At 46.2% G+C, this 70,920-nt stretch overlaps 3 protein-coding genes across 5 annotated transcripts in view; 1 reads left to right on the forward strand and 2 right to left on the reverse strand.

The window, feature by feature from the left end:
• Nucleotides 1-13,251: 13,251 nt before the first annotated feature.
• PLLP (plasmolipin) lies at nt 13,252-39,324 on the forward strand. The gene is made up of 4 exons (XM_083370624.1): nt 13,252-13,522; nt 28,744-28,917; nt 34,851-34,973; nt 37,686-39,324. Exons 1-4 carry the CDS (start codon nt 13,394-13,396, stop codon nt 37,803-37,805), a joined length of 546 nt encoding a protein of 181 aa, XP_083226750.1. The 5' UTR covers nt 13,252-13,393; the 3' UTR covers nt 37,806-39,324.
• Nucleotides 39,325-39,501: 177 nt separating this feature from the next.
• ARL2BP (ARF like GTPase 2 binding protein) lies at nt 39,502-55,191 on the reverse strand. Its single transcript, XM_083370625.1, has 7 exons — nt 55,115-55,191; nt 50,817-50,868; nt 49,699-49,760; nt 48,196-48,302; nt 46,380-46,465; nt 43,534-43,630; nt 39,502-43,156 (listed from the first exon to the last, which is right to left on the reverse strand). Exons 2-7 carry the CDS (start codon nt 50,852-50,854, stop codon nt 43,058-43,060), a joined length of 489 nt encoding a protein of 162 aa, XP_083226751.1. The 5' UTR covers nt 50,855-50,868; nt 55,115-55,191; the 3' UTR covers nt 39,502-43,057.
• Nucleotides 55,192-58,405: 3,214 nt separating this feature from the next.
• RSPRY1 (ring finger and SPRY domain containing 1) overlaps nt 58,406-70,920 on the reverse strand; it is a 38,885-nt gene continuing 26,370 nt past the window's right edge. For all 3 annotated transcript variants that reach the window (XM_083370903.1, XM_083370904.1, XM_083370905.1), the window contains exons 10-15: nt 69,337-69,480; nt 66,176-66,287; nt 64,291-64,393; nt 61,546-61,698; nt 61,258-61,362; nt 58,406-59,395 (exon numbers count right to left, since the gene is read on the reverse strand). In XM_083370903.1, the coding sequence (XP_083227029.1) occupies nt 59,299-59,395; nt 61,258-61,362; nt 61,546-61,698; nt 64,291-64,393; nt 66,176-66,287; nt 69,337-69,480 (714 nt within the window). In that variant the 3' untranslated portion in view covers nt 58,406-59,298. The remainder of the gene's footprint in view (nt 59,396-61,257; nt 61,363-61,545; nt 61,699-64,290; nt 64,394-66,175; nt 66,288-69,336; nt 69,481-70,920) is intronic.

Raw genomic sequence — 70,920 nt, forward strand, 5'->3', positions numbered from 1 at the left:
CGCACCTCCCCAAAAGTCCCCAAACGAAGCCGGGTCTCCGTTCCTCTGCGCCCTGCCTGCCTGCTTCTTTCCACAGCAGAAAGAAGCAGGGAGGCAGGGGGCGGAGGAACGGAGACCCGGCGACGTTTGGGGATATTTGGAGAGGCGCCCAAACCTCCCCAAACGTCGCCGGGTCTCCGTTCCTCCGCCCCCTGCCTCCCTGCTTCTTTCCGCTGTGGAAAGAAGCAGGCAGGCAGGGCACAGAGGAACGGAGACCCGGCGACGTTTGGGGATATTTGGAGAGGCGCCCAAACCTCCCCAAACGTCGCCGGGTCTCCGTTCCTCCGCCCCCTGCCTCCCTGCTTCTTTCCGCTGTGGAAAGAAGCAGGCAGGCAGGGCACAGAGGAACGGAGACCCGGCGACGTTTGGGGATATTTGGAGAGGCGCCCAAACCTCCCCAAACGTCGCCGGGTCTCCGTTCCTCCGCCCCCTGCCTCCCTGCTTCTTTCCGCTGTGGAAAGAAGCAGGCAGGCAGGGCACAGAGGAACGGAGACCCGGCGACGTTTGGGGATATTTGGAGAGGCGCCCAAACCTCCCCAAACGTCGCCGGGTCTCCGTTCCTCCGCCCCCTGCCTCCCTGCTTCTTTCCGCTGTGGAAAGAAGCAGGCAGGCAGGGCACAGAGGAACGGAGACCCGGCGACGTTTGGGGATATTTGGAGAGGCGCCCAAACCTCCCCAAACGTCGCCGGGTCTCCGTTCCTCCGCCCCCTGCCTCCCTGCTTCTTTCCGCTGTGGAAAGAAGCAGGCAGGCAGGGCACAGAGGAACGGAGACCCGGCGACGTTTGGGGATATTTGGAGAGGCGCCCAAACCTCCCCAAACGTCGCCGGGTCTCCGTTCCTCCGCCCCCTGCCTCCCTGCTTCTTTCCGCTGTGGAAAGAAGCAGGCAGGCAGGGCACAGAGGAACGGAGACCCGGCGACGTTTGGGGATATTTGGAGAGGCGCCCAAACCTCCCCAAACGTCGCCGGGTCTCCGTTCCTCCGCCCCCTGCCTCCCTGCTTCTTTCCGCTGTGGAAAGAAGCAGGCAGGCAGGGCGCAGAGGAACGGAGACCCGGCTTCGTTTGGGGACTTTTGGGGAGGTGCGCGCGCACCTCCCCAAACCTCCCCAAACTTCGGCAGGTCTCCGGACGGCGGTGGCTTGGGAGAGGTGAGCGCGATCCCGGAAGCTCCAAAGCCTCGGCCGCGCACAAGTCCTCAGTAAGTTTTTTTGTTGACTGGAGTATAAGCCGAAGTGGAATTTTTCAGCCCAAAAAGTGGGCTGAAAAATTCGGCTTATACTCAAGTATATACGGTATATATATATATATATATATATATATATATATATATATATATATATATATATATATAATCTTGTGTTCCCTTTATTTTTTGAGCAGTGTGTGTGTGTGTGTGTGTGTATATACATATACATATATACATATATACATATATACATATATACATATATACATATATACATATATACATATATACATATATACATATATATATACATATATATATATATATATATATATATATATATATATATATATATATATATATATATATATATATATTATACAACTACCGTATTTTCCGGCGTATAAGACGACTTTTTAACCCATGAAAATCACCTCAAAAGTTGGGGGGGTCGTCTTATACGCCCAGTCGTCTTATACACCGGAAAATACAGTAGTTATGCAATTAGATTAGGGTTGTGGTTAATGTTTCATACATAGCTTTTCTTCTTGGTAATCAAGGACCCAGACTGTTGGGGGCAATAAGCTGATTTTGTAATAATGCCGCTTGGGGGGGGCGAAAGCCCTAATAAGCAGGCATATACATAGAATGAAGGCTATTGCTAAGCACATTGGTTTGTGCTTAAATTGTAAGCCGCCCTGAGTCTTAGGAGAAGGGCGGGATATAAATGGGATTAAAATAAAATAAAATAAATAAAAATAAATAATTGGCTTAGGAAAAGGTAATAAATCTTTCTCTTCATAGTCTTTGGTCTCAAAGATGGACTATTTCAAATAGAATTGTGAAACTTTGATAGAATAGAAACTGACATTCACATAGAACAGGAGTAGGCAACCTTGGCTCTTTTATGATTTGTGAACTTCAACTCCCTGGCTGGCTGAGGAATTCTGGGAGTTGAAGTCCACAAGTCATAAAAGGGCCAAGTTTGAAGACCCTCTACACGCTGGCTGAGGAATTCTGGGAGTTGAAGTCCACAAGACATAAAAGGGCCAAGTTTGAAGACCCCTGCTCTAGAAGTTGTGGGTGCCCCATCACTGGAGGTTCTTAAGAAGAGATTGGACATCCATTTGTCCTGAATGACACAGGTCTCCCGCTGAAGCAGTGGGGTTTGGCTAGAAGGCCTCCAACTCTGTTATTTTGTATTCTGCACTTTGTTTCCACAATGGGCCAGGCGTGAGGGGAGGAGATAGCCACGGAAAGGGCCTGGATTGGCAACACACCAAGGTCGAAAAGGCCATTCTGCCTTTTGCTTTCCACAAACAGCACTTTCTCCTTGTCAGGGAAAGTGGCAACAGCCCAGGGGATTAGTCAGCTTAACCTAAAGGACAGGAAATGATGATTTAGCTGAGAATTTACTTTTCTCCCACAGCTACCCAAGAAAAGGCCCTCCAGTGGGAAAATCCCAGGTAAAAGGCATGGATTAACTTTGACAAATAAAGAGAAGTTTGCCCTAGGCTGAGTGGAGCAGCTGATTTGCCAAAGAGGAGAAGATTATTGGCCTTGGAATCCCTGCCCCCCCCCTTTCTACCACTTGTTCTGGCTCTGATGATACCAGCCTTCTCCAACCCAGTGCCCCCAGGAAGAGATTAGGTCCGAAGTCAGGATTGTTGACCTTTTAGTTCAGCAAAGCTGAGCCAAAGTCTGTCAGGAGCAAAAGATCCGGGACATCCATTCAATTGCAGTTCAGAGGTTTTATTGCTCATGCCTATGCACAAGAATCAACTGCTAGTCCTGGACTGACCATTTTTCATACAACCGTCGCATCATTCCCATGGATCAAAATGAGGACCCAGATTGTTGGGGGCAATAAGCTGACTTTGTAATAATGCTGCTTGGGGGCCCCCCCAAAAGCCCTAATAAGCAGGCATATACATAGAATGAAGGCTATTGCTAAGCACATTTGATTTGTGCTTAGATTGTAAGCCGCCCTGAGTCTTCGGAGAAGGGCGGGATATAAATGGGATTAAAATTAAAAAAAATAAAAATAAAATTAAAATCCAGGCACTTGGCAACCTATTGAGGACAGCCGCAGCGTCCCGGGGGCCGCATGATCCCTTTTGCAACCTTCAGACAAGCAAAGTCAAGGAGGAAGCCAGATTCGCTTAACGGCCCTGTAGCTTACCAGCTGCAGGGATTCCCTTAACAAGTATGGAAAGAAAGGTCGTAAAATGAGGCAAAAGTCACTTAGCAAATGTCTCACTTAGCAACAGCAATTTTGGGCTCAACTGCGTCATACGCTGAAGACCATCTGTGGTTGATAAAAGCTGAATGCTAAATTTTGCGCCAGATAAGGGTCAATGGAATTCGAGAGGGGTTGGGCTTAGAATGTTTTGGGAACGTGATGACTCTAGGCTGATGGCCCACTTACCTCTGCCCATCAGTTGTGCCTGATCTTCTAGTCCAGGGGTTCCCAACCCCCGGTCCTTGGACCAGTACCAGGCCGCGGCATGCCAGCAACCAGGCCGCGTAAACAAGCGAAGCCCCATCCACAGGATGCAGTCAGCACACAAAACCACGCCCCCTCCAGTCCGCGGAAAAACCTCTCTCCACGTAATCGGTCCCTGGTGCCCAACAGGTTGGAGACCTCTGTTCTAGGCCAAATGGGAGCTAGCCAAGGCATGAGTGACCACGAGCAAGGCCTCCCGGTCCAGGAAAGTGTGCAGTTGCATACTAGACAAATTTGTACAAAGCATCTCCCCACTAGCCACCTGCTCCTTGAACAGGAGCTGTGATTCCAGGACCCCCAAACTGTCCAGAAGCTCAATCCTGAAAAGTGCCTCCCTCTCCAGAACTTAGGCTACAAACCAGTTGGACTTCATTAAACCAAAGTTGTGTAATCTTGAACAGCTCCTACCATTAGGGAGTGTTCGGTTGGACCTCTGTTTTCTTAAAAACAGCCCCACGGTTTGGGGCTCCATAGAGGACCAGAAACAACCCACCCTTAGCTCTTGGGTTTTAATGCATTGAAAGAAGGGGACTGCAAGGCGATCAAACCGGTCAGTCCTAGAGGAGATCAACCCTGACTGCTCTTTAGAAGGCCAGATCCTGAAGCTGAAACTCAAATAACTTTGGCCACCTAATGAGAAGGAAGGACTCACTGGAGAAGAGCCTCACGCTGGGAAAGGTTGAGGGCAAGAGAAGAAGGGGACGACGGAGAAGGAGGTGGCTGGATGGAGTCACTGAAGCAGGAGGCGTGAGCCGAAATGGACTCCAGAAGATGGTAGAGGACAGGAAGGCCTGGAGGAATGTTGTCCATGGGGGTCGCGATGGGTCGGACATGACTTCGCAACTAACAACAACAATGACAAGTGTGTTTTAGAACTTGGTTATCTGTCTGTTTTGTAAGCTACGATTAATAACAATTGCAATGTATGGCAGTGAAAGTTGGACCATAAGAAAGGCTGAGTGCCAAAGAATTGAGGCCTTTGAACTATGGTGCTGGAGAAGACTCCTGCGAGTCCCTTGGACTGCAAGGCGATCAAACCGGTCAGTCCTAGAGGAGATCAACCCTGACTGCTCTTTAGAAGGCCAGATCCTGAAGCTGAAACTCAAATACTTTGGCCACCTAATGAGAAGGAAGGACTCACTGGAGAAGAGCCTAATGCTGGGAAAGGTTGAGGGCAAGAGAAGAAGGGGACGACAGAGAATGAGGTGGCTGGATGGAGTCACTGAAGCGGTAGGCGTGAGCTTAGATGGACTCCAGAAGATGGTAGAGGACAGGAAGGCCTGGAGGAATGTTGTCCATGGGGGTCGCGATGGGTCGGAAACGACTTTGCAACTAACAACAACAAAAACAAAAGAAGGGTAGCCTGCCATTTCTGATGATCCTTGCTTCCAATTGCTGTTAGGACAGTTTTCCTTGCACTCAGCCAAAATCTGCCCTCCTGGAACATAAGACCATTAATTGGGATCCAGGGCTTTCTAGGATAATGCTCAAATCACCAAACCTTCATATTGTGTGTGTGTGTGCGTGCGTGTGCGCGTGTGCGTGTGCGCGCGTGTGTCTAAAATAATGCTGGAGAATAAAAATGTCACCATTCTTAAGTGAACTGCTAAGACATGGAGCTTAGTCTGAACAGAATAGTAGGATGGAACTATACATTTTTCCAGAAGGGTCAGTTTAAGGCAGGGGTCCTCAAACATGGCCACTTTAAGACTTGTGGATTTCAACTCCAGCATGGCTGGCTGGGGAATTCTGAGAGTTGAAGTCCACACATCTTAAAGTGGCCAGGTTTGAAGACCCCTAGTTTAAGGAATAATAGTTTAAGGCAGGGGTGTCAAACTCAATTTCATTGAGGGCCGCATCAGCATTGCGGTTGCCCTCAGGGGGCCAGGTGGGTGTGGCCTGGGTGGGTGCGGCCTACTGGGTGGGCGTGGCTAGAGTGCGTATGGCCTACTGGGTGGGCGTGGCCAGCTCTACATCGTTGGCATCAAGGGTGCCTATGGGGGCCTGGGCAGGAGTGGGACAGATCTGGGGGTCTCTGGCAGGAGGAGGGTCTCTGGGCCAGGGCCAAGGCAGTGGGGGCCGTTCCCTCACTGTTTCCAGGATGGCTTCGCGGGCCGCATGAAACCACTTTGCGGGCCGGATCCGGCCCCCGGGCCTTGTGTTTGACATGTCTGGTTTAAGGGAACATGATCGGAAAAGAAGAGCAATTAATCCAGCAGTGCCTCTTTCAATACAGTCTGAACAACAAGGAGATCCGTAGTTTATATTAAGCAGAAAATCGCAAAGCTGTTATATGAGCGGAGGTAAAGTTCTGCAGCCAGCATTGCCCTCCTGTGGCAATGTCATTAGTGCTACGGCTGTCAGACTCACTAATGTAAGCAACAGTGATATTCCTGTGGCATTCTCTGGAAGCGAAAGTCGGATTTTGAAGAAGCAGGTAGAAAGAGTACTGACATTATTCTCAGAATACCGCCGAAAAACAACAAAGCAAACAAATGGTTCATGACCCAGAGGTGGTTTTTCAAAAAGGCTACTGGACTTCCTTGCTTTTATTCCTTGAAAACGTTTCATTTCTCCTCCAAGTTCTTCAGTTCTTCTTGGACTTAAAGCAAAACATTTTCAAGTGGGGGGGGGGGAAACAAGGAAGTCCGGTTGCCATTTATTTATTTATTTATTTATTTATTTATTTATTTATTTATTTATTTATTTATTTATTTATTTATTTATTTAGTAATTCGGTTTATATACCGCCCTACTCCCAAAGGACTCAGGGCGGTTTACAAGGCAAAATTTAAAAACAATACAATATAAAATTAAAATAAAATTAAAGAAATTTTTTAGAAAAGCTCCTTTGAGAGAACTGTGACAGGAATGGTTGAGAATCTCCACAGACATAATCCTTCATGATTACACCAATTCAAAGTTATCATTCAAGAGACACAAATGACCGGGTTCAAATCGCATCCAGTTTTGGCTGCCACAATGTTTAAAAAGATGCCGAGACTCTAGAAAGAGTTCAGAGAAGAGCTACAAAGATGATTAGGGGACTGGAGGTCAAAACATATGAAGAACATTTGCAGGAACCCTGTATGTCTAATCCAGGGGGGGGGTCTTCAAACTTGGCCCTTTTATGACTTGTGGACTTCAACTCCCAGAATTCCTCAGCCAGGCACGCTGGGAGTTGAAGTCCACAGTCCATAATAGGGACAAGTTTGAAGACCTCTGGTCTAGTCTAATGAAAAGAAGGACTAGGGGGTGACATGACAGCACTCCTCCAATATCTGAGGGACTGCCACAAAGAAGAGGGATCAACCTATTCTCCACCTGAAGGCAGGACAAGAAGCAATGGATGGAAATGTATCAAGTAGAGAAGCAGCCTAGAATTAAGGAGTAATGTCCTGTCAGCGAGAACAATTAATCAGTAGAACGACTTGCCTCTAGAAGTTGTGGGTGCTCCATCACTAAAGGTTTTTAAGAATGGACAGCCACCTGTCTGGAATGGTATAGGGTTATCTGCTTGAGCAGGGGGCTGGACTAGAAGACCTCCAGAGTCCCTTCCAACACTGTTTTCTACTCTGTAAATTATCCTCCTGCGGATACACAAGCAAAGACCTACCAGCCCTCTGGAGAAGGCTTTAATGCTAGGAAAGATGGAACGTAAGAGATGACCAGCCACAGCGGGGATGGACTGAGTTACAGGGATGGGTGCACCTTGGGAAAATGTGAAGAACCAGGTCTGAGATAGACCATCCTGAAGAAGGTTTGTCTACGTGGTTGCTAATTGTCAACACCAACTTGATGGTATATGGACCATCAATTCCTTTTCTCCAAGACCGTGGCTTGTTAAAGGAGGCAATGGTGCATTCAAAGTGATGATGTGGTTCAACTTCCACTTTTCTGACCCCCGAGAAGAGTAATCTCAAGTCTTAATCGACAAGAATTTTTCAGAAGAAGAATTTTCTTCTGGGGGGCTGTTGCAGAGAGAATGCTTATACCAGGGGGTAGGCAACCTTGGCTCTTTTATGACTCGTGGACTTCAACTCCCAGAATTCCTGAGCCAGCCATGCTGAGGGGAAAGGGAGAGGTTTCCAAACTGAGCAAGGCTGGCTCAGGAATTCTGGGAGTTGAAGTCCATGAGTCATAAAAGAGCCAAGGTGGCCTACCCCTGGCCTAGGCCGCTTTATGACTCGTGGACTTCAACTCCCAGAATTCCTGAGCCAGCCATGCTGAGGGGAGAGGGAGAGGTTTCCAAGCTGAGCCAGCTCAGGAATTCTGGGAGTTGAAGTCCACGAGTCATAAAAGAGCCAAGGTGGCCTATCCCTGGCTTATACCTTTCAATGAGATGTTTCAGATTATTCCTTGAAAGGCCATCTGAGGTTTACAGCTAGTGGGGTCTGATTAGAGACATCCACACTAAACAGTCAGGTTTTCATTTATATTGCATTTGATGTTTGGTGGCTTCTATGTTATTCTCCTTATTTTTCCTTTGCCACCTAGTCAGATGTTTAGACTGGATTTGGCATTTTTATCTACCTATTGAGTCCTTCCAATGGGAATAGAATAGAATAGAATGGAATGGAATGGAATGGAATGGAATGGAATAGAATAGAATAGAATAGAATAGAATAGAATAGAATAGAATAGAATAGAATAGAATAGAATAGAATAGAATAGAATAGAATAGAATAGAATAGAATAGAATAGAATAGAATAGAATAGAATAGAATAGAATAGTGGAATGGAATGGAATAGAATAGAATAGAATAGAATAGAATAGAATAGAATAGAATAGAATAGAATAGAATAGAATAGAATAGAATAGAATAGAATAGAATAGAATAGAATAACTTTACTGTCACTTTTGTTGTTGTTAGCTGCGAAGTCATATCCGACCCATCGCGACCCCCATGGACAACATTCCTCCAGGCCTTCCTGTCCTCTACCATCTTCTGGAGTCCCTTTAGGCTCACGCCTACCGCTTCAGTGACTCCATCCAGCCACCTCCTTCTCTGTCGTCCCTTTCTTCTCTTGCCCTCAACCTTTCCCAGCATTAGGCTCTTCTCCAGTGAGTCCTTCCTTCTCATTAGGTGGCCAAAGTATTTGAGTTTCAGCTTCAGGATCTGGCCTTCTAAAGAGCAGTCAGGGTTGATCTCCTCTAGGACTGACCGGTTTGATCGCCTTGCAGTCCAAGGGACTCAGGAGTCTTCTCCAGCCCCAGAGTTCAAAGGCCTCCATTCTTTGGCGCTCAGCCTTTTTTATGGTCCAACTTTCACTGCCATACATTGCAACTGGGAAGACCATAGCCTTGACTAATGTTTCACTTACCAACAGAAATTGTGGGCTAAGTTATGCTGGTAAGTCAAGGACTACCTGTATAGGCTGAGTTCACCAAGGTGGTTAAATGTGTTGTTTACAAGCTTTATGTTTCCATTTGCTAAACTGTGTCACCTTGGTGAGCTTTGCAGTTTTGTGTGTTGTGCAGACACAGCCTGTTTGATTAGTGCACTTTATGATCTTTATGGATCTTTGCTTGGACTTTATGAGGGAGGCTATTTCACAGCTAAGTCTCTCAGGAAATCCTTCCCTCTGTCTAGTTTGGATCTCTCTGTGTAAAATGCCCACCTATTGGTGCTTGTCCTACCACTGGGTACTACAGAGAATAAATCCACACACTCTTCCCTGTGTCAGCCCTTCAACCAATGAAATACTGTACCTCCTCTTAGCCACCAAGCCCCTCACCATCTTTCTTGCCATTGTTGTTGTTAGCTGCGAAGTCATGTCTGACCCATCGCAACCCCATGAACAACGTTCCTCCAGGCCTTCCTGTCCTCTACCATCTTCTGGAGTCCATTTCAGCTCACGCCTACTGCTTCAGTGACTCCATCCTGCCACCTCATTCTTTGTCGTCCTCTTCTCTTGCCCTCAACCTTTCCCAGCATTAGGCTCTTCTCCAGTGAGTCCTTCCTTCTCATTAGGTGGCCAAAGTATTTGAGTTTCAGCTTCAGGATCTGGCCTTCTAAAGAGCAGTCAGGGTTGATCTCCTCTAGGACTGACCGGTTTGATCGCCTTGCAGTCCAAGGGACTCGCAGGAGTCTTCTCCAGCACCATATTTCAAAGGCCTCAATTCTTTGGCACTCAGCCTTTCTTATGGTCCAGCTTTCACTGCCATACATTGCAACTGGGAAGACCATAGCCTTGACTATACGCACTTTTGTTGACAGGGTGATCTCTCTGCTTTTTAGTGTGCTGTCTAGATTTGCCATGGCTTTCCTCCCCAGGAGCAAGCGTCTTTTAATTTCTTGGCTACAGTCCCCATCTGCAGTGATCTTGGAGCCCAGGAAAATAAAATCTGTCACTACCTCCATTTCTTCTCCATCTATTTGCCAGGAGTTGAGAGGGCCAGATGCCATGATCTTGGTTTTCCTAATGTTGAGTTTCAAGCCAACTTTTGCCCTCTCCTTCTTCACCCGCAACAAGAGGCTCTTCACTTTCTGCCATTAGAGTGTCACTTTCAATGTACACTTAATCAGCACATATTAAAACGAGCTTTCGTTGCATACAGATGCTGTCGCTTGAGGGTCTCGAAGCCTCCCTTCTTTTTAACGGGCGTCTTTGCAAACGACCAGCGAAACGCGAGTCGCAGGGACTCCGCGCATGCTAAACCCGGAAGGGCGCTAAGACCCAGAGGACACCGGCGATCCCTTTCCTGCCGCCGCGAACCCGTCGCCTCCGATCTGCATAGGAGAACCCAGCAGGGGAATATGAAAAGCACCCTTGAATGCTCAACTGCGCCTGCGTAAAAAGCCCTCCGCCTGAAATAGCCTGTTTTGGAAATGTTGTAGGAGAAAAAAGAGAGGATTGGCTAAGCAGTCAGGATGGCCGAGCGGTCTAAGGCGCTGCGTTCAGGTCGCAGTCTCCCCTGGAGGCGTGGGTTCGAATCCCACTTCTGACAAAGCTCCCTTTTATTTATTTTATTTTTTCCCTCCCCTGCGTTTTGATTTTTTGCAGACGGTCTCTCGTTGAGTTCCTCCTTTAACCAACCGTCACCAACGCCCCAGATCTCCGCAAGGCGAGAGAAAAAGCACCCCAAACTTCAACTGGTTCCGAGCTTGGGAAGTAGCGCCGGGATCCCTCCCAATGAACAGCGGCTCCGTGTTTAAACGCGCTTCGATCCGGATAGACGAGGCTTTAACGCAGACAATCGGACCTGAAATCCGATTTTTCTTTGTCTTCTACGGCTTCCAGCCTGCTGCTCTGCATTGCAGCCTTCCCAAACCACCATTGTTTTGTTTTGTTTGCAAATGTTTGTGCTTTCCGAGCAAAGGGGGGTCTTCAAACTTGGCCCTTTTCTGACTTTTGGACTTCAACTCCCAGAATTCCTCAGCCAGCCATGCTGGCTGAGGAATTCTGGGAGTTGAAGTCCAAAAGTCAGAAAAGGGGACAAGTTTGAAGAGCCCTGTTTCTTAGGAGGCTGAGGATTTCTGAGTGCCGAGGATCTTACCTAACTGAGTAAATTTTCTTATTATTAATATTTTAATTCCATTTATATCCCGCCCTTCTCCGAAGACTCAGGGCGGCTTACAAGCTTAGCAGTAGCCTTCATTCTATGTATATGCCTGCTTGTTAGGGCTTTTCACATACACCCCAAGCGGCATTATTACAAAGTCAGCTTAATTGCCCCCAACAATCTGGGTCCTCATTTTACCTACCTCGGAAGGATGGAAATGAAACCTTTGCAAGAAAACCACCACGCTAGGAGAGCACCAGGGCCTTCATCTTTCAAATTTGGGACTCAAGGTGCTGGTGATGACCTATAAAGCCCTACATGGCATGGGTCCAGATTATCTTAGGGAGCACCTGCTGCCAGCATCAACTTCCCATCGTCCTGTGCCCTCCCATAGGGAGGGCCTCCTTAGGGTGCCGCCGGTCAGGGAATGCCTGCCGGCGGGTGATCCCCAGAGGGAGGGCGTTTCTCTGTGAGCGCGCCTGCCCTATGGAATGATTTACCTGTGGAACACCGGACTGCCCCCCCCCCCCAACCTGCTCTCGTTTCGCCGGAACCTGAAAACCTGGCTTTTCGATCTATCTGGCCTGGACTGAGGGGTTTTTTAGTTTCAAATGTTTAACATTGTTTTATTGTTGGGCTATTAATTAATTTAATTCTTTTTAATTCTATTTTTCATCTTCATTTTATAGTGTTTTTTAAATATTGCCCTGTAAACTGCCCTGAGTCCTTCGGGAATAGGGCGGTATAGAAAACTAAATAAATAACTAAATAAATAAATAAATAAATAAATAAATAAATAAATAAATAAATAATTGCTGGTTAATTTTATATTCTGGGTTTCAGGCCTTGGCAATATCAGTCAACTTTCTTTTTTTTTGCTTAGCCTGCTAGCTAAGGGACTCCCTTGCGATTAATGTACTTGCGCAACACATTGTTACCAAGGTAACTCCATATGTGCGGATTAAGCTACAGTCAGGGGAGTTCACCTATCAATAAAGCAATAAAGCACTGCGTGAACCTGGCGGTGACTACACCAACTTTGTTTGGACCTGTTGCATTTCTCCCTCCATCCTTATTGGGGGGGGGGAGAGACAGTGGCTGCCCGCCTCACATCTTGGGACTAGTTAATGCTTTGGTGGGTTGAGTGAACCAGAAAGAGCATGAATAACAGAAAACATAGTTGGAAGGCACCTTGGAGGTCATCTAGTCCAACCCCTGCTCAGGCAGGAAACGCATCAGACAAATGGCTGTCCAGTCTCTTCTTAAAAACCTCCAGGGTTGGAGCATTCACCACTTCTGGAGGCAGGTTGTTCCACTGGTTAATTGTCCTCACTGTCCTTATTTCTAGGTTGCTTCTCTCCTTGATTAGTTTCCATCCATTGCTTCTTGTCCTGCCTTCGGGCGCTTTGGAGAATAGCTTGACTCCCTCTTCTTTGGGGCAGCCCCTGAGATATTGGAAGACTGCCATCATGTCACCCCTCGCCCTTCTCTTCATTAAACTAGACAGACCCAATTCCAGCCCCGGTTCCTTAGATGTCCCCTAAGCATCTTTCTTGCTCTTCTCTGCACTCCTTTCTAGAGGAGGTCGAGCTGCGGGCGCGCACTCAGCCAGCGCCCTTCCTGGAAGCGGAGGATGCGACGGTGGTCGTGTGAAGGCGGCCGGGGGTGGGTGGGTGGGTGGGTGGGGAGAAAGCAACAAACCCGTCTTTGGAAAGGCAGGAAAGCGTCTGGTCCTCAATTTCGGGGGCTCCTGCGGGTCCTCCGCCTAAGAGGGAGGGGTCGGACTAGATGACCTCCAAGGCCCCTTCCAACTTTTTGTTATTCCCTTCTGCGGCCGTCCCGCAGCTTTCAGGGAAAGGGCTGCGCGGCTCCGCGGGGGACGCGGCTCCTCCGCCCGGCTCGCTCCTCCTCCGCCTCCCGGCGTCGCCAACCAGCAACCGGAGCGCCCCTCCGGCCGCGCCCCGGGCCTCCCCGCCCCAGCGCCACCCCGACGGCAGCAGCGCTCCAGCTCCGGAGCCGCCGCGTCCCCTGCGTTCCCCGGCCGGCCTCGGCCCGATCCTTCCCCCGGCCGTTGGCAGCGGCTTCCCCGGGCGCAGCGCCTCCTCCTCCTCCTCCTCCTCCTCTTCCTCCGGGCCGGGGGTCGCCGCCGCAGGCGGGATGGCCGAGTTCCCGGCCAAAGTCAACACCCGCACCAGCACCCCCGCCGGGGAGCCGGCCCTGCACGCCCCCGCCTTGGACCTGGACTTCCTCCGGTCCCCCGTCGGGATCCTGATGGCCGTGGAAATCGTGAGTAGCGGACCGCCGCCACCCGCGCGCACACACACACACACACACACACGCACGCACACTGGAGGGTTTTAAGAAGAGACTGGACAGCCGTTTGCCTGAAATGGGATAGGGCAGGGGTCGGCAACCTTGGCTCTTTTATGACTCGCGGACTTCAACTCCCAGAATTCCCGAGCCAGCTATGCTGGCTCGGGAATTCTGGGAGTTGAAGTCCGCGAGTCATAAAAGAGCCAAGGTTGCCGACCCCTGGTCTAGGGTTTCCTGCCTGAGCAGGGGGTTGGACTAGATGACCTCCAAGGTCCCTTCCAACTTATTATTATTATTATTATTATTATTATTATTATTATTATTATTATTATTATTATTATTATTATTATTATTTATTAATTATTATTATTATTATCATCATTATCATCATCATCATCATCATCATCATTATTATTATTATTATTATTATTATTATTATTATTATTATTATATTTATTACACATCCATCTGAGCGTGCCTCTGAGCTCGTGCAGAGCGCCCCGAGCCCGGAAAAGCCGCCTTTCTGCCCTCTCTCCAGCGGACGGGGAGAGAGGGGGGGTGTCTGCTCTTGCTGCGCTCTGGATCGGTCCCTTTGCACGGGGTGGGGGTGGGGGGTGGGAGAAGCGGGTCAGCTGCTTCCCGGGGCGAGCTGAAGGGTACCGATTTCAACGCAGCGCTAACCCCGAATCCTGGCTTGCGAGAAGCTCGATGTCTGGGCGTCGAACCGTCCGTTTTTGTTTTTTTAAATTCCATTTATATCCCGCCCTTCTCCGAAGACTCAGGGCGGCTTACAAGCTTAGCAGTAGCCTTCATTCTATGTATATGCCTGCTTATTAGGGCTTTCACACACACCCCAAGCGGCATTATTACAAAGTCAGCTTAATTGCCCCCAACAATCTGGGTCCTCATTTTACCTACCTCGGAAGGATGGAAGGCTGAGTCAACCTTGAGCCTGGTGGGACTCGAACCTGCACTAATTGCAGGCAGCTGGGGTTAGGCATTAGCCCACCGTGAACTTAGATGCGGACAAAAGCACCCGCAGCCTTATGGGTTTGCTTTCTCTCCCTATTGCACCCAGGAGAAAGGATGGCGGGAGGGGGGGAACCACAAGGCGTTTCCCTCTCCTACTTACAACTAACTATCTCCTTGCTAGGTAGGCTGCTCTGAGAGAGGGGGGGATGTCCGGGGTCCGAGTAAGATCCGAATCTGGATCTCCCAAACCCAACCCCCCCCCCCGTCCGACACTTTCCCACCCGCTCCCCTGCCGGATTGGCCTGGCCTGGGAACTTTATACGGCCTTTCTTCTAGCTAAGGACAGTCCTGTCCCATAAAGCTACGTTTTATACCATTATGGCAATTAAATCTATAGAGACAATTAGTTTCCAGCTGAACTTCGTCCTTTCATGGCAGTCTTCTTTTCAGTTCCTGGTGAGGAATACTCCAGATTTTTTTTATTTTAATGGTGCAGAATAGTTCTGTTTATATTATACCTTCCTTCTACGTTGAATATTTGCTGCCGCTTTAGAAATTTAGAGAGGCGCTTTATCTAAGAATTTTTGTTCTAGTGTGCATCATTCTAACCCTTGTTTTATTCGAATCGTGTGGGTGCACTTGATCTTGTAGTACCCTCCCCTCCCCTCCCTTCCCTTATTTCTTCCCTCCCCTCCCCTCCCCCTCCCTTCCCTTTTTTCTTATATCTTCCTTTATTCCTTCCCTTATCTCTTCTCTTCTCTTCTCTTCTCTTCTCTTCTCTTCTCTTCTCTTCTCTTCTCTTCTCTTCTCTTCTCTTCTCTTCTCTTCTCTCCCCTATTCTTTCCCTTTCCTCCCTTCCCCTCCCCTCCCCACCTTCCCTTTTTCCTTATATCTTCCTTTATTCCTTCCCTTATTCCTTCCCTTATCTCTTCTCTTCTCTTCTCTTCCTTCCCCTCTTCTCCCTTCCCTTATTCTTTCCCTTCTCCCTCCCTTTCCCTTTTCTCCCTCCCCTCCCCTCTTCTCTCCCTCTCCCCCTCCCCTTTCTCCCCTTTCTGCTTTCTTTTTAACCTAGCCGTTGACCAAAACTAATAAAATCTAACATCCTCAGTACACCACCAGGCTACGTTGCTTTCTACGCTCTGCCTGTAATGTTCGAAAGTGTCGTGTGTGTTTTTTCCCCCCCAGCCGTGGGGGCCATTTTGCCAGAAAGGCACTCAGTAGAACGACTCAGGGGAGTGAAAGAAATCTCCCTCCCCAGCCAGGAGGCCAAGACTGGAATGTACCCCTGGAAACAGACACCCCCCCCAAGGCAGGAACCCCCAAGACTATTGACCCCAGCAGCCACTTTGGGTTGGGCTGAGTGATCCAGAGCCAGCAATAAACTTTGCCATGCTAAAGATGGGGAGCTCTGATCAGGGGCAAAATGACTGGGGTGGGGGTGGGGGGGTGGAGGGGGTCCATCTTAGGCTGACTTTGCAGAGCAGGGCATCCCAGGGAAGGAGAAAGAGGAACGGTGGAGAAGAGAGACAGCTGGACAGAGGGACTTCAGGGGAGAAGGAGGTGGGTGGGGGGCTTCTGGGGAGGGGGAAGGAAGCCCCCAGTCCTGTCAGGAGTGGGAATACGGCCAGGAGCCCCATCTTCCCTTTTGTTAAAGGAAAAAAAAAAGCTACAAGAGGTCCTCGGCTTACGATCACAATTGAGCCCCAATTTTGCCGTTGCTAAGCCAGACAGTGGTTCAGCGAATTTTGCCCCGTTTTACGACTTGTCTTGCCACCGTCGTTAAGCCAGTCGCTGCAGTTGTTAGGTTAGCGACACGGTTGTTAAGTGAATCCGGCTTCCCCCGTTGACTCTGCTCGTCAGAAGGTGGCAAAAGGGGATCACGTGATCCCGGGACGCCGCAACCGTCACAAATATGAGCCAGTTGCCAGGTGTCTGAATTTTGATCATGTGACCACGGGGAATGCTGCGATGGCTGTAAGGGTGAAAAACGGTCCCGAGTCATTATTTTTCTCCCCGGTGCCGTTGTAACTTTGAACGGTCACTAAACAGTCGTAAGTCGAGGACTCCCTGTATAAGGTATTCCTCTCTTCAGAGTCTCAGTCTCAGCCTAAGATATGAAACGTGGCCACCACCGAACAGGGCCACGGGTTCTACTGGGGCAAGGTGGGGGGGGCCTCTCATGCTGCCCCCAGAAACTGGTAGTTGAGCACCGTTATTTCCCACCTTGGTTCACTGGAGTAGAAGCTTCCAGGATTTCTGCCTTTAAACAAGCAACCAATGGAACAGCCTGCCACCAGAAATTGTGGGTGCTCCATCACTGGAGATTTTTAAGAGGAGACTGGACATTCACCTGTCTGAGTCGGTGTAGGTTCTCCTGCTTGAGTAGGGGGCTGGATTAGAAGACCTCCAAGGTCCCTTCCAATTCCTATTCTATTGTATTCTATTGTATTCTATTGTATTCTATTGTATTCTATTGTATTGTATTCTATTCTATTCTATTCTATTCTATTCTATTCTATTCTATTCTATTCTATTCTATTCTATTCTATTCCATTCCATTCCATTCCATTCCATTCTATTCTAATTTTCTATCCCATCCCATCCCATTCTATCCTACCATATTTTCCATCCCATCCCATTCAATTCCATTCCATTCTCTTTTCTATCCCATTCTATTTTCTATCCCATCCCATCCCATCCCACCCCACCCCACCCTATTCTATTCTATTCTATTCTATTCTATTCTATTCTATTCTATTCTATTCTATTCTATTCTATTCTATTCTATTCTATTCTATTCTATTCTATTCCATTCCATTCCATTCCATTCTATTCTAATTTTCTATCCCATCCCATCCCATCCCATTCTATCCTACCATATTTTCCATCCCATTCCATTCCATTCCATTCCATTCTCTTTTCTATCCCATTCTATTTTCTATCCCATTCTATTTTCTATCCCATCCCATCCCATCCCATCCCACCCCATTCTATTCTATTCTATTCTATTCTATTCTATTCTATTCTATTCTATTCTATTCTATTCTATTCTATTCTATTCTATTCTATTCTATTCTATTCTATTCTATTCTATTCTATTCTATTCTATTCCATTCCATTTTCTATCCCATTCTATTTTCTATCCCATCCCATCCCATCCTATTCTATTCTATTCTAATTTTATTCATTCCTTATTCTATTCTATTCCATTCCATATATTCTATTCTATTCTATTCTATTCTATTCTATTCTATTCTATTCTATTCTATTCTATTCTATTCTATTCTATTCTATTCTATTATTTTCCAAATTCTATTCTATTCTATTCTATTCTATTCTATTCTATTCTATTCTATTCTATTCTATTCTATTCTATTCTATTCTATTCTATTCTATTCTATTCTATTCTATTCATTCCTTATTCTATTCTATTCCATTCCATATATTCTATTCTATTCTATTCTATTCTATTCTATTCTATTCTATTCTATTCTATTCTATTCTATTCTATTCTATTCTATTCTATTCTATTCTATTCTATTCTATTCAACCCGCCCTGTCAGATTGTGATGGGTGGAGTAGCCTTCAGTCCTTCAGGGAAAAGCAGAGATTCTTTTCTTGGCTGTATAAACTTCCACACCTTCCTGCAAGTGGAATAATGCTACCTGGAGTAGACTAGAGTATTTCCCATAATAATCAAGCTCTCTGCTGAGAACGGTGTTTCCTGTTTTGGTTTGGACTGCAACAAGAGTAGCTGAGACCCATGGCATTTTCCAAGAGACCAGAGAGTGGGGCCGTAGACAGAGGAGACCATTCTTACACCAACTGAGGTGCTCAGCTGGGTCACCCTGTGGCGTGAGCTTTAGAGTGCCACCCAGTTGGAGGGCACAGACTTGGGAAAAGATGAGAAGGAGATTCTTCTCTCGAAGGCTGAGATGTTTGGGCTGCAAGGCCGCAGGTCTCCAAGGGACAGGGGTAAATCACGTTACCTCTGTTGGGCTTTAGGACGCAAAGCTCACGGGACACGGACTTTGCTATGAGGAGTGGGGTGGGGGTGCTTCCCTGCGAGAGCCAATTTGGTCTAGCGGTTAGGCACCGGGCTAGAGACAAGGAGACAGGGAGTTCTAGTCCCACCTTAGGCGTGAAAGCTTGGCTGGATGACTTTGGACCAATCACCAGGAGGTGGTGAGTTCTAGTCCTGCCTTAGGCACGAAAGTCAGCTGGGCGACTGGGGGCAAACACCAGGTGACAGCATGTTCTAGTCCTGCCTTGGGCATGAAAGCCAGCTGGGTGACTTTCAGCCAGTTCCTGTCTCTCAGCCCAGCCCACTTCACAAGGTTGTTGTGGGCAAAAGAGGAGGAAATAAGAGTATTATGTGTGTTTGCTGCTCTGAGCTACTTCTTAAAGTAAGAAAGTCAGGATAAAAATCTAATGCATAAACAATAAATAAAGGGCAAATTTCAACTCCTGTCTGTCCTAAAACCACAAAAGAAAACATTTATCCAGAGCAGAGAGGTATCCATCATCTCAAAGGGGGAACGGAGCAGATAATGTCAGGAAATTCCCATGCTGTTTCCCAAAAAACCCTCCCCAATTCTTGTCTTGATCCCTTCCTCTAAAAAATGTATAGAGTTGGAAAGTGCCAAACAGTCCTCCCACACGTTCGGAGAGGACAATGGACACACCACAGAAAAAGATCAGGATGGCAGAACACTTCATACAACTCCGGAGTTGTTTTCAGTAAACCAAGACCCAATGGTAGCTAAACAGACTTGCCAATCTTCCCACAAACCTGAGTTACAGCACACATGTTTTTTTGTTTTTTTGTTTGTTTGTTCAATCTATATAATTTATCATTTGTATTCCTACTAAGGAAATACATAATGGTTGCATTCACATGACAGCACCCCCCCACCCCCACCCCTGCCATCCCGCCATCCCCTGCTCAGATTTTGCAGCAGGCAAGCTGTGTTAGTTTGTGGTAGCCAAAAGTAACAGGGAAGCACCTGGCTTTTCCTAAAATGTGTTAATTGGAAAACGTGCTCCCAGGCGCCTTCTGGTTTTCCTTAGTTTGGGGCAGGGGTAGGCAACCTTGGCTCTTTTATGACTGGTGGACTTCAACTCCCAGAATTCCTGAGCCAGCATAGGGAACTATGGCCCCTTCATGACTTGTGGACTTCAACTCCCAGAATTCCTGAGCCAGCATGGCTCAGCTTGGAAACCTCTCCCTTTCCCCTCAGCGTGGCTGGCTCAGGAATTCTGGGAGTTAAAGTCCACGAGTCGTAAAAGAGCCAAGGTTGCCTACTCCTGGTTTGGGGGATACTTTTATGTATTGGTTTAATCCATCTCCTTTAGTTAGTTGATGGCACAGTATGCAGAGTTGGGAAATGTTTTCAAGCAAATTCCTACATGAATTTCTGGATGCTGATTCACTTTCGTGTGGCAGTTGCCTCCCCAGACCCTTGACATGAGAGTGGGTGCTTCAAAGGTGCCCAACCCCACCTCAACATCCTCTCCTCCATCTGCTAAAGGGATGGAATCAAGATCACGTGAAGGCACTTTACAATGCCTTGATAAGGCCACACTTGGAATCCTGCATCCAGTTTTGGTCATCACCATGTAAAAAAGATGTCGAGACTCTAGAAAGGGTACAGAGAAGAGCAACAAAGATGATCGGGGGACTGGAGGCTAAAACATGTAAGGAACGGTTGCTGGAATTGGGTATGTGTAGTTTAACGAAGAGAAGGACGAGGGGGGACATGATAGCAGTGTTCCGATATCTCAGGGGCTGCCACGAAGAAGAGGGAGCCGGCTTATTTTCCAAAGCACTAGAAGGCAGGACAAGAAGGATTGGATGGAAACTAGTCAAGGTGAGAAGCAACTTAGAACTAAAGAGAAATTTCCCGACAGAACAACTAACCAGTGGAACGACTTGCCTCCAGAAATTGTGGAGTGCTCCAACACTGAAAGTTTTTAAGAAGAGACTGGACAACCATTTATCTGAAATAATATAGGTCACACCAAAGGTGCTTTTTCAAGAGGCAACTGGACTTCCTTGTTTTTCTTTGAAGACATGTCACTTCTCATCCAAGAAGCTTCTTCAGCTCTGATTGGAGGGTGGGGAATGAAAGGATTTATACTCCTTTCAGATAGCTGGTCATTTGCCTTCTTTTAGAGAGTCGTTGAGGCCACTTGGAGGTTTGTCTGTGTGTTCAAGATCCCCTGAGTAGTGCAAATGGGTGTGGAGCCTTCTTGGAACTGCTGGAAGGACTGTGGTGTAGACTGGAGATAGAGGATGTCGTATCCACACCTATTCGCACTACTCAGCTGACCCTGAGGACACAGATAAACCTCAAACCTCAAAAGAAGTTGGACCAGTATCCCAGGAAGGGATAAAGTGTTTTCTAGCAGCAGTTGGATTGTCCGTTCTTCTGAGATGGTTTTTTGGGGGGGATTCTAGCTCTGAGTTGGATCCTTTGCTTTGTTGAGAAAGTAGATAGAGAAATGCCTTTTTCCTTCTCATAATCCTGTAACAAAAAGGGATGCGGTGGCTCAGTGGGTTAGGACGCTGAGCTTGTCGATCAGAAGGTCGGCAGTTTGACGGGTCGAATCCCGAGTGCCGCATAGCAGAGTGAGCACCTGTTACTCGTCCCAGCTTCTGCCAACCTAGCAGTTCGAAAGCACATAAAAACGCAAGTAGAAAAATAGGGACCACTCCGGTGGGAAGGTAACAGCATTCCGTGCACCTTTGGTGTCTAGTCATGCCGGCCACATGACCACGGAGACGTCCTCGGACAAGCGCTGGCTCTTTGGCTTTGAAACGGAGATGAGCACCGGCCCCTAGAGTTGGAGACGACTAGCACGCATGTGCGAGGGAACCATTACCTTTTAATCCTGTAACAGGGGTCTCCAAACTTGAAGACTTTAAGATTTGTGGACTTCAACTTCCAGAATTTGATTGGGCAATTCTAAGAGCTGAGGTCCACAAGTTTTGAAGTTGCCAAGGTTTGGACAGCCCTGGTCTAGAATAATAGGGCTGTAATGAAGTTGTGTGACTTGGCCAGGTGGGGAAGTGTCAGCCCGAGGAAGAAGAAGAAGGCAAGGCAAAGTTGTTTCTGGAAAGATGGCCAAGAAAACTACATGGAAGACGGACTCAAGCCCGCACACACCCATACTATAAATTGCAACCGGTGTCTTGATTTAATGGAGGACAGGACAGTGCACTTACCACAAACTAGACTAAATTGGGAATTAAGCTAGTCACACAATGAGACCATTACATACAGTAGGTGCAGATGACATCATCTGCATAAGCACATAGTTGTGCGAGCGACCCAGATGACACCATTCGTATGAGTTGCTGCCAACTGTGTGATGACCTCATTACACAAATGGTGCTTTGGTTGTGTAATGACCTCACCACAGAAATTCGACTCATTTACACTGCTGTGAACATCCTTTTCAGTTTATCAGACTTCGGAGCGTAACAGGTACCTGCTTTTCGCTGTCAGTCCACTATTATTATTATTATTTAGCATGTGATGAGAACATGACAGAAGAGAAGTAAACATATACAGGTAGTCCTCGACTTACGGCCACAATCGAGCCCAAAATTCATGTTGCTAAGCAAGAAATTTGTGAAGTGAGTTATTGCCCCAATTTACGACTTTTCTTGCCACAGTTGTGAAGTGAATCACTGCAGCTGTTAAGTTAGTAACACGGTTGTTAAGTGAATCCGGCTTCCCCCTTGACTTGGCTTGGCAGAAGGTCGCAAAAGGGGATCAAAGGACTCCAGGACACTGCGACCGTCATAAATGTGAGTCAGTTGCCAAGCATCCAAATGTAAATCACGTGACCACGGGGATGGCTGCAACGGTCGTAAGTATGTAAAACAGTCAGAGGTCCCTTGTTTCCAGTGCCATTGTAACTTCAGACAGTCACTATACGAACAGCCAAGGACTGCCTGTGTACACAGACTACGTAATTCTAAGTAAAATTTCTACGAAGGTATGGAAGTGGACTCCTAACTGTATATCCAGTTCAGCTAGCCAGGCGATCACATCTGGCGATGCTTCGCGCAGATTTTCTAGGGAACCAGAGAACACACGTCCCAAAGGTGCTTCTTCACGAGGCAACTGGACTTTCTTGTTTTTCTTTGAAGATATTTCGTTTCTCATCCAAGCAGCCTCTCAAAATTGTCAAAATTGAACAGCCCTCTCTCAACAGAGGGGGAGGGATACGACATCCTCTATCTCCAGTCTACAAGACAGTCCCTTCAGCAGTTCCAAGAAGGCTCCCCACCCATTTGCACCACTCAGCTGACCCTGAGGACACCGATAAGCCTTCACGTGGCCACAAGGACTCTTTAAAAGAAGGCAAACGACCAGCTGTCTGCAAGGAATAGGAATCCTTCCATTCCCCACCCTCCAGTTAGAGCTGAAGAAGCTTCTTGGATGAGAAGGGAAACGTCTTCAAAGGAAAAACAAGGAAGTCCAGGCACTCCCTGAAAAAGCACCTTTGGGACATGTGCTGACATGTGACCATATGACCATGGAGTGGCGGCGTAGCAATTTGCCGAGGAGAACTTTATGAACTGTAAACCTGTAAACCTGTTCTCCTTTACGGACCGTAGAGCGCCCATTCGCCTTTAAGCCATTTTATTCAAAAGTGGTCACAAATGGAGGACTAGCTGCATATTTACTTCCTTGTACTCAGAAACCTCTTTCAACGTGCTACTTGATCCACACTTGCTTGGATGTTTCCTAACCTGTATTTCTCACGGAAGAACTATTCGGCTTTCAATGTCTCGTAATGTTTCATCATAATCCACGGAGGGAACAAAAGCGGCAAGAAGAAAGAAAGAGGAAAGACAAAGACGTCAACCTGAGAGCAAGCAGGCCAGGAGAAGAGGCCGCAGCAGCTTTCAAGCAAAGCTTAAGGATTAGCCCTTAAGGGAAGCATGAATGGGAAATGAGTTTCTTTCCACTTGCTCTCACCAAACTGTGAAGCGCAAAAAGTCAATTGATTCTTCGCACCAAACACTTGAGGGCAGGACAAGAAGCGACCAGTGGAATGTCATTAAAGCAGGGGTCTTCAACCTTGGCAACTTTACGACATGCTGGCTGAGGAATTCTGGGAGTTGAAGTCCACAAGTCGTAAAGTTGCCGAGGTTGAGGACCGCTGCATTAAAGAGAGACCCAACCTAGACATAAGGAGAAACTTCTTGACAATGAGAACGATTAACCAGTGGAACAGCTTCCCTCCAGAAGTTGTGGGTGCCCCATTACTGGAGGCTTTTAAGAAGAGACTGGAGAGCCACTTGTCTGGAATGGTCTACACTAGGGGTAGGCAACCTTGGCTCTTTTACGACTCGTGGACTTCAACTCCCAGCATTCCTGAGCCAGCATGGTTCAGCATGGAAACCTCTCCCTTTCCCCTCAGCGTGGCTGGCTGAGGAATTCTGGGAGTTGAAGTCCACAAGTTGTAAAAGAGCCAAGGTGGCCTACCCCTGGTATAGGGTCTCCTGCTTGTGCAGGGGGTTAGACTAGAAGACCTCCAAGGTCCCTTCCAATTTCGTTATTCTGTGTTTTATGTTCTATGAAAGTTTGGTTAATTTGAGTAAAATCTCCTAACCAAAATTGCTCTCACACTGTTAATGTTTTTATCCGCTGTGTTGTTTTTTTATGGTGGATAATGTTAATGTTTTCCAGTGTTGTTCTGTTGTAAGCTGCCCAGAGTTATTGAGGATGAGGTAGGCAGCAAATACATTTTCTAAACCAGCAAACAAAGAGCTGTCCCAAAGATACTTTTTTTCACAAGGCAACTGGACTTACTTGTTTTTCTTTGAAGACGTTTCGCTTCTCCTCCAAGAAGCTTCTTCAGCTCTGACTGCATGGTGGGGAATGGAAGGAAAGAAGAAGCTTCTTGGAGGAGAAGCGAAACGTCTTCAAAGAAAAACAAGTAAGTCCAGTTGCCTTGTGAAAAAAAGCACCTTTGTGATAACCATGACCCGGATGACTGAGAATCTCCATAGACCAGGGGTAGGCAACCTCGGCTCTTTTATGACTGGTGGACTTCAACTCCCAGAATTCCTGAGCCAGCCATGCTGAGGGGAAAGGGAGAGGTTTCCAAGCTGAGCCAGGCTGGCTCAGGAATTCTGGGAGTTGAAGTCCACGAGTCATAAAAGAGCCGAGGTTGCCGACCCCTGCCCTAGACAAACAAACAGCTGTTTTTTGTGGGGTTTTTTACATCTCCAAGCTTGTCCTAACATCGGCCTTCTGTGGGCCTTGCTGAAGGCAGAATGTTTTGCAAAAGACATCATGCTTTGAGTTGGAAAGGGTTTTTTTTAAGTATACATTTTTATTAAGATATTAAAAAGGTAAAGGTAAAAGGTTCCCCCGAACATGCATGCTAGTCGTTTCCGACTCTAGGGGCCGGTGCTCATCTCCGTTTCAAAGCCGAAGAGCCAGCGCTTGTCCGAGGACGTCTCCGTGGTCATGTGGCCGGCATGACTAGACGCCAAAGGCGCACGGAACGCTGTTACCTTCCCACCGGAGTGGTCCCTATTTTTCTACTTGCATTTTTTACGTGCTTTCGAACTGCTAGGTTGGCAGAAGCTGGGACGAGTAACAGGCGCTCACTCTGTTACGCGGCCCTCGGGATTCGACCCGCCAAACTGCCAACCTTCTGATCGACAAGCTCAGCGTCCTAACCCACGGAGCCACCACGTTCCCTTAAGATATTATAGTAACGTAAAATATAGACATGCAAATCAAGGTAATAGGGAAATGGGAAGTGGGACGAAAGGAAGAGGAGGATGAGGAGGAGTGAGGGATAAAGGAAAAAGGAAAAAAAAAACCACAAGTGACGTCCAACCTTTTTTCAGCACGGTAAAATACAAAAGAGAATTTCCTGCCTCAACTTTTTTACTTCTACAAACTCAGAGATTAGTTTGAGGGGGGATACCTGTGAGGAAGGAAGGGAGCGGGGGGGGGGGGGATAAAAAAAATCCAGATTATGATTGCAACCAGAGGACCCAAAGCCAGTCTTATTGTGCATGTGTCATTGTAATGTGCTATACATAGAACAACTTGGAGTTTCAGTTGGGCAGTCAGGAACCACATCTTGTCTAGACCCACCAAAGTCATGATGCCCTAATAAACACAGAGCTGGAGGTGAATATAATCTAGAGCAGGGGTGTCCAACTGTGGCATCTTTAAGACCTGTGGACTTCAACTCCTAGAATTCTGGGACTTGAAGTCCACAAGTGTTAAAGTTGCCGGGTTTGGACAGCCCTGGTCTAGAGGCTATATTTAATATCGCTGGTCTGTTTTTCCATCAAAGACTCCTGATAGACCATAATTAGAACCCTGGGAATGAGGCTAATACCCAGATAAGTTATTTTCTTTATTTTGCTTGTTTGGCCTCCATCCGATCATTGTTCTTCCACGGAAAAGTCCTGGTTGGATTCCTAGCCAACACCTACAATTTGATCTCATCCCAGAGCAGGAAGTTCATGGCTGCTGGGATATCTAGGGAACAGGGCATTAAAGCTACCCAGACTCTGATTTTCTTGGCAGCCTCCCACTCCACAGCCCCTGCGTCGAACTGCAGTCTCGTGGCTTGGTTTGTAGAATAGCATAAATCGTGGCGGTCGTGTGAATAATTCAGAGACCACAAATCAGCAGTGTAACTGTGGGGTCCCTGGTCGGCAGGAAAATAAGAGAGCATCAAGGACCCCATTGTGCTGCTACTGCTGCTGCTCTTCCTCCTCCTCCTCCTCCTCCTCCTCCTCCTCCTCCTCCTCCTCCTCCTGGAAAATGGGTGGAACTGACCTCCATCCATTTTCTGGGAGTTGAAGTCCACCCATCTTCAAGTCACCAAGGTTGAGAAATGTTGCTTCAGACTATCTCTAATGATTTTTTGTGGATTGCCTCTTGTTTTGCTCTTCACAAAAATGGAAGCGGGGGTGGGGGTTGGGGGTTAGGGAGAGGAACTGCAACAAATATTCTAAAATAAATCTCCCTCTTTCTTCCCCTTTCTGGAAAAAAAAATGAAACGATACCCAATCTTTTTTCTACTGGACAAAACCTCTCATCCAGAGCTACACCACTGTGGGAACCTTGGCTCAGTCAAGAGCTGTGTTTATGCTGTAGTTTTTCAGCTCCTAAACAAATGGACTTTTTTCTTTTTAAAGAAAAGAAATGCTTGTATTTCATCTGTTCTGGGAGCTGATGGAGGGGTGGGGAGGAAAGGACACCATTGTCCAGGCCGAAAGAATTGGGGGAAATCAGAGGGTTTCTGTTGAATCAAACAATGTCTCTTTGGCAGCTCTGTGGCTGTCTCGTGGCTGCAACTAAGAGCTTTGTAGAATATAGAATCCTAGGGTTGGAAGAGACCTTGGAGGTCTTCTAGTCCAACCCTCTGGTCAGTGGTGGGATTCAGCCGGGTCGCACCACTTCGGCAGAACCGGTAGCTAATTTTTTGTCGCCCGGGCCCAGATTCCAGAAGCGGCATCCACACAGAGAACCGGTTGTTCACATATTTGAATCCCACCACTGAGTAAAGGATACATGGCAAAAACCAATGGTCGGGGGTCTTTCTTTGCCAGGTGACTGAGTGGGATGGTTGACACTTTTCTTGAAAACCTCCAGCGATGGGGCACCCACGACTTCTAGAAGCAAGCTGTTCCTTTGCTTAGTTGTTCTCACTGTCAGGGAATTTCTCCTCAGTTCCAGCTTGCATCTCTCTCTCTCTTTGATAAGCTGCCATCCGTTACGTCAGGTGGTTTGGAGAGCAGAGGGCGGTGTGGACGGCAGAAAAGATGATTGGCAGTTCCCTCCCTCCCTTCCATCCAGGATATGGCATATAAGAGATGCTTGAGCTGGGACCGCAGGATTGTCTGGGACGCCACACATCCTCTCCATGACCTGTTTTCCTGGTGACCTTCTGGGAAGAACGGGGGGTGGGGGGGCTTCGTGCTATCCGAAGCAGAAAATCCAGATTCAGCCACAGTTTTGTTCCACAGAGCCTCAACCTTGTGAACTCTCAAGTTCCCTCTTTCCTCTATGTGTTCAAAATGGACAGTGATTTATATCTATATGTATATATATGTATGGGCACAGGTGATAGGTGTATATATATATGTGTATGGGCATAGGTGTGTGTGTATAACTGAAATGTCGCCAAGACACTATCAATCTTACACGGGAAAAGACCTGAATACGCCAAGACCTACCTACCTACCTACTGTACATACATACATACATATATATGTGTGTGTGTGTGTGTGTGTGTGTCTGTGTGTGTAAATTTTTTTGGTATATATTGTTAAGCATTCAGAATACACTTGCTTAGTCCCAGACACGGGACAAATCTTATTTCCTGTTTCAGCCTACAGGCAGCAGAATTTCATGTTTAATGTGGGCCAGTGTGTTCACAGTAAAAAATGACAATAAAGATAATATAACAGCAGCAGCAACAACAACAACAACAACAACAATAAAAAGAGCCTTGGTAGAGCAGTGGGCTAATGCCTCCTTAAGTAACACCAGCTGCCTGCAATTAGTGCAGGTTCGAGTCCCACCAGGCTCAAGGTTGGCTCAGCCTTCCATCGTTCCGAGGTAGGTAAAATGAGGACCCAGATTGTTGGGGGCAATTAAGCTGACTTTGTAATAATGCCGCTTGGGGTGTGTGTGAAAGCCCTAATAAGCAGGCATATACATAGAATGAAGGCTAGTGCTAAGCTTGTAAGCCGCCCTGAGTCTTCGGAGAAGGGCGGGATATAAATGGAATTAAAATAAATAAATAAAATAAATAAATAAATAAATAATAAAAGTTGGGAGTTACCTTGGAGGTCATCTAATCCAACCCCCTGCAGCAATAATAATAATAATAATAATAATAATAATAATAATAATAATAATAATAATAATAATAATAATAATAATAATAATTTTATTTGTATACCGCCCTTCTCCTGAAGGACTCAGGGAGTGAGTGACTCATGTCACTCCTAGCCCTTCTCTTTGTTAGTCTAGACATACCCAGAGACCCACTGAGTTTCAGCAATTGCTTGGCAGCCTCCTTCAGTGAGAATTAAAGAGATGCACGGCTCCTTCGGCATATGTAACTAATATATATAATTAATGCATATAGGCTATAGAAGATAGTGATCAGATCCCAGGATGAGTGTGACCTTCTTCTTCTTGTGCTTTTCACAGGTGCTGGGCTGCTTGGTGTGGGCCCTGATTGCCGACACGTACTACCAACCCTATCCATCCTATGGCTGGGTGATGTTTGTAGCTATCTTCTTCTGGATGGTGACGGTCATTCTCTTTGTGATGTATCTGTTTCAGCTTCAGTTGAAACTCTACATGATCCCTTGGCCTATTGTGGTGAGTGTGGAAGGCTGGGGAAATATGTCGTTTTAGCTTCCTCCCAGTTGGCCTTTGACCAGCTCAGTTGGACTGGAGGACCTTTCACTGCTGAGTGATGGTAACATGGTGGGGTTAACTTTGAGGTGCTTGTGCGGTGTCAGATCTCCTGAGCCTGGACTCCTCATCTTGACTTGGCTAAAACGTCTCCGATATGGCTTGGTTAGCTTAAAATCTTTATTTCGGAGAATAAAGCTACACTAAACGTTGATTGCCTACTGGCTGTAAGAAGATGTCCCTTACCTTTCTGCTTTTGGGAATTTAAATTCCAAGTTTCTTACAAATTATTGGATACTTGATGGCCTTCAAGTCTAAAGGACAGGTCTATTGGTGGCTTTTGGCTCTTGCCTCCAGGCATGGAAGAGTTCATCTCTAGGTATTGGGTGCCCAGGAGCCTGAATGGGAGAGGAAGACAACCTTGATCTCCTATATGTGGACTTCTGAGATGCTTCTGGTAGGCTACCATGAGAAGTGAAATGCTGCCCCAAAAGCTCAAGTCTGTTTTCAAGTTCCTGAGCCAGGTAGTTATTTTAAGTTTACATAGAAGCAATCTTTGGTCTGGGAATCTCTGGTCCCACCTGAGACCTTGCGTGTAACTATAGGTAGCAGTAGACCTGAAAACTCTAGCTTTTTTGGCCCAGTCCCTTCAAAAGGAGGAAAATAAACTGGGAAGTAAAGAAGAGGCAGAATATTTCACATCCCTATCAGAGAGTGTCATGTACAGGTAGTCCTCAACTTATGACAACCATTCAAAGGTGCAACGGCCTCAGAAAGGGTGCTTTACAGCTCGTGAAGCACTTCTAGGCATTGTAAAATGTTGCACTCCCTCCTGCAGTCATATGATCGTGATCTGGGTGCCTAACAGTTTACGTTAACAATTGGTTGCCAAGTACTCCATGATTCATGTGATTGCCATTTGCAAACTTTCCTGCTGGCTTCCCCAGAAAGTCGATGGGGAAGCCGGCAGAAAAGGTTGCAAGTTGCTGCAGCTGCCTGGCCTAGAAGACTCCCTCATCTCTGGGAGCTGGCTGGAAGAGCTCCCACTGAGAGCAGCTGAACTTCTCTGGCGGGCTGCAGAAACAGAACTCATCCCGAAATCCAAGGTCCGTTTCTGCAGCCTGCCGGATGGCAGTTCTCTTCCGTGCACAGAGGGAAGATGAACCCAGCTGACAACTCTTTCTCTCTGCCCAATTAACCTGAGGGATCCTTCAATGACCACAACTGTGAGTGCTGGGTTTGCAGTTGTTGAGCAAAGCATTCATGTGAGCATCTCACTTAATGACCGTTTTGCTTAACAACTGAGATTCTGGTCCCATTTCTGCTTACATCTCGAGGGCCACCTGTAGGGTAAAACAGGTGTGTCAAGCTGCTGGCCCGCGGGCCAGGTGCGTCATGCCGAAACTGCGCCCCAGCTCCGGCAATGGGGAAATGGTCGCGACATGTTGTGACATGTCACGTGATGTGGCGAGTTTGACACCCCTGGGGGAAAAGAAGGCTAAAGAGAATGGTGAAGAACGAGTCCACCTCTTTGCTTTCTCTTAAATTACGTGCGATCACGGGGCATCTTGTGAGAGCATCCGTAATAATTGCACATGTCTTAAATCTTTCTCAAAAGATCTCATTCTCTTGAAGCTCTGCTGAGAACTGAAATGCCCCTTCAGCTTTGAAGAACGGCAAACTCCTGGCATCTGGAGAGATCCCTGGATTTCTCTAGCTAGAATGACTCACCCTGAAGCCTGTGAGATGCTCCTGATCAAAGAGCATTGTGCCCCAAGCGTGGAACTCAGTTGCTGCCCTGATTCATTTTCCTGCACTTGCATCGTATTGTCAACCATGACCTCACCAAAATAGGCTTTGCCTGGCGCACTTAGCCACAATAAAAGCTTCATATTTGATGCAGGTGCAGCCACTAGTTAAGTAACTTGTTTAAATAAACTGGGTAAACAGAGCCAATACTGAGTGAGGTGAAATAACTTTATGACCTGGTCATTCCCTAAATCAGGGGTAGGTAACCTTGGCTCTTTTATTACTTGTGGAATTCAACTCCCAGAATTCCTGAGCCAGCCACGCTGAGGGGAAAGGGAGAGGTTTCCATGCTGAGCCAGGCTGGCTCAGGAATTCTGGGAGTTGAAGTCCACAAGTCATAAAAGAGCCAAGGTTGCCTACCCCTGGGCTAGGGCTAGGCCCCTTCATGACTCGTGGACTTCAACTCCCAGAATTCCTGAGCCAGCATGGGGGAACTATGGCCCCTTCATGACTTGTGGACTTCAACTCCCAGAATTCCTGAGCCAGCCACGCTGCGGGGGGAAAAGGAGAGGTTTCCAAGCTGAGCCATGCTGGCTCAGGAATTCTGGGAGTTGAAGTCCATGAGTCATAAAAGAGCCAAGGTTGCCTACCCCCTGCCCCAAATGAATCATGCCTTCACTTATGCCCCTCTTCTTCTGATCTAAGGCATATGACTAAGGGAATGCATTTTTATCATGAGCTTTTGAGATAGCTTAGCTTGATTAACTAGGCAGAGTAATTAGTCACTATTCAAACATTCTTCTGGCTGCTATCATCCAAAAGGATAGATTTTATCAGTCGCTTAATAGTAAGTTGGATAGCGTGTACATTTAATCAATAAAATAAAACCAGTAGGCTGGATATTGCCAGCTCTTTTGTGGTTACTATTTCAGTTGTGCACTCCCTACACCTGTACAATGAAGGAAGAACTGCAAACCACGTTCACAAACCAGAAATGCTTGTGAGAAACCTGGCTTTTAGATTTTTAGTAATAAGCCCCCTTCCTTGCGAGTTAACCTGCCTGGATTGGGGCAAAAGTTATTTTTGTACATTTTGCTGTGGCACGAGTTGCATTTTGGATTTAATTGTGATCCCTTGGCCTGCTCAAGGAATCTTTTTGGGCTTGCACTGAAAAAGCATCCGGCTTTCTCACAGTGTAACCATACCATGCATTCATTATTTTTTCTTCCAACTCTCAGTTGTCCGAAAGGTACTTTTCAAAAGGCAACCGGACTCCTTGTTTGTTTGTTTTTTCCTTGAAAACATTTCACTCCTCATCCAGGAAGCTTCTGAACTGAAGAGGCTTCTTGGATGAGTAGTGAAATGTTTTCAAGGGGGGAAAAAAAACCACCCAAGAAAGTCCACTTGCCTTTGGAAAAGCACCTTTGGGACAACCACGATCTGAATGATTGAGAATCTCCCTAGGCACTTGCAACACAGAGAATTGTCCTAACGAGGTCCAGCTAGGAAGAATAGTGGGTCTCTGTTACATAACAGAGAACTGGGTCTCTGTTACATCCCCATCAGCAGCTCCAACTTAGAGCCCTCTCCCCCAGCAGTTCAGAGTCCCTGTTCTGTACCAGCCTGCTACCGGCCCTGCAGAAAAGGCAGGGACAACCCCTTTACAAATGGAAAGAGGCTGGAATTACGCCTGCCAAATTTATAGCTACAAAAACAAACAAGACACGAACCAAAAAACAGGAGCTTTAAGAAACACGAACTATCCAAGCGGTTGCCTTCAGCAAACCAGCCCTCCCCACACATTCCCCTTATATAGAGTTCAGGGCGTGGCTTCTCTCTGCCTCCTTCCGAGAAGCCCCATTGCCTTCCTCTGTTTACTCCTAATTGACTGCCTCCTGCGTTGGGCGTCCTTGAACAGGGCCAGCTGTGGGTCATCTTCATCCACGCTGTCAGGCTCACACAGCTGGGTCTCCGTGGTGACCAAGTGGGAGGGGCCTGGCTGAGGGCTCTCATCAGCAAGATCTTCAACCCCCTCAGCAAGGTCTTCAATACCCCCCTCCTCCTCCTCTGAGTCGTCCGACCCAACTGCCGAACCCACAGGCTGACCCTGAATCACAACAGTCCCATCTCATCTGTCCTAGTCAGTGGTGGGATTCAGGTAGGTGAACAACCGGTTCTCTGTGTGGATGCCACTTCCGGAAGTCCGTTCTGGGCCTGGGTGACAAAAAATTAGCTACCGGTTCTGCCGAAGTAGTGCGAATCGGCTGAATTCCCACCACTGGTCCTAATGTAACCAACCGCCGCCTCTTCATTTCTGGTTGCCTCGCCCTGGGTGCAGGAGAGTAAGAGTGCTGCTTTTGTTATCCTTTCCTCAACTGAAAGGGCAGCGCTGACTGTGGACTCAAGGCAAGTCAGAGAAGGAAGCCTGTTTCAGCCAGAAAACACCCCACGCCAACGCCGTTTGGCCTTTATGAAAATATGTGACCAATCATCTCTGCGTGGCTGCCTTACAGAATACACAATAACAGAGTTGGGAGTCTTCTAGTCCAGCCCCCTTGCTCTTCGGATACAAACTTATTTTGATTTGTATGTCTACAAATCAAACTCAGTTTGTATCTGAAGAACAAGGGGTTGGACTAGAAGACTTCCAAGCCCCGTCCAACTCTGTTATTCTGTCAGTGATCCAGATGTTGTTTCTTTGAGTGCTAGCTGATGAGTAGTCTTTATTTTACTCATCTAGCATCTATCGTGTTTTAGTCATGGGAAACCAGCACACTGTGGAAGAAAGCACCACTCTGGAGCATTAGGGTTGTGCACGCTGTCAAAAAGCTAGAAATGGAATTTGCAGGAACGCCAGCGAAGGGCCTTACCTGCAACTCATTAAAGCAGTCTCATCTTCTCATAGGGTTCCCTGGCTGCAGAAATTTTTCCCAAACAGCTGGGTGATCCCAGAAAAAGATGAGACTGTTTTAGTGAGAGGTAACCAAGGGCTGCCTTTCCTCTCTTAATGTGCATTGCACCGCCCTTTCACACGTCTGTGTCACGTTCAGTGGCTCCAGGTCTCATGCCTTGGAAAATAAGATGAATAGCTGCATCTCATTCCATTGTCCATCTTCTGCATTTGCTTTCCTTGTCAGTCGGCACTAAAATAGGATTTGCCTTATACAGTACATCTGTGGACTAAAGTATTCTCTTTGTCAGGATCAGTATTCCAGTTTTCAAGACGATCTCCTATCTGAGATTGCATAGGTTCTCCTTCTATTCTATTCTATTCTATTCTATTCTATTCTATTCTATTCTATTCTATTCTATTCTATTCTATTCTATTCTATTCTATTCTATTCTATTCTATTCTATTCTATTCTACAGTACTCTGCTCTGCTCGACTCTACTCTACTCTACTCTACTCTACTTTATTCTATTCTACAGTACCCTACCCTACCCTACCCTACCCTACCCTACCCTATTCTATTCTATTCTATTCTATTCTATTCTATTCTATTCTATTCTATTCTATTCTATTCTATTCTATTCTATTCTATTCTATTCTATTCTATTCTATTCTATTCTATTCTATTCTATTCTATTCTATTCTATTCTATTCTATTCTACTGTCCTCTGCTGTCTACTACAGTGTTGATTTGGACACCCTGCTGAACATTGCTTGGGTTTGTGTGTGTGTGTGCAGGTAGTCCTTGACTTACACCCATTCCTGTGTGACCTGGTGGAGCAGTGGGCTAATGCCTCCTTAAGTAACACCAGCTGCCTGCAATTAGTGCAGGTTCGAGTCCCACCAGGCTCAAGGTTGACTCAGCCTTCCATCCTTCCGAGGTAGGTAAAATGAGGACCCAGATTGTTGGGGGCAATAAGCTGACTTTGTAATAATGCCGCTTGGGGGGGGGGGAAAGCCCTAATAAGCAGGCATATACATAGAATGAAGGCTACTGCTAAGCTTGTAAGCCGCCCTGAGTCTTCAAAGAAGGGCAGGATATAAATTGAATTAAAATAAATAAATAAATAAATAAAAAAGGTAAAAGAAACGGGGGCCAGGAAGGCTAAAACTTGGTTTGAGGCCCTGCCAAGACCCAGTCCAGAATCTTAAAAGAGATTTTCACATCTGAATCCCATGGCTCTCTTCTTTTCCCCAGCTTGTGGTGTTAAATGTCTCAGCCGCCATCATGTATGCAACAGCCTTCATAACCAGCGCTGCATCGGTTGAACCATACTCCTGGCCCCATTCCCCGGACTACAACAAAAGGGCTGCAGCCTCGGTAGGTAACCAGTAAGCCATGTTATTTCTTCAGGCTGGGCCATGGGGCAGCTGCCAGTTCCATCAAGTTTTCATTCCCCCGTTTCCAAATGGAGCTGAGCTTCTGTCCCTCTCCTCAATCAGAGCAGAGCAGAGCAGAAAAGAACAGAACAGAATAGAATAGAATCTGGAAAATAGGATAGGATAGGATAGGATAGGATAGGATAGGATAGGATAGGATAGGATAGGATAGGATAGGATAGGATAGGATAGGATAGGATAGGAAGACAATAGAGTAGAGTAGAGTAGAATAGAGTAGAATAGAATAGAATAGAATAGAATAGAATAGAATAGAATAGAATAGAATCTGGAGAATAGAATAGAACAGAATAGAACAGAACAGAATAGAACAGAACAGAACAGAACAGAATAGAATAGAATCTGGAAAATAGGATAGGATAGGATAGGATAGGAAGACAATAGAATAGAGTAGAGTAGAGTAGAGTAGAGTAGAGTAGAGTAGAATAGAATAGAATAGAATAGAATAGAATAGAATAGAATAGAATAGAATCTGGAAAATAGTATAGTATAGTACAGTATAGTATAGTATAGTATAGGATAGGATAGGATAGGATAGGATAGGATAGGATAGGATAGGATAGGATAGGTTAGGATAGGATAGAATAGAATAGTAAAATAGAATAGAATAGAATCTGGAAAATAGGATAGGATAGGATAGGATAGGATAGAATAGGATAGGATAGGATAGGATAGGATAGGATAGGATAGGATAGGATAGGATAGGATAGGATAGAATAGAATAGAATAGGCTTTATTGGCCAAGTGTGATTGGACATACAAGGAATTTGTCTCCAGTGCACGAGCTCTCAGTGTACATACAAATAACAAAATGATAGGTCATAGATCATAAATCGTAGTTACAATCATTAATTGTAAGATACAAGCAACAAGTGATAAATCATAAGCTACCAATAGGAGAAGATAGTAGGAAAGGTAAGAAGATGAGATATGAGAAAGATAATTGCAATACAGCCTTACTACGTGGGTAAATATCTGTAGGCCTAAGATGGTGCTGTAAGAATTAGGTGTTCAGCTGTGTGATGGCACCGGGGGGGGGGACTGTCTTTATGTCTACTTGTTTTGGCGTGCAGTGTCCTATAATGGCGTCCAGGGGAGAGAAGTTGAAATAGTCTATTTCCAGGATGTGAGGGGTCTGTAGATATTTTCTCAGCCCTCTTTCTGGCCTGTGCAGTACACAGGTCCTCAATGGAAGGCAGGCTGGTTGCAAATGGCTTTTTTTTCTGCAGTCCTAACTATCCCTTGAAGTCTGTCTGTACCTGCCCTGCTTGGTTGCAGTGACAAACCAGACAGTTATTGAGGTGCAAATGACAGACTCAATAATTCCTCTGCAGAACTGTATGATGATATGATTTCTCATATGATGATATGAAATACGACGATTTCGCCCATCTTTCTTGTTCTCCTAGTCCTCTTTCCCTTATCATGTAGCGTGCTTTTTCTCTAAAACGGGGCTGGCTATTGAAGCCCCAAGTCTTGTTATGCCAGCAGTGAGCTCATCTCCATTCATGAATGAAGCAGCAGCTGAGAGCTACATCACGCATCAGAGCGCCCTTTGCTTTCCAAGATGCAAGCTTGTACTCAAATGTCAGTCACCAGCGTCTAAATCAGGTTGTCCTCAACCTGGCACCATCTGTGGGTCCTGGACCCCCCCCCTGCCCCCCCCCAGTTGGTCATTGGCCAACCCATCTGAAAGGGGCCAGATGGAGAGAAGCAGCTCTTCAAACAGTTTTGTCTTGGGTGAAATGAACTTTAGCATCGTTTGCTTCCGGAAAAGTTACCATCACCTCCCACCGCCCCCCTGCCAAATTTTGCTTTGATGGGGCAGGGATTTTTGATAGGTTTTATGATGTCTGAATAACAGAGATCACAACCCAAGAGTGATTTTTTTTTACTGATACTGTTTTTCAGTTTCTCCGCTCCTGTGCGACCGTATTTGCATTTTGAACTGAATAGTGAATTGTGCGATTGTTTACTGTGAAAATCTAGAAGAAACTCCAGTATTGTCTCCTCTTACAATTGAAATATTTTCACTGTCTTCAGCTGAACGGGCTGTTGGGCAGCTTATGTAGAGTCAGTGGGAAGAATCAAAAGTCTCTGCCTTTGCCAAGTACAGGTAGTCCTCGGCTTACGAGCCGGAAATGTCTGTTAAGTGAGACTTTTGTTAAGTGAGTTTTGCCCCATTTTACGACCTTTCTTGCCACAGTTCTTAAGTGAATCGCCGAAGTTATTAAATTAGCAACCCGGTTGTTAAGTGAATCTGGCTTTCTCCATTGACTTTGCTGGTCAGGTGGTCGCAAAAGGTGATCACGTGACCCCGGGACACGCAACCGCCACAAATATGAGTCAGCTGCCAAACCTCTGGATTTTGATCACATGACCAAGGGGGATGCTGCCAAAATTGTGGTGAAAAAAGGGTCGTAAGTCACTTTGTTCAGTGCTGTTGTAACTTTGAACAGTCGCTAAATGAACTGCTGTAAGCCGAGGACTATCTGTAGTCTTAAGACTTCCTTCTCTGTCAGGTTTGAAGTTCCAGATCGCTTGGAAATGGACTCGAGATCCAGGTGGATCTGCACCCCCCTCCCTCTCTTGTTGGCTGTGTAGCTTTAATTCGTTCACTGCTTGTCTTTCCCAGTTCTTTGCCTGCCTGGTGATGATCGGCTACGGGGTCAGTTCCTGCCTCAGCATCCGAGCCTGGAGGGGTTATGGAAGCAATGCAGCCACCAGTCAAGGGAGCATCTCCAATCATGCCTAAAGAACTCGGGATCCTTCTGAATCAACGCTGGATGGCTTGTGGGCGGAGAGTGTGGCTACTGCGGCTTCTGTCCCTTCTCTTCCAGATGTGGCCTGGCTTGGAAACTAAATGTCCCATCACAGCTTCAACAGAGCTAATCTGATCACCGGCGTCACCTCCCTCTCCTGTGCGCTAAACCAGCATCCTGGACAGAGTGACTAAGGCCTGGATGAGATAAGCAGCCTCCTGCTGGTTTTCATGATTCCTGGTTTGTTCCTAACCCCAGAGCTAGACCTTTCAAAGTGCCTAATGCTAACTTTCAACCTTATTATTGCCCCGTGGCAAAGACGAGGTGACCACTTTAGCTGAGCGTTACAGTGGCGTGGAAAGGCACACACAAAACAGCCTTTCATGTCTCTTGGCTAAACAATTGGGATTACTAATATTGATTGGCATAGTGTCAGAGCAAAGCCGGAATAGCCCTGGGTGGAAATTATGCAGATTCTCATTTAAATGGGCATTTCTCAGGCCTGTTACTGGCGTGCCTTCATTGGCCCATTCAGATGCACAGGTGGAACGGCTGTCTTAACTTAAGGTAACTTGGCTCTTCTCACTAATGCAGGAGTGTCCAACCTTGGCAATTTTAAGACTTGTGGACCTGAACTCCCAGAATTCCCCAGCCAGCTGGCTAGGGAATTCTGGGAGTTAAAAGTCCACAAGTCTTAAAACTGCCAGAGTTGGACACCCCGGCATTACAATTTCTAGGAGCTGAAGTCCACAGATCTACAGAATTCCAGGAGTTGAAGTTTCCAAAATTGGACACCCCTGCTGTGATGTTTGCAGAGGAGTGCAGCAAAGATGTGTGAAGTAATCCAGAGGTTTGCATGTGTCTAGAGATGGCCAGGCATTTCTCACCAGAGCTAAGAATACTGAAACCTACCATAGGCTCACTGCTTGCAGCTACCACTTGTAAATAATGTTTAATCATTAATTCCATTTTGTTTAACAGAAATGCCTCTGATGATGCACCCAACAAATGTTTTATTTCTAAAAAAGAAAAAACCCCACACGTTTTAAATACATTTTTAAAAGACCACCTGCCTTGTTCTCGTTTGTCAAAAGAATATAATTTGCTTGGGAAAGGTGCACACAGAATCCATGCCGAAAGTCCCTCCCTTCGATATTAAAGGTTTAGATAGCACCAGGTATGGTCTAGGTCAGAATGTCCAACCTTGGCAACTTTAAGGCTTGTAGACTTCAACTCCCAGAATTCCCCAACGCTGGCTAGGGAATTCTGGGAGTTGGAAGTCCACTAGTCTTAAAAGTCAACAAGGTTGGACAGCCCTGATCTAAGCTTCCAAGGTAGGAGTGTGTAAAATATACCCTGCAAATCTCTAGCAATACTGACTTAGTGTGAAATGAGAGAGCCGAAGTCATTCTGTTTTTCTTCTGGCTAGTTGGACAAACAGCGTTTTCAGTTTTTCCCACCTCCAGAAATAAAAAGTACAGCAGAAGTCCAGTAAAATTTCAGAAGGCAGAATAGAGGCTGAGTAACTAATGAGTTAATGAGTTTCAAGTATACCAGGACATCTAACTGTTGAAGTTATTTATTACAGTTTGTCATTCCTTCCTGAAGAATCTTCTATCTGGGTGCAAAATAATTTGCTTTCCAGGCACTACCGAGCCAGAAGCAATATCCTTGGGGTGGCTGGAGGGGACATTTAAAATTCTAGAAAGCTGAATTATGATCTTGCTCTCTGGCTCCCACACCTCTTTCCTTCATTAATTCCACCTCAGGTCCCAGGGGAATATCAGCAGCCACCTCCACCATCTGCTGTGGAAACAGAACAAACAAGATGTTCTGTTCCCCCTCCCGGAGTACAAACAAACAGACAAGCAGGCACGACTAGCAAGAGTTAATTCTACAGGCTTTAGTTAATTGCCTTCTGATAAGGCCTTGGCAGCAAAATAGGCTTGTTACCTCAGCTGAAATGAGATAACTCCAAACAAACAGTCCAGAAGCAGATGTACAGAAGTGTTGCCAAGAATTCAGACCAGGGTTTCAAACAAGAAGCAGAGTTCCAAAGATGTGACCAGAAGTTGTTTAAACTAATGTTCGTCACAAAGTTCTGAGAGCAGCCACACCCCCTTTTGTACCTTATGGGGTGTGGCTCAATGACTCAGCTACTCCCTGGCCCTCCTACTCAACCTACGTTGCTGCAAACGCTTGGCCCTGCGTCTTTCTCGAGGGTCTAGCCATGAGTCATCTTCACTAGACTGTATTTGCTGCAGCTGCTCAAGCTCCCTCCCAGCCTGGCTACTCCCAGGCTGCTCCTCTCAGCCTTCAGATGGAGACGGAGGCCTTGCCAGAGAGGAGGGCCCCGGAGAGGGAGGCCTTGCCAGTCCCTCCCCATCATCCTCAGAGTCCTCTTCCTCAGTCAGGACAGGCGGGGGGGGGGGGTGTCGGGTCGGGGCCACAACACAAGCTACGGAGAACAGCTGTGTTTTGCTCTCCCAGGTACCCGTGTTCCTCTGAAAATAAGACCGGGTCTTATATTAATTTTTGCTCCAAAAGACACATTAGGGCTTTCTTTCTTGGTTAGGTCTTATTTGGGGGGGAAATAGGGTACTAAATGCGTCTGTCCGGCTGATGATCTTAACTGGGACTTATTTTTGGCATGGGGCTTATATTACAAGCATCCTGAAAAATCATGCTAGGGCTTATTTTCCAGTTGGGTCTTATTTTGGGGGGGAATAAGATATTTCTTTAACAAAATAACAGAGAGCTGGAAGGGACCTTGGAGGTCTTCTAGTCCAACTCCCTGTTCAAGCAGGAGACCCCAGACCATTTCGGACAAACACTGTCCAGTCTCTTCTTGAAAACTTCCCGTGATGGAGCACCCACAACTTCTGGAGGCAAGCCGTTCCCCTGGTTAATTGTTCTCACTGTCAGGAAATTTCTCCTTCTAAATTGGTTTTCTCCTTGATAAGTTTCCCCGTTAACTTTCATCACCTTTGACAATTTAAGCAGCTCACAGAATACGAGACTCAGAGGAGCTACTTCAGAGTCAAAGCACAGAGCAGAATCAAAACAGAGACCCACATGCTTAATTTGTAAGGTCAGGAATTTGGGGAAGGGGATATGAAGAAGGGCGTATCAAATGGCAAGAGGCATTGAATAAATCACTTTAAATTTTTTTGTTTGTTTGTTTCAAAAAGCCCCATCGTTTTTTATCTGCACACAGAGGGTCATCTTTAACCTGGCAGAATAATTTATTTGCCACACTCCACAGGATATCTTTTATCAAGCACACAGATTTTATTGTTAGCACGAAACAAGTGAAATACAAGTGTTCACATACCACCATGGGTGCTGGCATGAGACTCTGGAAGGCAGAAGTTTCTAGAACGTTTTCGATGCAATGCTCCAAGGACTTCCCAAGCCTATTCTGTACTATAGGGAGTATCTTCAAAAAAACACACTTAGTCTACAGCCATGTGAATCCAGCACCCTTAACTCGGCCTTTCTAAGATGGTGTCCCCGGCTGTGTTGACTTATGGTTCAACCTTAGCCTAGCCCATCTGTTATCCAAGTACCTAATGCATCTGAAATGCAATTTCGGCTAGGGAAAACAAACGTACATTTCCCTTATCGCTCTTCCTGATGCAGCTCTGGCTCCTGGGATGCCGAAACATTGTGCCTTCACAATTAAATTGGCAATTAGGGCAAAGGGGAAAGAGAAATTCTGGATGTGATCCTGCGGCCTTATCCTCGTTATCCAAGTACTGATTGTACTGATGGAGAGATTGGGACTTTTGAAAAAAAAAGCGAACAAGTAAATACTGATTATATTTCCAACATGCTTGACTAGGCCTGTTTGTTAACGCATCACCTGCACAATTCAATCTTGGTAATGCTCAATACCTTTACATTTTGAGCTTCCGTATGCAAGAACCTGACAGGATGAATACTCTTGGCTGAAAAGAATATCTTTTGCAAAGCAGAACGTGCTTCCGGATAAAGATCTTGAAAATGCCGCTGGAGGCCAACTTTCAGGCTGAGAACGTTACAGAAAAAAAAAATTACAAGGAAAACACTGCAGCAACTGTAAATATTGTAATTGCTTATTAGAAGCACCATGTTCTCTCTACTCTCTCCTGCCTGAAAACATTCTCTGCGAGGGGCTGCCGATTCTGTACCGCAGAAGCTCTCCCCTACCCAAGGGGGCCTAGAAAACATCTTTCAGCCCCATCAAGGGGCTGCAGGTCCCTGGCAAGTGAGGGCGTAAAGAACAGCTGCCTACTGATCATGGCTGATCCTCCTGCTGGATTGCACTCAAGATGGCTACAACTGCTCCATGCCTCCCAGCAGGAGGACGAAGGTATGCAGGGGGTCCAAGGTAATTTGGACGAGGAGCTAGCGGTGAGTGGACAATTCACCTCACTGGCACTTGGATCAGCTGATTTGGCTCAATATGGAGGGCAGCAAGACTCTTGTGAACAAGAATTTGACTGAAGGAAGCAGAAATATTCCCAAAGACCTTGTGGGAAGTCCTTAATAGCTAGGTTCGTTGTAGGAGGTGGCTGTATCCTTGTATTACACAGCACGGACCCTGCATGGTAGCTTTCCTAAAAAATGTGAAATGTACATTTCAAAAATATCATGACCTGTGAGGTAAGGGGTGAAAGCCCTGAAGTGAAGGGGGAAAAAAGAGTCTGATTACTGGAGAAGGACTCAAGTTCACCACCAGTAGAGAACATCGCTGTACCGTTTTCATGCTACATATACAAAAAAAAACATTTGCGTCAAAACACCAACAAAAAGCACCCCGATGCATACTACCTATCTGTCCAGTCAACGTGTTTCATTCACAGCCCACACGAAGACAATTTGCCAGAGATCCTGTGGTTGTGAAACTCGGGGGGAGGGGGCTATAGAGACCTTCACTCCCAACCCTAGTCTTCCATGACCGTTCTCCCACAGAGAGAGAGTGAGAGAGAGACAGAAACAGAGAGAGAGAGACAGACAGACAGACAGACAGAGAGATAGTGCTAGGATGTCCTCAGAGAAATGATTGCACTTATTGATCTCCACCACGTAAAATCCAGTTGGGTGGAAACAGCAAGAGTCCAAGTGCTGGGATGGAGAGAAGGTGGTGGGGGACCATCCAAACGAGGAGCTGAAGAGAAGATCATGCCTGCTGAGAACTTTCATTCCTCTCTTTCCTATTTGGGACGTCCCAAGGGAGGCAGCCTTCCTCTGGAGCCAAAGACTAATGCCACAGGCTGTTCTGGGGGGGCGACCTTGAGGGCTTGCTTAAAGGGGTGACCACCAACCCGGCACTCAGATCCAGGCCTCGTCCTTCTTTCTCCTACAGCGAGACACAAAAACACTTCAGTTCGAAAGCATTTCTACAGAAGAGAGCGGCAGATGAAAAAAGAAAATCAATTTACAAATACTGGGCTTTTATTGTCTGCAGAGCGCTGGACTGGAAATCCCACCACACTCTAACCCCGCCTGTAAAAACGCAGAAAAGCAAGGATTTCAGTGGTGGGACACTGTTGAGGGGCAAGCTGGAAGGGATCAGAGAGGATTCTAAGGGATCATGAGCTCCCTGTACGTCTGCCTGCTCTTTTTCTTCCCATCACCCTGGAGAACCACTGTTAATGGGAAAACATGATCCCGGGTCAGAGGGACCGGCATACCGGTGTTCCGCACTCACCGCCAGCTCACTTTTAAAATACTTACAGCTCGATAATCCAGGAACATCTCTTTAAAGGCCAGAAAGTCAGTAAATGTGAGAAGCATGTCAAAAATGTCTCCAGCTATTTCATCCTTGTGCTGCCTGCAAATGAGGGATTCGGATAAGGTTATCTAACGTGGACAGGTATTTTCAGATTTTAAAGGAGTGCAAAATCTGCTCCGGAGCGGTGAAGAGGAAAACGCTACAGGTGGTCCTCGCTGAATGGCCATGGTTGGGACTGGCAACTTGGCTGAAGAGGGCCACAATTGTTAAGGGAAACATCCCGTGGCCGTGACTTGCCATTTCACTGACAGCTTCTCCACTTGCTCTGCTTGTCCTAAGCCAGGTGTGAAGCTGGCAAATGGCGATCACATGACCGCAGGATGCTGCAATGGTCATAGGGGTGAGGACCGGTCATAAAGTTATTTTTTTTCCACGCCATTGTAACTTGGAGTGGTTGCTAAGCAGGAGACTCTTAAGCAGGGCTCTTCAAACTTGGCCCACGCATGCCTGACTGAGGAATTCTGGGAGTTGAAGTCCACAAGTCATAAAAGGGCCACGTTTGAAGAGCCCTGCTCTAGTGCTACCTGTTACCCCTCTAGTGCTCTACCTGTTACCCCTCGCATAAAAATGATTGTGCAGAAAATGACGGGATTACAATCCCTGAAGAATTACTATATTGTAGAACAGGGGTGTCAAACTGCCAGCCCACGGGCCGGAGCGTCACGGAGAAACCGCGCCCATCCCATTTTCGGCAATGGGAAAAAGTTCCAATACGTCGCGCAACGTCACGTGACGTCGCGAGTTGGACATGCCTGCTATAGAATCTTAAGAATTATGTCATTACTATAATGAAGAAGTAGAGAATAGGGGAAAAGGCCACACCCACAGAAAAACCAAACCAAACCAAAAAAAATTTTTTTAAGGCAAAACAGAGGGAATTTCATAAATCAAAATGAAAACACTGACATTCGCTTTGATCTAATCTAAAAAGGGATGACAAGCAGCCGTCATCAGAGGAATGGCTGCCAATTTCCTTCACGCTTCTCCAAGGGAGAATGTGGCACCAAAGCCGTCAGCAAATTGCATTAAGCTCAACTCTCAGTGTGAAATGGGATCCCCGCTTGAGGGTTATGGCTTGAAATTGTTCCTTCATCACTACATTCGGTGCCGAGCAATCCTGAGTTGGGAAATAAGGAATTGCTGCTTTGGTCGATCCCTTAATGCAGCTCTGCTGGTGGGAGTCTCTGAAGTAGGAGCAGGTAGACAAGTCCACGTGGGGCTTAGGAAATGCAATCCCCTACTTAGAGAGAAGGATTAGGGAACTAGCCAGCTGTTAGATGGCACCTGCTAAGGGTCTGGGGAACGTTTGAAGAAGTGAATGGAGCGTCTCTGGCTGCTGCAGACTCTCCCCACCCACGGACTTGCAGCTTCTTCTCCCCATAACTGCAATTTCTTCTCTCCAAAACGCCTCTGCCATTATTTTGCTATTAGATCTGAAAAGTAACTACAGGATGAAGTTCTAAGCCAGGGGTAGGCAACCTTGGCTCTTTTATGACTCGTGGACTTCAACTCCCAGAATTCCTGAGCCAGCCACGCTGAGGGGAAAGGGAGAGGTTTCCAAGCTGAGCCATGCTGGCTCAGGATTTCTGGGAGTTGAAGTCCACGAGTCATAAAAGAGCGAAGGTTGCCTACCCCTGGCCTTGGCCACTTTATGACTCGTGGACTTCAACTCCCAGAATTCCTGAGCCAGCCACGCTGAGGGGAAAGGGAGAAGTTTCCGAGCTGAGCCATGCTGGCTCAAGAATTCTGGGAGTTGAAAGTCCACGAGTCACAAAAGAGCCAAGGTTGCCTACCCCTGGCCTTGGCCGCTTTATGATTCGTGGACTTCAACTCCCAGAATTCCTGAGCCAGCCACGCTGAGGGTTTCCCACCTCTGGTCTAGTTTACCAAAGAGAAGGACTAGGGGTAACACGATGGCATCTCCTCATACTTGGGGGATTGCCACAGGGAAGAGGGCATGGATTTATCTCCAAAGCACCTGAGGGTGGGACCCGAAGCAATGGGTGGAAGCTTATCCGAAGGATAAGGGGAAGGGAGAGGTTTCGAAGCTGAGCCATGTTGGCTCAGGAATTCTGGGAGTTGAAGTCCACAAGTCATAAAAGAGCCAAGGTGGCCTACCCTGGTCTAGGGAGCAAAAAAGACAAGAGATTCCAACGTAGGTAGCCCTTGATTTACGACAACTGAGCCCAAAATTTCCGTTGCTAAGCGAGACGGTTGTTGGGTGAGTTTTGCCCCATTTTGCTACCTTTCTTGTGGCAAGGGAATCTGGCTTCTAAACTGACTTTGTCAGAAGGTTGCGAAAGGTGACCCCTAGGACACTGCAAGTGTCATCAATCTAGGCCAGTTGCCAAGTGTCAGAATTTTGATCCGATGGCCAGAGGGATGTCACAACGACTGTCTGAAAAACAGCCCTAAGTCCATTTTTTCCCCTGGGCCGTTGTAATTTTTGAATGGTCTTTAAACAAACGGGCGTAAGTTGAGAACTACCTGTAATCCATTTGTCCCTGTGTAGGCAAGAGAGGTCCTGCTATTATTTCACTGGGCCCCCACATGGGAAAAAAGAAATTAAAGCGATTACATGGTGGCACCCCCCAAAATACCCCCAGGCCCATAGGCCTTGAAGCCCAGCATCTCACTTCCACAAGATTCGAAAGGGGATAGAAAGGATTAAGAGGAAGAAAGTTCTCCCACCATCAGGGCGCCCGCCTCATGGCCTCCGAGTGACTTCAGAGAACAGAAAAAACTCAACCAACCTGAAACACCGAGAAAAGACAGCAAGCCGACTTACTGCAAGGACAAGGTGAAGGCAGACATGCTGAAACCAGGAATCCTGTCCAAGAGTTTGGCTTCAATGTATTTTTCCACTAAGCAGATCTAAAATTAGAAAAAAATATATATTTATTTGCTTCTTCTTCCCTTTTCTGTGCTGCTCCAATTTGTGGCAGCCGTAAACCAGGTTAAAATCATTACAACAGACACTGCAGAACAGTGTTTCTCAACCATGGCCACTTGAAAATATGTGGACTTCAACTCCCCGGCTGGGGAATCCTGGGAACTGAAGTCCCACCCGTCTGCAAATGGCCATGGTTGAGAAACGCTGCTATAGAAACAATTGCTTTGCTTGTACCCCAGTACAGGGGTCCCCAACCCCCAGTCCGTGGACCAGAACCGGGCCGCGGCATGCAGCAACTGGGCCGTGCAAACAAGCGAAGCCCCATCCACGGGATGCAGGCGGCACGCAAAACCACAGCCCCTCCGGTCCGCGGAAAAACCGCTCCCCGGTGCCCAAAAGGTTGGGGCCACTGCCCCAGTGAACATAAATTGCATTAAACAAGCAGGCATCGCAACAGGGAGCATGACAACATCTCAGCTTGCTGGAATAGCTACAGTTTTGTGGCTTTCTAACTTCCATGAGGGTTTAGGGGCCACTTGAATTTGAGGAGGAATTGTTGTTCCTCAGAAAGTAACCCCAACCGACTGTCAAGTGTTTGGGGGTACCACGAGAGGGAAGTGATGTTTGGAACAATGCGTTCATTTCCTAGCGGTGCATTTTCTGGCCGTTGTGATTCTTGCCTTTGCTTTGGATTGACACGCTGCCTTGACTAGGATCCTGCCCCGTGAAGCCTTTTGTAATGTGGAATTTAATTTTTGCCTGGTGGGTTTATTTTGATTGGGAAACTTTCAAGCGCTTTATGGACTCATGGGCCATTGCCGGGGTGGCACGGTGGTTAGAATTGCAGTACTGCAGCTACCTCTGCTGATTGCGGGCTGCCAGCAGTTCGAATCTCACCGGCACAAGGTTGGCTCGAGGCTGACTCATCCTTTTGAGGTCAGCAAAATGAGGACCCAGATTGTTGTTGGGGGCAATAACTCTGTAAACAACTTAAAAAGGGCTGTAAAGCTCTGTGAAGCGGTATATAAGTCTAAGTGCTGTTGCTCTGGGGACTAACATTGGTCTGCCTGGGGCTGGACTTAATTGGGACAGTTCTGGGGTTTTGGGTGAAGGGAGTTGCGGGGGAATATTAATAAACCCACTAAACCAGAGTTACGTATATGTGTTTGTGTGTCTGAGCGGGACAGCACAAAGGGGTTGTACAGACTTTACAAACGCAATGTCAAGGATCCACGCTTCGGGACCCAACAACAAAAAAAACCAAAGGTAACCCAGGGATAATTGAGAGTGCAACTAACAATTACTAGTTCTTACAGCTGACCTTTGATGGATCTATGGCAAAAGTAAACCTCCTGCTTCCTGAATTTGCTATTAATGGTAGTTATCTGATAATTAGGCTATTACTGTAATTATTTTTTGCACACGGCGGCGGAGGCCTAAAGCGAAAAAGGTTTTATAAAGCCCAGCTGAAGGCCTACGACTGGGGCGACAGCGCGCGTGCCCACAGAGAGGGTTCGGCGTGCCACCTATGGCACCTGTGCCATAGGTTCGCCATCACAGTTCTACAGTCACACATTTCTTTGTGAGTGAAGCCAGTAGACCCTGCACATTCTTGCCCAGTTCAAACTTTTATAAACAAGCCAATTAGTAATTCAGCCTCTAGAAAATCTTATCTGTGTAGACAAAAAAAAAAAGATGACGACAAACTTACGTATTCATTAAAGATAGGTGTGTAGGCCAGTTTATTCTCCTCTGTGTCATCAAACTCTTGGTAGTATTTATCCATGAAGTTTCTTTGTATGAGCTGGAAGTCGTCATCTAAAATCACAAAACAGCTGCTAAATGGGGCGGCTATTTCGCTGAAACACAGTGACCCCATTCTTTCAGCCTGCCACGCACAACTTGAAATCCAGCACATTGTGTTCTGGGTCAGCCACGACAACAGCACAGCTGCAACTTGGAGGGGGCGGCGGGGGGGGAAGGGTACCGTCTATATGCAGCCAATCCCATTTTTTTTGCTAGCTAGGAAGGCTCTTGTAGGACCAGAGTTCTTAGAAGCAAATCTCCTAAAAGCCTTTTGGAAGTCTCCTTGGAGAAGGGACATCTATTCCCTAGGGCAGGGGTAGGCAACCTCGGCTCTTTTATGACTCGTGGACTTCAACTCCCAGAATTCCTGAGCCAGCCATGCTTGAGGGGAAAGGGAGAGATTCCCAAGCTGAGCCATGCTGGCTCAGGAATTCTGGGAGTTGAAGTCCACGAGTCATAAAAGAGCCGAGGTGGCCTCTACCCCTGCACTAGAGAATTTGACCAGCCTACAACAGTGTTCCCTTTATCATGATTAACATAGTGGTTTATACAGGAAGAACGAATTGGCACTAAGCAGACAGTCCGAGCATTCCAAATGCTTGTCTGAACATGGAACCCCATCAAGTCTGACATGCAGGTCAAAAAGCCCTACTCCAGATAAGGTGTGCAATGACAAAACACAGATCGGATCTGACCAGCGGACGTGAAAATGAGCAGCACTGAAGACGTGTTTAAAATCTTCCACCAACTTGGAACTGATAGGTTTTAACCAGCCATCTAGCGATGGTCATGGTTCTGCTTCAAGTGTCTTCCTTCAGGTGAAGAGAAGACGACACACCTCTGGACACCCTCTCATCCTTTTGGCAAAAGTGACGGAGCTCCTGGGGCGGAAGCAATATTTATAAACCAAGACAAAAATAGATGATCACCCCATCCAGCAGGCTCTGGCCTAGACCAGAAGCCTTCTTTCATGCATGCTCAGAAGAAGCTGAGGGTGGAAGAGTCAAAAGAAAGGCACAGAAACAATCGACCATCCTCAGAAACTTGGGATTACTCAGGGGCAAACGTTTTGAGAGAAACTAGGTCTATTCAGGGCTGGCCATGCTCAGATAAGGGCAAGGCTTCCAAGTGTGCAGAAAATAGCCTAGCTTGGCGTATCTGCTGCAGCAACATCACTCAAGTTTGATAATGTCTTGGTACAAGAGCTTAGTGAAGTTTGACGTGGCTGCCTCTTCCTCCTCCTCATGCTGTCTTCCTGGTGAACTGGACTTGGACTACATTTATAACTCTTGAGATTAGGCAAATGTATTTTTTAGGCTTACCAATCAAATACAAGCTGTTGTTTGTGAGGCTGGAGTACTGAGGAAGGCCTTTGGGGGGCAGTATCAACTATCAAAGCAGAACTCACCCATTACAATATCTTCCAAATATCCTACAATAGCATCAAATTCAGCATCAGAGGGTGAGGAGCTAAAATGAGAGAGGAGTAATTTAGATTTCAGTAACCAAGGAATGTGAAAGGCCCATTATGCAAAATGGGACCTAGATTGAATTTATTAAGAATTACATTCATTAATCCAAGTTTCTAGATCGGGTGTGTCAAAGTGCCGGCCCGCGGGCCGGATGCATCATACTGAAACCACGCCCACCCCATTGCCGGCCATGGGGAAAAAGTCACGATACGTTGCGCGACGTCACGAGTTTGACATGCCTGCTCTAGATCTATCATTTTGTGGCCTTTCAAGGATTCTTATTAATATTTGGTAGGAATGGGAAAATATAGAACAACAGGATTGGAAGGGACCTCGGAGATCTTCCAGTCTGACCCCGCTGCTTGAATAGATGACCCCATGCCATTTTGGACAAACGGTTGTTCGATCTCTTTTTAAAACCTCCAGTGATGGAGCACCCACAACTTCTGGAGGCAAGCCATACCCTTAACAAACTTCTACCCATTGCTTCTTGTCCTGCCTTCAGGTGCTTTAGAACAGGTCGACCCCCTCTTCTCTGTGACGGACCCTCAGGTACTGGAAGACTGCTACCATGTCCCCCCTAATCCTTCTCTTCCTTAGGCTAGACCAGGGGTAGGCAACCTTGGCTCTTTTATGACTCATGGACTTCAACTCCCAGAATTCGGCTATGCTGACTCAGGAATTCTGGGAGTTGAAGAGCCAGGGTTGCCTACCCCTGGGCTAGACATACCCAGTTCCGTCAAGCATTCATCATATGTTTTAGCCTCCAGAACCCTTATCATCTTTGCTGCCGTTCTCTGCCCTCTCACTAGTGAAAATATCTTGGGAAGCCATCTCTTTCATCTGCATCCCCCACCCCAAAATTAGCCCCAATTAGTAGTTGTTCCCTCTCAACCACTCCCAAAAGGAACCAGAATTTTCATCCTACATCCCCTTCTCAGGGCCGTACAGAAGATCACAAGGCTGACTTACCCCTCCCAATCCTCCAACTTGTTTCATTTCCTAATATTCCCAATGAAATGGAATGACTTGCAAAAAGTAGAAATAGACTTACATGGATACGCCAAAACTTTCTTCTTCTAAAGTCTCCATTGTTGCTTGGCTACCTGCATTTATGAAAGAAAGATTTTAATATGGTTGACTCATTCTCAGAACCCAGGGCACATCCCAGCCACCTTCAATATGAATACAAACACCACCACCCGCCCACTGGTATGAGTGGACAATTTCCCAGGATTCAGTTTCTCTGCAACAGCCAATTGGGGATGCCTCCTCTAAATGAAAACAGCTTTCCATTCTTCTGCCAAGAAGATTTTCACCTTAATCGTTCATCATGGAGGATTTTTAATAGTTGATAGTGAAAGGAGAGCATGTTGACTCTGGTCAAAGGTATTTGATCAAAGAAAGGCAAGAAATGCCATGAAATTCCAAGAAAATGCCTACAAATGCCCATCTTAAATTTTAACTCTGGGCAGCTAGCAATCAATACACAAGAGGAAAACAATTCGATAAAACCCATATAAGCCAAAATAAAAAAATGCAATTAAAATTATTCCTTCAGAACAGGGAATAGCATTCAAGATTGATGCTGTAAGTTCCACTGAGCCTGTAGATGAAGGGTCTTCAAAGTTGGTCCTTTTATGACTTGTGGACTTCAACTGGGAGTTGAAGTTCAACTGGGAGTTGAAGTCCACGAGTCATAAAAGGGCCAAGTTTGAAGAACCCCTACACGCTGGCTGAGGAATTCTGGGAGTTGAAGTCCACAAGCCATAAACGGGCCAAGTTTGAAGACCCCTGCTGTAGACCTTCATACAAGACCTGGGTGTATATAATGGCACCCAAACCTTATTAACTTTATTTAAGAGAGTCGGGTTTGCTTTGTGTGAGAATTTGACCGTTTTTAACATGGTTTTGTCACTCTACAACCAATCCCTGGATTTTTCAGATTTATAGATAGTTCAGAAGAATGAAAACCTGCAATCATAGCCTCTTACTGCATTCTTTCTACAACCACCCCCCACCCCACCCCACCCCCTGCAGAACATCCTTCTCCTGAGATCTGGCTGTTCCTGCAAGGGTTGGGGCAGAATGAATCTGGAGTTCAGTGTAGTTGAAGGAGGATGTGAAGGTAAGCTATATTGCCTTTCAGATGCTGGGAGTTTTTGTTTACAGATTTTACTGTTATTCTTAGTTTATTGTTATTGTTATTCTGTGAGCTGCCCAAAGTTAAGACATATGCTATGTAAGTCTTTTAAGTAGAATAAATAAAATAGGGGCCTTCTAATAAGCAAAGTCAATTGTTGTTGTTAGCTGCGAAGTCGTGTCTGACCCATCGCGACCACATGGACAATGTTCCTCCAGGCCTTCCTGTCCTCTACCATCTTCTGGAGTCCATTTAAGCTCACGCCTCCTGCTTCAGTGACTCCCTCCAGCCACCTCATTATCTGTCATCCCCTTCTTCTCTTGCCCTCCACCTTTCCCAGCATTAGGCTCTTCTCCAATGAGTCCTTCCTTCTCATGAGGTGGCCAAAGTATTTGAGTTTCAGCTTCAGGATCTGGCCTTCTAAAGAGCAGTCAGGGTTGATCTCCTCTAGGACTGACCGGTTTGATCACCTTGTAGTCCAAGGGACTCGCAGGAGTCTTCTCCAGCACCAGAGTTCAAAGGCCTCAATTCTTTGGCGCTCAGCCTTTCTTATGGTCCAACTTTCACTGCCATACATTGCAACTGGGAAGACCATAGCCTTGACTATACGCACTTTTGATGACAGGGTGATGTCTCTGCTTTTTAGTGTGCTGTCTAGATTTGCCATGGCTTTCCTCCCGAGGAGCAAGTATCTTTTAATTTCTTGGCTACAGTCCCCATCTGCAGTGATCTTGGAGCCCAGGAAAATAAAATCTGTCACTACCTCCATTTCTGGTACGCCCATCTCTAAGAACTTGCCACAGTTTGTTATTATCCACACAATCAAAGGCTTTAGCATAGTCAATGAAGCAGAAGTAGATGTTTTTCTGGAACTCTCTAGCTTTCTCCATGATCCAGCGTATGTTGGCAATTTGATCTCTAGTTCCTCTGCCTCTTCGAAATCCTGCCTGTACTTCTGGTAGTTCTCGATCCACATACTGCTGGAGTCTAGCTTGTAGGATTTTAAGCATAACTTTACTAGCATGAGAAATGAGTGCAATGGTGCGATAGTTTGAACATTCTTTGGCACTGCTTTCTTTGGAATTGGAATGTAATCTGATCTTTTCCAATCCTGTGGCCACTGTTGAGTTTTCCAAATTTGCTGGCAAGCAAAGTCAATGGGGGAAACCAAATTTACTTAACAACCCCATAAAAAAAGAGGTTGTAAAGTTGGATGTGACTAACAATTGCATCACTTAGCTATGGAAGTTCTGATCTCAATTGTGGTCATAACAGAATAACAGAATCGGTAGGGACCTTGGAGGACTTCTAGTCCAACTCTCTGCTCAAGCGGGAAACCTGATAACATTCCAGAAATATACAATCTCTCAGATTTCTCCAATCTCTTCTTGAAAACCTCCAGTGATGGAGCACCCACAACTTCTAGTGACAAGCCATTCCACTGATTGTTCTCACTGTCAGGAAATTTCTCCTTAGTCCTAGGTTGCTTTTCTCCTTGATTAGTTTCCATCCATTGTTTCTTGTCCTTCCTTCAAATGCTTTGGAGAAATAGACTGACACCCCCCCTTTTTCTTTTGTGCCAGCCCCTTAGATATTGGAACTCTGCTGTTATGTCACTCCTAGTCCTTCTTTTCATTAAAAACACAAATCAAGAACTACCTATATTTACACAGTTCAGATCTGCTCATCTTAGTTAATCTTTCAGGATGTTAATGTTGCTCCTTTGGAAATCTTTTACAGTGTTGCCATAGACATGAATGAGGGGGGTGCCACTGGACTGAGTAATGCAAGAGCTCCAGAATTTATTTATCAAATTTATATAGCTGCCCATCTCAAGAAAGGCAACTCTGGGCAGCGTACAAGTAATGAGAGCAATGAGCATAGGGAATTCCGAGAGATAAAACCCACACATTTGGAAGAAGGCCTCCAGACAGACCCACAGGGATCCTGTATCAAGAATTATATTATTTGTGGGCCTTCTATCAGCAGAGGGGGAGAGCCATAAAACAAAGGTCAAAAAGGCATCCTATGTAAAAGGCAACCTAGAGCCCTTTATGCTGGGGCATTTTTCAATGCTGCTCAATCAATTCACCTAATTAAGTTAAAATTAATAAGTATTTCCTTTGGGCTTTGAAATGCATATTTCAACTGCCAACCTAGCAGTTTGAAAGCACGTAAAAATGCAAGTAGAAAAATAGGGACCACTCCGGTGGGAAGGTAACAGCGTTCCGTGCACCTTTGGCGTCTAGTCATGCCGGCCACATGACCATGGAGACGTCCTCGGACAAGCGCTGGCTCTTCGGCTTTGAAACGGAGATGAGCACCGGCCCCTAGAGTCGGAAACGACTAGCACGCATGTGCGGGGGAACCTTTACCTTATATCTATCTATGTATATCTATCTATGTATATCTATCTATCAATCTTATATATATATATATATATATATATATATATATATATATATATACACATACATACATACATACACACACATATACACATATACATACACACACACACACACACACACACACATATATATATACACACACATATACATATACATACATAGATATATATATATAGATAGATATATATGTATATAAGAAACACACACACACAAATATACATATATATATATAATAAATAGGTTATATATAATAAATAAATGGGGCTGCCTTGAAATGTTGCTAAATAAATGAATAAATCAGTAGAAATAACCAGAATAAACAAGTCCTTCAGGCCTGGGGTAGCTTTGAGACGCTGCTACATGATTAACTAAATAAAGATAAATAAGTGCTTTGGGCCTGGGGCAGCTTTGAAATACTGCTGAATTAATAGAAATAACCAGAAGAAACAAACCCTCCGGGTTTGGGGGAGTCTTTGAAACGCGGCCCAGTAAATTGGAATAATTTAATTTAGGCCGGCCAGAGATTTAAAACCGATTTCACGTTAGAGACGGGCTGCTCCTGGAGCAAAGGGGGGCTCCGGGGAAACAGGCAGGGCCCTCCCGCCGCCCCCCAGATCGTCGCCGGAGGGGCTGCAGCGGCTCTTCCCATCGAAGCGCGCCCCTCGTGACCCGGGAGATGGAGCCTCCCGCTCCAAGCGCAGTCTACCTGCGGCCCGGGAGCTACCCCCACCCCCCCCACCCCCCGCACTCCAATAGGCGGCGCAAGAGACCCTCTCCGCGCTTTTCCGCGCTGCTCACCGGGATCAAAGCAGAAGCGAAGGCCGCGGCGGCAGCGCCGCCATGGAGTCCGTTAAAAGGCCGCTACTATAACCCCCTCTCGTCGTCCGGGCAACGGCCACTTCCGGTAGCGCGGGGGGGGGGGGGTTCAGCAGGAGAACCAATCGGGAGGAAGAGAGGCGAGTGGGGCGGTGCTTCTGTTCTCCGAGGAAGGCCAATCAGATGCGGAAGGGGCGGGGCCTCTCGCTCGAAAACACGTGGAGGTTGGAAGCGGTCAAACCGGACGGGGTGGGTGGGTGGGTGTGTATGTATATACGTATATGTATATATATATAGATAGATCTTTGGTCATTCGGGTTTTTCCCACGTAGAATTGGAGGTATCAGGGCAACGTTTCGACGAAATCTCATCTGTCATCCTCAAGCTGGAGGATGTGGGGCGGGGGAGAAAGCTCCGGTGTCTGCGAGTCGTGAAAATGCTTAGAACAATTCCGTGCAGGTTGTTTAAATATCTACAGATTTATTTTGGGTCCGCTGTACGCTGATGAAATGCACCCGCATTTTGGGATAGACACCATCCCTTCTGAATCCCATGGAAAGAAACGAATTATCTCTTGGGCAGCTCGAAGGGACCTTGGAGGTCTTCTAGTCCAACCCCCTGCTCAGGCAGGAGACCCTACTACACAATTCCAGACAGGTGGCTGTCCGGTCTCCTCTTGAAAACCTCCAGTGTTGGAGCACCCACAACTTCTGGAAGCAAGCCGTTCCACTGGTTAATTGTTCTCCCCGTTAGGAAGTTTCTCTTTAATCGGTTGCTGCTGCTGCTTGTCTTGGCTACTGGCAGCGCTCTGCTTCGTTTTTGCCTGTTTTCTACTGCGTGTGTTAAGAATTTTTGAACCTTGCTTTAATGATTTGCTTAAAGAGCATATTTAGCATTTAAACTGCAGTGCTAAAAATATTATTTGCGTTTTGAAATTTGCATTTATCTTTCTTATTCATGGTAAGCAGCTCTGAGTTCTGCAGAGTAGGAAAGAGTGGAAACCAAACCAGAATGAATCAGTCGCATATTTTGAAGACTGGAGACGCTGCTTCAGGCACGTAGCTATTAATCAAATCAAACTGTTGATGCATGAAGAAGGACGAATGTTGACTGAATGCAGAGTGAAGAACAAGGCAGGTGCAAATATTCTGGGGTGAGCAATCTTTCTAACGGAAAGCAATTGTTGCGGAGACAATTTTAGTTTGTACATTAACTAGCTTCCACTGTTGATTAACAGCTGGAAGTATTGTGCTGGTTTAGTTCTTGACTTACAACACAAATGGGACCAGAATTTCCATTGCTCAGCAAGGCAGTTGAGGAAGTTGTGCCCAACTTTACAATCTTTTTCGCTATGGGACATTGCGACTATTGTCATCAATACGTGCCAGTTGCCAAGGGGCCAAATGCGGATCACATGACCATGGGGATGCTGCAAAGGTCATTAGTGTGAAAAATGGTCACGCTACTTCTTTCAGTTATGCCTTGTAAGTCGAGGACTGTCTATACAGGCCAAAGCCATATGCTGAATTTTAGCTACAGCACATTGCTTAATCCAGGGGTCACCAAACCCCAGTGTGTGGACTAGTACTGGGCCGCACAAACAAGCAAAGCCCCATCTGCGAGATGCAGGCAGCACACAAAACCAGGCCCCCTCTGAGCCACGGAAAAACCTCTCTCCGTGGAACCGGTCCCCTGGTCCCCAAAAGATGAGGGTTTCCAACATCGGCAACTTTTAAGTCGTGAGGAGTTCAACTCCCAGAATACCTTAGCCCGCCATGCTGGGAGTCAAAGTCCACCTGTCTCAAGAGTCGCTAAGTTTGGGATACCCTGATCTAGAGGTTCGTCTATATTGCAAGAAGGAAAACGTCAGCCAACAATAAAAATACACTTAATCCCCAAGGAAAGATTTGGAGAAAAGTAGTATTAACATTAAGAATGAGGTCACAAGGCAGCTATTAGATAACAATAAATATATCAGCACACTGGCTTTGGTTTGGCTTGACACTCACTGTTGTTGGGCACCAGAATGGTACTTATTTTAACCTACGCAGCAGCCCTCCAATAAGAGATCGGCAATATAGGCAGTGCTTGACTTTCAAGAGTTTGTTTAGTGACCGTTCAAAGTTACAACGGCCCTGAAAACAGTGACGCATGACAATTTTTTCACATTTATGACCATTGCAGCATCCTCACGGTCATGTGATCAAAATTCAGATGCTTGACAACTGGCATGTATTAATGACAGTTGCAGTGCCCTGGGACCTTTTGCAACCTTCTCGCAAGCAAAGTCAAGGGGGAAAGCCAAATTCGCTTAACAACTGCACGGTTCATTTAACCACTGTAATGAATGGCTTAACAACCGGGGACATGTGATCACCATTTGCAACCTTCTGATAAGCCAAGTCAATGGGGAAGCCAGATTTGCTTAACAACCATGGGTAATTCTGGGAGTTGAAGTCCACATACCTTAAAAGTTGCCAAGGTTGAGAAACACTGCCCTACTGAATAGCCACAAAGGCCTATGACCTACGTCTATATATCAGATACTTCTGTCTCAATCCTACTGAGCAACAAAATCCTGCTTGAGCGAGGGGGCTGGGCTAGAAGACCTCCAAAGTCCCTTCCAACTATTCTATTCCACTCCACTCCATTCTCTATTCCATTCCATTTTTTACATGTTTGTACAAGAGAATTTTTTTTAATAAGATGTTCCTGACATACTACTAATTTTAAACCTGGGAATCCATTTTGAGGCAGGGAGCTGCTAGCCGCTCTGCACGTGTTAAATATTAACCCCATCCACTTCTATACCTTTTTTTATGGGTCTGGGCCTCTTCGTGGTGCAATTACAAAAAATGGGGGGCAACTTTGATTCCAGTTAAGAGTTGCAATTTCCCTGACTCTGTAAAAATAAATATGCTAGCATTAAATGTGGCAATGCCATAAACGTAAAGAGGATTACGCAATTTCTTTTACTCAGTCTTCCCTGAGTACTTTTCCTAACATTTTATTCTGTTCTTGTCTCAGAAACTCACCTGAAACATTATAATGATATGCATCTTAAGAAAGGAATCAGTTAATTGTGAAGTCGAGATTCCCCCCCCTTCTTAAGGTCCAGCGCAGGATGAACATTTTGATATGGCTTTGCATTATCTTACAACTTCAGCTACTTCAGAAATCCATGAGGGAACAAGATTGATGCAACTGTTTCACAGAAGTAATGTGAGCCAAACACTGCAATATAAAAATTAGTTAGAATAATCCTAAATAGGAGTTAATCAAATCAGGCTATTTGCTATTCAAACATGTATTTCTTCAAAACAATATTAACACATTTGCTCCATATTCTTCCCAGATCTTAAGATCCATAGCTCAGTATTTTCAAAATGTACAGAACTTGCAAGAACAGATTGGGTGTTGTTTTTTTTAAAAAAGCAATGATCGATGGTACCTTAAAAATACCCAGAATATCAAACTATATCCAGTCTGTGGCTGCATTTATAAGAATTCCTCCTGAAAATTATTTTTTTTTCTTTTTCACAAAATTGAAGGTACTGAAATTGAAGGAATTAGAAATATGAATGAAAATAACCAATTTTCCTCAAAAACCAGTTTCTTCGTGTAGATTTCAAGTCTCTTAACATTTCCATGCTAACAGTCCAAAATATATAGAGAGGGGTTGTACTCTGACCAGCAGGAAACTACAGTGACAAAGTAATTTAAAAAAAAAAGCATAATGGCTGCCAAAAACAAAGGCTTTGGGAAACAGCTACATCCCCGTTTTAGGAGATTATGCATTAAATGTTTCCAGTGCAAAGTCTTCAGTGTGTTAAGTGGAAGGAGTTGAGAAGGAAAGGCAAAAAATAAACCAGAGAAAGGAATGAAGAAGGCTTTCCTAACAGTCTTGAATGAGGATAAATTAAAACGGTAAGTCAGCTTTCACCACCAACTTTCAGGACTGCTCAACGAAAGCATCTCACGACGATGGAGACGCTGCAGCAATCCAAACAGACTTCCATCTCTGGTCCTTATGGGGGGTGAGGCTGGGCTTCGCCCGGGGGTTGTGGTGGTGGGATGGGGTGGGGTGGGGGCAGATGGAGTTCGTTTTGAGCTGCCTTTCTTCTGAATGGTCCGGAGGCAAATCCGCAAGAGGCTTTCTCCCCGTGTCATGAAATGTGAGCAATCTGTCGGACGCGGGTCTGAATGTCTTGCCGACACAAAGGGCAGGTTTCTAGTTGCAAGGCACACTCCATGCAGAGATCGCTAAAAGAGGCAAGAACGCGAGAGGTTACTAAGGCGGTGTCTTCCGGAAGAGGGCAAGCAACCTGAAGTGTTAAAACGGGGGCAAAATACACTGAGGGTTACTGTGGGTTTGGGCTGGGCACCTCTTATCGCGAAGGAAATATTTGGAAGGAACTAGGGAACACGGTGAAGGGACGCGGTGGCTCAGTGGGTTAGGACGCTGAGCTTGTCGATCGGAAGGTCGGCAGTTTGGCGGGTCGAATCCCGAGTGCCGCGTAACAGAGTGAGCGCCTGTTACTCGTCCCAGCTTCTGCCAACCTAGCAGTTCGAAAGCACGTAAAAATGCAAGTAGAAAAAGAGGGACCACTCCGGTGGGAAGGTAACAGCGTTCCGTGTGCCTTTGGCGTCTAGTCATGCCGGCCACATGACCACGGAGACGTCCTCGGACAAGCGCTGGCTCTTCGGCTTTGAAACGGAGATGAGCACCGGCCCCTAGAGTCGGAAACGACTAGCACGCATGTGCGGGGGAACCTTTACCTTTACCTTTTTAGGGAACATGGTGCATTCTAGGGCAGGAATTTATTAGGTGGAAGTGGGAATGCATTGATCGGTGATTCTTAACATTGGCAACATTAAGATAGATGGACTTCAACTCCCCGAATTTTCTAGCTAGCACAGCTGTCTGGGGGCTTCTGGGAGTTGAAGTCCATGTATCTTAACGCTGCCAACATTGAGAAACACTGGTGCAGATTTTAAGCAGGCAACATTTACTTCCTCTTAGCAGATCTAATCTGGGGATAATTGGGAATGATGAAATGAACAGCTGGAGGCTTCCTCTTGATGACTCCATTGCTGAGGGATCCATTTTATTCTCCCTCCATTTATGGTTCTATTTTGGTTTTTTCGGATATCCATATTACGGTTTTTATGTTTGAATTTGCTGGGGGGTGGGTGGGTGTTATGATTCTTGGTTTAACTATGGTGCCTTTTGGTGAGATGGGCGGCTGCATAAATTTCATCCATCCATCAATCAATCAATGGGATAGAGCCCTGAGGAAGAGAAGGAATCAGGCCTTCTCAGGCTGTAGGTTAGGGTGAGTCACCCAGGTAACGTTTCTCCCAAAATGAGAACAGCTCCCAACAGGTTAGTCAACAGCTGGCAAGACCTTAACAGGGAAAGCAGCACACAAAAACAAGCTTCCTCTTTTGCCCGGTAAAGCTGTGTGTCAGCAAGATGGTGATCGGAGTGGTGTGAGGCAAGACCCGTCACTGAGGCACAGGCAGGGTTTGCAACACAACGCTGTCTACCACAGTGTTGATTTGGATACCCTGCTGAACATTGCTTGGGTTTGTGTGTGTGTGTGTGTGCAGGTAGTCCTTGACTTACACCCATTCCTGTGTGACCATTCAAAATTACAACAGCATTGAAAAAAAGTGACCTGGGGCCAATTTTCACTCTTGCGACCGTTGCAGCCTCTCCACGGTCACGTGATCCAAATTCAGACACTTGGCAACTGGCATGTATTAATGACAGTTGCAGTGCCCTGGGACCTTTTGCAACCTTCTCGCAAGCAAAGTCAAGGGGGAAAGCCAAATTCGCTTAACAACTGCACGGTTCATTTAACCACTGTAATGAATGGCTTAACAGCTGTGGCAAGAAGGGTTGTAAAATGGGGCAAAACTCATTTAACAACTGGCGTGTTTAGCGACAGAAATGTGGGGCTAAATTGTGATCACAAATCACAGTGTATGGATGTATCTAAACCAGATGTGCTCGGCAGGTGTTCACTCTGCCAAGGGCAATGGATGGGGGCGGGGGAGGGGGAGAATTGGGGTTGAAATGATAGGAAACACTGATCAAAAGTCACTGTTTCTTGAGGTACCTGTGTCCACAAGGCCTGAGTTCTGTGTCAGCTATCTCATCGCAGCAAAGCGTACAGCAATTTTCTCGAATGCTCACTTGCTTTAACAAGGCCAGGCGTCTGTGTCTGAAGATTAAATAGTAGGTGGTGAAAAATATACACATAGCTGATGAGGCCGTCACATTTACACCAACGTTAAGCAACCCATTAACTCCTCACCTAAGGAAGACAATCATTTACTATCTGCAAACAAAGGTAAGATGCAGAGCACAAAAGCGTACCCCAGCTTTCCAGATCCAGGCACATTACCTTGGTAAAATGATTTTCTCTTCTGCTGTCAGAAAGGCATAATCGTTAAAGGTGTTAAATTTTGTAGATGGCGGATATTTGAAAGGCTTTGCTCCAAAGTTGAACTCACACTGTTGATAGGACATGAAACTAGCTGCAGCAAAGAAGCCGGAACTGTGCAATAATGGGGGGGGGGGGGGAGGAGAGGAAAAAAAATCAGTGCAGTTAGTTCTTCATAGTGAAATACCCATGATTTTTAAAGCCAGACAATGGCTGTGTGTCTTTTGTGGCTCTCCAAAGCCTGGATTACAACCTTTATCATACCCAACACTTCTTTTAAGAGAAAGAATGCCATCAGGGTAGTTGGCATTCACAGCTGGAGGTGTTGTGTTTATTTTTGAAGGCACAGATGACTTCTGTGGCTAGGAGTAATTTTTATCAGCATGGATTGATAGGCATGCTCTACTCAGGGCTAGGCCACCTTGGCTCTTTCATGACTTGTGGACTTCAACTCCCAGAATTCCTGAGCCAACATCGGGGAACTATGGCCCCTTCATGACTCGTGGACTTCAACTCCCAGAATTCCTGAGCCAGCATGGCTCAGCTTGGAAACCTCTCCCTTTCCCCTTAGCATGGTTGGCTCAGGAATTCTGGGAGTTGACGTCCATGAGTCATAAAAGAGCCAAGGTCACCTACCCCTGCTCTACATTGTTTCTCAACCTAGGCGACTTGAAGATGGGTGGATGTCAAGTCCCAGAATTCCCCAGCCACAAAAGGGTGACCCAATTTACAACCATCACAAGTTATGGTCTTGATGGGTAGGGTCTGTTACTGTTGTAAGTTGAGGACAGCATACAGGTGTTCCTCAAATTATGATTGTAACAGAGTCTGCCCATCAGGGTCACAACTTGTGATGGTGGTAAATCAGGTCACCCATGGGATTGACCCAATTTTTTAAAATTATTGTTATTTGCAACAATTGTTAACGTGACACTTTGAGCTGTTGCCTCTCCTTTTCTTAGCTTCGGGGACTGGAAATTCAAAATTGCTATATCCCATTAGGGAAGAAGCCTGGAGATATGCTTTGAGAAAACTCAGCAGGAACAGAAAAACAGTTACAGAAAGCACAAAACAAGGATCGCCCCAGAAAATAGGCTGGCAGATGAAGGGAAGGAAGAATACAAGAACTGGGTCAGCTGTACATGAAAATAAAAGCACTATTTTAAAAGGCCAAAGCAAGGCCATAGTACCATGGTGTTCACATCCGAGAATTTTAAAAACCACGATTTATTACACAAAGCCCCAGTGATTTAATACCGTATTCACTGTTTTACGGTGGTTCTCCTCCTACCTCCAGGGCCGCTCGCAGTCGGTGTTGACAGGAGGGCAGAGATCCGCCCCGAGGTCTCTCATTTGTGGAGTCCCTCAGGGGTCGGTTCTCTCGCCTCTCCTGTTCAACATCTATATGAAGCCGCTGGGCGAGATCATTCGTGGTTTTGGGGTGGGGTATCATCAGTACGCTGATGATACCCAACTTTTTCTTTCCACCCCGAACCAACCCAGTGATGCCCTCTCCGTGATGTCCCGGTGCCTGGAGGCGGTTCAGGTCTGGATGGGGAGAAACAGGCTTCGTCTCAATCCCGCCAAGACTGAGTGGCTGTGCATATCGGCATCTCGGGTTTACCAAGTTATTCCATCCTTAATGATGGGGGGTGAGGTGTTACCCCCCGTCGATAGGGCTCGCAACTTGGGCGTCCTCCTGGATTCACGGCTCAATTTTGAAGACCATATAGGAGCCGTGACCAGGGGGGCTTTTGCCCAGGTTCGCCTGGTGCGCCAGTTGCGTCCCTATCTGGACCGAGACGCCCTACGCACAGTTACTCATGCGCTTGTGACCTCCCGTTTGGACTACTGTAACGCTCTCTACATGGGGCTGCCCTTGAAGACCACTCGGAGGCTTCAACTGGTGCAGAATGCGGCCGCGCGAGTTGTAATGGGGGTTTCCCGATACTCCCATGTAACACCTCTACTCCGCGAGCTGCATTGGCTTCCGGTTGCCCTCCGGGTGAAATTCAAGGTGCTGGTTATCACCTATAAAGCCCTACATGGCCTGGGTCCGGGATATCTGAGGGAACACCTGCTGCCGGCATCAAATGCCCTTCGCCCAGTGCGCTCCCACAGGGAGGGTCTGCTCAGGGTCCCGCCGGTAAGAGACTGCCGGCGGGCGACACCCAGGGATAGGGCCTTCTCGGTGGGAGCGCCTGCCCTCTGGAACCAGCTGCCGGTGGAGCTGAGAACTGCCCCCGACCTTCGATCATTCCGCCGGGGCCTGAAGACCTGGCTCTTTGAGCTCTCGGGCCCAGACTGAGGAGGAATTTTTAATTTGGGGTTCTTTTTAATTGACTACAGGGTTAATTTAATATTTTTTAATTTGGTTCTTAATTTTTGTATTTTGGATTTTTTAATTTCCTGTAAACCGCCCTGAGTCCTCAGGGAATAGGGCGGTATATAAATATAACTAAATAAATAAATAAATAAATAAAATGAGTGGATTTACCTATCGTGCTTAGTAAAAACACAAGCCAATAAATCCTCACATTTTGTATGAATCAGAGCAATCTGTATATACAGCTGGGCTCCCTCGGTTACGGCAGGTTTTGGTCCTCCTCCAGGTCAAGTCTTAGCTTTGCTAAATATTTATTCCTAATTCTGCAAAGACGGACATCAACTGCAAAATGGCCCTCACCTTCAGAAGAATGTACTTACATAGCGGATGAAAAGACTTGCTTCTCGGCAGGAAGCTGGTCCCCATTTAAATAAAAAACCATCTTCTTCTCTTGCAAGTCCAGTAAAAATCCTATAGTGTCACCTGAGTTAAACATAAGAAAACAAGTTCTTTGAAACACAGATATCACCGCGACACCATCACTGCGCCTTGCAGAAGAGGAATAGGCAGCTCAGGTCTTATCTGACCATCACTGAAAGAGCCCCAAGTCCATTTCAGTTAGGTTACATTTGTGTTCCCCATAACACCCAGTCATGCTATGTAAGGGGTTTGAAACAATCTGTGGACTCGCGTTTCCATCTTCCCCACTTTTGCGTGTTTCTATCCCTATGTATAAAAATCTTTTAATAAATCTTCAGATATGTGGAGAAGATATATGACTGTTCTCTATAACAGCGTTTTCCAACCTTAGGAACTTGAAGATGCGTGGACTTCAACTCCCAGAATTCCCCAGCCAGCATAGCTGGCTGGGGAATTCTGGGAGTTGAAGTCCACGCATCTTCAAGTTCCTAAGGTTGGGAAACGCTGCTCTATAAATTACATGTTTGCAAATTAAGAGCCAGTCTTGCAAACGGGGACATTTATCTTAGAATAAATGCTGTCCTCCTCCTTTTGGCAGTTATAACCATATTTATTCCATCTAAGAAAAACCAAGAAAACTACCAACACCAGGAGTTATCTTAATCAGGATTTGCAAGCCTGGTTCGAATCCTGGTTAAGATAAAAGTTAAATCAGCATCAGAACTGACATCAGTCACTCTAGAAATAGTGGAATGCAGGGAGATAACAATAAGAGATGGAAAGAATGAACCTATTTCTGAAGTTGGCTTCTGATGTGCCAACCATGATTTACTAGTTGCATTACTAGCAGCACTGTCATCCAAAGCATTTCACCATATTTTAAAAAAAAGGATTTAGAAAGCTGCACAGAATTGAACTGCAGGTACATGTTGTCTTCTGAAAAAACTATTTACAATTTGTAATATGGAGAGATGCTGCAAATTTCCATCCAAGATGAATTATTACATTTATGTCTTAATGCGTTTGACATATTAAGAGAAGCATGGCTCTCATCAGTGTGATGTTCATGAGAGGCAGCGGTGCCACAAATGGCTGACAAAGTCAGGCTTGCTGCAAAGTCCACTGCCATCTTCGCAACACGCAGTCTATTGATTTTATTCTGCCTACCAAACATTAGCCTACTAATTAGCTACAGTATTTGCAATTTATCCTGTTTCCATGGAGGAAGGCCTCCGGAACTCACAAGATCACTGCGGAAGAGCTGAACTAACAATAAGCACAGGAAACAGGTGTACAGATATTCCCATAAAAAAAACTTCTGAGGGAGTGAGACTCCTGCAACTGCAGGTATCTTGCTCCACTGTTCAAAAATCTATTTCATGACATTTCCCCCGCCCCCCCCCCCCCGTTTTTAAGTCCCTGTGTTAGAATCACAGACAGAAAGGGTCCACCGAGCCCAACTCCTTTGCTCAATGCAGCAGTCCAAATTAAAGCATCCCTCAAAAATGGCTGCCCACCTTCTGCTTGAACACTTAGAGCAGGGGGGTCAAACTGCTGGCCCCACCGGCCGGAGGCGTCATGCTGAAACTGCGCCCACCCCATTGCCGGCAATGGGGGGGGGGAGTCACAATCCATTGCAACACATCACGTGACATTGCGAGTTTGACACCCCTGACTTAGAGCCACTTATTTGCAATTGGTTCCATCCACTGGTAAGATTTTCCTACCACTGAAAATTAGATGATTGTCTGTGCTCCACATTCTAGGCTAAGAGAAAACAATAGCCAACTGCATGGTGACACACAACATCAGCAATGAGGATAAAAAAGTGGGACAACATAATACCTTCCTTCCAGCAAGGGTGGGAATGTGGTTTACTTCGGGCGTTATACCAGATCAGCTGCCGGCAGCCGTCGTAAGCACAGGAGTATTCATCGTCCCCAATGCCATAACCTTCCTTCAGGAAATAGAAAATACAGTATTTCGTTCTCTGAATTTGACCCGGAGCCATTTAAAGAGTTTTCCTAACCTTTTTTTTTAATTTAAAAACAGTATTTAAGTTAATTGCACCTCTTAAGGATTTAAAGGATGTGTCATGCTCTGCCTACAGAATTATCTGACTAATAATCATGAGAATCTCAACATTCACAGCTTCTGGCGGCAGGTTGTTCCACTGATTAATTGTTCTAACTGTCAGCTTGTGTTCTGATAAGATAAGGTAATCTTTATTGTCATTTCTTACTGTGGGCACAATGGCGCATGTCAAAAATGAAATGTAGTTGCCCGCTCTCAAAGTGAGACACATACATGACACACCCCAAAACATACTACATACAACGTATGTATAGACCCACACCCCTACATATACATAACAATAAAATATTAAATACTGTCCAACTTGAATATTTAATGGAATATCTAACTGAGTGCAATTTCCCCACTTATTCTATGGGTCAAAGAATAGAACAGAATTCTTTATTGGCAAAGTGTGATTGTACACACGCAAGGAATTTGTCTCCAGTGCATGAGCTTTCAGTGTACATACAAGCAACAAGTGATAAATCATGATCATAATCATAAAATACAATCATCACAAATCATAAGATACAAACTCAGTATTGGTCATACTTCTGCTTCATTGACTATGCTAAAGCCTTTGATTGTGTGGATCACAACAAACTGTGGCAAGTTCTTAAAGAGATGGGAGTACCAAACCATCTTATCTGTCTCTTGAGAAACCTATATGCGGAACCTGTACACGGAACCACTGATTGGTTCAAAATTGGGAAAGGAGTCCGGCAAGGCTGTATACTGTCGCCCTGCCTATTTAACTTCTATGCAGAGCACATCATGAGAAAGGCAGGGCTAGATGAATCAAAAGTTGGAATTAAGATTGCCGGGAGAAATATCAACAACCTAAGATATGCAGATGATACCACTCTAATGGCAGAAAGTGAAGAGGAACTAAAGAGCCTCTTGTTGCGGGTGAAGAAGGAGAGTGCAAAAGTTGGGATGAAACTTAACATTAAGAAAACCAAGATCATGGCATCCGGCCCTCTCAATTCCTGGCAAATAGATGAGGAAGAAATGGAGGTAGTGACAGATTTTATTTTCCTGGGCTCCAAGATCACTGCAGATGGGGACTGCAGCCAAGAAATTAAAAGACGCTTGCTCCTCGGGAGGAAAGCCATGGCAAATCTAGACAGCACACTAAAAAGCAGAGACATCACCCTGCTAACAAAAGTGTGAATAGTCAAGGCTATGGTCTTCCCAGTTGCAATGTATGGCAGTGAAAGTTGGACCATAAGAAAGGCTGAGCGCCAAAGAATTGAGGCCTTTGAACTGTGGTGCTGGAGAAGACTCCTGCGAGTCCCTTGGACTGCAAGGTGATCAAACCGGTCAGTCCTAGAGGAGATTAATCCCGACTGCTCTTTAGAAGGCCAGATCCTGAAGCTAAAAATCAAATACTTTGGCCACCTAATGAGAAGGAAGGACTCACTGGAGAAGAGCCTAATGCTGGGAAAGGTTGAGGGCAAGAGAAGAAGGGGACGACAGAGAAGGAGGTGGCTGGATGGAGTCACTGAAGCAGTAGACGTGAGCTGAAATGGACTCCAGAAGATGGTAGAGGACAGGAAGGCCTGGAGGAACGTTGTTCATGGGGTTGCGATGGGTCAGACACGGCTTCACAACTAACAACAACAACAATTGGTCATAGGACACTAAATAAGTAAACAGCAGAAATCATAATAGGATACTAAATAAAGGCAATCAACATAAATCATGAGATACAAACAATAAAGTTATAAGAAGCTAAGGAAATAGGTTATAAGAAAGATGAAAAGGATAATAGTGATACAGCACTACTAGGTGGTTTGACATCCTAGGCAGTCTTCAGGGAATTAGCACAGTGATAGCATGGGGGTGGGGGAACTGTCTTTGTGTCTGGTGGTTTTGGCGTGCAAAGCCTAAAAGGACAGGACTAGGAGCCATGAGAGATTTGTCAGAAGGAACTCTAAGAGGAAACAGGGCTAAATAAAACCATTTCACTACAAAGCCCTCGTGTTCCTAACCTTAAGTGTTATCAAAGTTCTACGTTAATACAATTGAACCCCGTCCCCTCTCCACGTTGCTGGGATCCTATCTTCACAGAGGAACCCTGAAAAGAAACTGAAAAGCTCAAGCTTGCCAAAGGAGCCCGGAAGACGAGCAGAGATCTGAACTTCTGTCCCCCGGGCTCCTGTTCAGAGCCCTCCCCCTTTATGAATGGCCATCAGCTGGCCTGAAGAGCAATGCCAGCTGGGCGAATGACTCACCATGGCTCCTGCAAGAGAGGATCACCTCTCACCTCTGGGTGAAAGATGCAAGTTAGCAGAAGTCAAAGATTACTTGGCTTCTACAAATGCTTTGTACAGCAAAATCCAGGAAAATATTCCAGGGAAGGTAGTTCAGCAAACATGCCACAAAGAACACTATCCATGTAAGTTGCTTTCAAGCCAAACTTTCGGAGGTGGGAGAAAGATGTGAGAGGATAGGGCAGCGGTGGCGAGCCTATGGCACGCGTGCCAGAGGCGGCACTCGGAGCCCTCTCTGTGGGCATGCGTGGTGTCGCCCCAGCCCCACCTCCCCCCCTGGCCCCTTCCTCACCAGCAGCCCCCCCAGAGGACAGTCACCTCCAGGCACGGCCCACACGGAGCAGCGCAGCCAAGGACATGGCAGCCGGGCCAAGACTCCGCCCTCGCCCCGTCACGTGCAGATGATGTTGCGGGGTGCAGGCAGAGGACATGGCTGCCATGGCACCACAGGGCCGCCTGGGCGATCTGTGGTGGGACATGGAGGCTGTGGGTGGCCCTGCGGTCCGGTGGGCCAGGGGGCGGGCAGGGACGGAGCAGGCAGGGCGGGTTTTGGGCCCTTGGTTTCTAAAAGGTTTGCCATCCCTGGGATAGGGAGATCTGTCCGGTGCCAGTTCAATTTGCAGATGGATTCCCACTGAAGAAAGCGGCACTTACGTGATTGAGAAACTTGCTGTCTTTCGTAGCCCATCCTATCTGCATCACTCCGGAAGTAATGACTGTGACCTCGTAGTACCAAGCTCCAGAATCTACACAGAAGGTGCATCGGACACTTTCAAAAGACGAAGCATCGCATCGGGCCTAGCAAACAAAAACATGGAAGGAAAAAAAAAGTCAGGTCCATGTTTAAACCCGGCACAACTGGGAGCACCGAAGGGCACATGAAAGCGCTCAGCTTCCCAACTTGTTAATCCCATATTTGTTGGGAACTTTAAGTCTCATAAACCTCAACCAGCACAGTCAACAGGCTGGCTAGGAATCCAGGGTGCTGTAATATTATTCATCTTGAGGCCTGGAGGTGGAGAGGAGCGCACCGATGTGTGGCAGATCACTTAAAATCCGATACAGAAAGGATGAAGATGTGCGATGAATATCCAGGAGACGTGTCCCACTCAGTCATCTAGCAGAGAAAGACCCCGGCCCGTTGTTTTACCAAGAGTATACTTTACTTAAAGCTTAGGTCAATGGTGGGGAACCTATGGCCCCGGTGCCAGAGGGGGCACTCGGATCCCTCTCTATGGGCACACGTGCCTCGCTCTTTGGGTAAGATTTCGCAGGAAACAGCCATTTCTCAAGCCTCTTCCTAGCCAAAACAAGCCTCCGGAGCGAGCACACTGTTTTCAGCTTTGAATTATAACAAATCTGACACCAGAAACAGACTAACAGATGACCTGATTGCTGCATGTGTTGCTCTCAAACTTACAAAGTCTAAGCCGAGGTTAGACAAATAATCAGCATGCATACAACAGCAAATATCACATTAATTGTTCAAAAGCATCCCAAATGCAAACTTTTACCTTTCAGTAAAAAGTTGCTTGTATCACTGAAAGCTTTGTTATTGTGTTTTTTTCTTTTAAGACAAAAGATGTTAATCTAGGAGTTGTTTTTTCTAAGTATTTTTCTTAGTATTCAGATTAAATTGCCATGTTGGCACTTTGCAATAAATAAGTGGGTTTGGGGTGGCAGTTTGGGCACTCGGTCTCTAAAAGGTTCGCTGTCACTGGCTTAGGTGGTTACAGAAGTAGTGAAGCTGGATCTGGCTTTTTCGTGCGCAAAATGATACAATTAGCTTTACCCTTTTCCCCAGCCATCCCCATTATCAATTAAGGTCCAATTAGGTGCTCATATATTGTTTGGGTAATGGACCTTCAGTATGCAGGCTTTCCAACTCTGCATTCAGACGAGTGACCTAAGGGCTGGCGGGTGTTTCACATGTCTCGGTCTGGCATGGCTTGGTTCCTATTCCCCTGACATTTGGCTAGCAGAATTGCAGCCATGACACGTGTACTTTAATCCTCACTTAATTGCCCCGTTTAGCGACCATTTGAAATTACGAGAATAATGAAAAAGCAACTGTAGGACTGGTCCTCCCACTTAGGAACTTTGTGGTGTCCCCTCGGTCTGGAGATTGAGATTTAATTGCTTGCAACCAGCAGGAATTTATGACAGAGGAAGTTATGTGACTACCATTTGCATGCTTCACAGCCATGCAACAATAAGCGGAGTCAATGGAGAAGTAGG

Source organism: Vipera ursinii, assembly GCF_947247035.1.
Source record: "Vipera ursinii genome assembly, chromosome: 10".
NCBI lineage: Eukaryota > Metazoa > Chordata > Lepidosauria > Squamata > Viperidae > Vipera > Vipera ursinii.

Excerpts from the sequence above, each read along its gene's own strand:
- PLLP (XM_083370624.1), top strand. The coding sequence starts at position 13,394 with ATGGCCGAGTTCCCGGCCAAAGTCAACACCCGCACCAGCACCCCCGCC. Across the intron at positions 13,523-28,743 it reads TCCTGATGGCCGTGGAAATC|GTGCTGGGCTGCTTGGTGTG; the intron begins GTGAGTAGCGGA and ends TGCTTTTCACAG. Across the intron at positions 28,918-34,850 it reads TGATCCCTTGGCCTATTGTG|CTTGTGGTGTTAAATGTCTC; the intron begins GTGAGTGTGGAA and ends TCTTTTCCCCAG.
- ARL2BP (XM_083370625.1), bottom strand. The coding sequence starts at position 50,854 with ATGGAGACTTTAGAAGAAGAAAGTTTTGGCGTATCCAT. Across the intron at positions 49,761-50,816 it reads GAAAGTTTTGGCGTATCCAT|CTCCTCACCCTCTGATGCTG; the intron begins GTAAGTCTATTT and ends CTCTCATTTTAG. Across the intron at positions 48,303-49,698 it reads TTTGGAAGATATTGTAATGG|ATGACGACTTCCAGCTCATA; the intron begins GTGAGTTCTGCT and ends TTGTGATTTTAG.